General features: G+C 39.2%; 1 protein-coding gene across 3 annotated transcripts; it reads left to right on the top strand.

Moving 5' to 3' along the window:
- Window positions 1–9,735: 9,735 nt before the first annotated feature.
- Window positions 9,736–37,288, top strand: LOC149845489 (nuclear transport factor 2-like). 3 transcript variants are annotated; one of them, XM_089997647.1, is made up of 9 exons: window positions 9,736–10,261; window positions 10,338–10,472; window positions 22,869–23,175; window positions 23,727–23,968; window positions 26,587–26,779; window positions 28,630–28,775; window positions 28,877–28,946; window positions 29,667–29,742; window positions 36,869–37,288. In XM_089997647.1, exons 1-8 carry the CDS (start codon window positions 10,223–10,225, stop codon window positions 29,723–29,725), a joined length of 1,191 nt encoding a protein of 396 aa, XP_089853773.1. In that variant the 5' UTR covers window positions 9,736–10,222; the 3' UTR covers window positions 29,726–29,742; window positions 36,869–37,288. The 3 variants fall into 3 exon arrangements, with proteins under 3 accessions (XP_089853773.1, XP_089853772.1, XP_089853774.1); XM_089997646.1 differs by having other exon boundaries at window positions 28,877–28,942; XM_089997648.1 differs by lacking the exon at window positions 9,736–10,261 and having other exon boundaries at window positions 10,351–10,472; window positions 22,924–23,175; window positions 28,877–28,942.
- The last annotated feature ends 34,801 nt before the right edge of the window (window positions 37,289–72,089 follow it).

Genomic DNA, 72,089 nt, shown 5'->3' on the forward strand with positions numbered 1-72,089 from the left:
AGAGTCGAAGAAAAATTTCATTTGGAATCATGCAATGGATGACATCTTTCTTGACTCTTTAATTGAACAACAATTATAGGATCTTAAAAGAGGCAAGGTTTTCATTGATCACATTTGGAAAATTAATGGAGACAAAGATGATGGATAAGTTCGACCCAGAATTTCGAACTAACAAGTTAAGATATATGATAAAAGCTTTGAGGATTCATCACGAACTAATGCATTCAATATGTAATACATCGAGGTTTGGATGGAACGTAGAAAAAAAATTATTGAAGGTAGTGTTTAGAGAAAAATTGTAATTGTATAAATGCTAAATATAGTTAGTTTTTTTATCTTAAACCCAACACTATAAATTAAAATAATTGTTCTTCTTGTAAGCAAATCCTATAACTGGTAGATTGAATTATTTCAATTTACATGATAAGTTGCGTCAAGTGTTTGGAGGAGACTCAACTACAAACAATAATATGTTTGTCACGGGTGTTCCATTAAATAAAAAATTCATCAATCAAAGCCATGATCCATTAGATCCAATATGTAGTCATTAAACCCCAAAAAATATTGATCCAATTCATGATCCATTAGATCCAATCTATGATTTAATTATGGATAACATGAGACTTAGAATCCATGTAAACCAACCAAACAAAAGAAAATGAATCTCATACAAATGAGATTCATTTTCTCAAACCAACCAAACATGAGAAATAAAATCTCATAAGATTTCAAATCCCATTTGTTAGAGCAGCCGAACATACCCTAAGGCTCTGTTTGGGAGCCTTAAATCATACATCAGAGGTGTTAAGTGGTATCTCCTAAGAGTACTTTTACGTGCCTCAGAAAGTTAGGGGATTTTGCAGAAAGCAGGGGGTCCCATGTGTTTTCGTGGGATCCACAGCCTACCCTTGAAACAAGGGATTGCCTTTCCGTGTGAAAAGAATCCAGTCTTTCAACAGATGGACCACACTTTGTTTCCGCAGACAGAGGCTCAACACTGGGCGATGCACACAAACGGCAGTCTTTCAACAGATGGACCACACTAAGTGCTCTCATGATCCCTGCTGATTCAAACAGCAGTGTGGCCAAAACATTGCATTAATTTCAGAAATTGACAGCTACCACCTCTAGTTACGGACTTTGTGTTCTAGTCCAAATCCAAAAAAGGGGCCATTTGGCTCTCAAAGCATCAAGCTTTCACGGGATTTGATTAGATGATTTTGTTATGGGTCGCTCATAAAGGATCCGAATCCAAGTCCTAGGGGTTCAACAAACATCAGAAAGCCAAGATGCCAATCCACATAAGGCCAGGCCAGACTTAATCAAGTACATGCCACATTCATATTTGTTCTAACTCCAAACCCCAACAATACCAGACCCGGATACCTCAACTTTAACACTCATCGAGAACATTTTGTTCTTTTTTTATGACGAGGAACCAGGTCACTTAATGGTTGTACCTCCGTTCAGACTTAGATGAGCTAAACACAACCCCTCCTTAGACACAAAGGGTTTGGCTTAGCAGGATGAGGCCTAGACCGTTTGACGGGCAGTCTAGGTTTAAATCTCATGGGTGCCACGCCCTAGCATAAGACGAAGCTTGGCGACTCCCTTGGGTCGATGGATAAGCCCTCAAAGTTTTACGTTGACATGGACAGAGTGTTGGGTTGTGATTCGGCCAGCTTGTGCACAAACAAACAGCAACAACAAGTTGCTATAAAACAGTGAAAAAACAAATGCAGGGGCAGAAGTACATGATGTCACCATCGAAGAGCTGGGATCAATGGTTGGAGCAGGGGAAGCTGCAGGTGGTGGCTAGAGCAGGGGAAAGCTTCTCCTCAGTTGGATTGCTGCCATCCATGAGCGCAAACTGTTGGATGCAGTCGGTGAGCAGGATTTGTTCCTTCACTAGATGAAAAAACTTGAATGGAGAGGTAAGATATACAACCTGATTCCCTCTCTTGTTTTTTGCATTGTGTTTTTTATCATATTTGGCAGTCGCTCATGATACCCCTTTTATAGGCACAAAGTGAGAACGGTTTGTGTAACTATTCCCCTTGATTCTGTGCAAGTTTATTGGAAGGAGCAGCTTTCATGGGGGGTATCAACATCGTAGGTAACCACTACCACTAGTTGGTGGTTTATCCCAACATTCTCTCACTTGTTCCGAAGATAAACCCTTAACCCAAAAAACTTTATGAGAATGACATGATGAATAAATTGGCTTTTATGATCTATTATGTAGATCCTTAGTTAAATCTCTAATCCTTATAAGATTAACAACAAAAAATAATAACGAGAATCAATGAACTAAATGTGGTCATTTTATTTATGTGCATATGTCAACAAGAGTTTAACAAACTCATCATTAATACATGTTTGAAATATAATCTCGGTGCTAGCCCTTTAGTAAGAGGATCAACAATCATCTTTTTAGTATCAATATTAACAATATGCACTAGATGATTCTCTGCCCTTTCTTTAACAACAAAATACTTTAGCTCCATATGCTTGCATGACGTAGTACTTTTATTGTTGTTTGAAAAAGACACTGCAGCTTCGTTATCACAGTAGACCTTCAGTGACTTCTCAATGGAATCAACCACCTTTAACTGTGATATGAAGCTCTTCAACCATATGGCCTGCGATGTAGTTTCGTACAATGCTATGAATTATGCCTCTATAGTATGAGCAACAATGGTCGTCTGCTTCTCACTCCTCTAAGAGATCGCGCCCCAGCAAGTAAAAAGACGTGCCCAGTAGTAGACTTTCTACTATCAAGGCATCCTCCTAAGTCCGCATCTGAGTAGCCAATGACTTCGAGGTGATCAACTTTATGATACATAAACATATAGTCTTTTGTCCCTTACAAATACCGTAAAAACTTTCTTGGCAGCTTTCCAATGGGGTATATTTGGGTTAGACTGAAATCTGTCAAGCACCCCTACTGCAAAAGAGATATCTTAATAAGAACAAGTCTGTGTGTATTGCAAGCTGCCAACAACTGATGCATATGAATAAGCACTCATCTGTGCATTGTCAATGTCGTTCTGTGGACAATCTTTTAGGCTCAGCTTGTCATATTTTGATATGGGTGTTGAACTAAAAGAACAATTCTCCATCTCATATTGTTTTAATACCTTATTTATATAGGATATTTGGAGAGAGACTTAGAAAGCCTTTTGCTCTATCTCGGCGGATCTCTATGCCAAGTACGTAAGCAACCTCACCCATATCTTTCATATCAAAATGTAATGTAAGAAACTGTTTTATCTCTGTAAGTAACTCTATATCGTTGGTTGCCAGCAAAATGTCATCCACATACAACATCAATATAATGAACTTACTCTCACTTTCCTTAAGGTATATACATTGATCAATAATATTTTCTGAAAACTTAAGAGTCACAATGACTTCGAAAAAATTAAGATACCACTGTTGAAAGGTCTGTCTACGTTCATATATATATTTGTTGAGCTTGCAAACCCGACAGTCATTTTCAGAAAAAAACAAGAGATTGATCCATATATACATCTTCATTCAGATCCCTGTTGAGGAACAATATTTTCATATCCATCTAATATAGCTTCAAGTCATAATGAGCTACAAGGGTCAAAATTGTTCTCATTGTCTCTTTAGTTGAGACTGGAGAAAATGTTTCATTATAGTCAATGCCCTCCACCTGGGTGAATACTTTAGCAACCAATCTTGCCTTATGTCTCATTATGTTACCTTTGAAGTTCTTCTTGGTCTTAAAGATCCATTTACACCCTACGAGTTTTACTCCCTTAGGTAACTCAATAAAATCTCATATTTGATTCTTAGCCATAGAGTCTAACTCTTCTTTCATGGCTTCTATCTAATGTGTAGATTGTTTATTTTCCACAACTTTCATAAAGGTCAACGGGTCATCATCTATATCTATGAAATAATCAAGCTCCTAAAGGTACACCACATAATTAGGATGTATGGCAGATCTCCTAATTCTTGTAGATCTCCAATCAGGTCGTTCTTCAGACTCAGATTGAACCTGATCATCCTGTTTGTGCTCTTTCGCATTGTCCACAATAGATCCACTTTGGATTTGCACATCAACAACCGAGTGATTAACCACATCATCATTATGAATAATAATGTGGTATCTTTCGGTGTTTTCCTTAACAGGTGATAAAACTAGATCCTGTACTTCCTCAAAACCAAGGTTTTGAATTGCACTTAATCCTACTGAACCATCTTTTAGGAATTTTTTCTTATCTGTTTCAACAATCTGTGGTGAGTGAGATAAACAATAAAACTTGTATCATTTTGATCTTTCTATATAACTAATGAAATATCCATTGGTTGTTCTTGGATCGGAGGCTTTAATGTGGGGGTTATACATCTTAGCCTATGAAGGATATCCTTATATATGCATATAAGACAAAGATGGTTTTCTACCTATCCACAACTCGCAAGGAGTTTTAGACACAACTTTTGTAGGTACCTTATTTAAAATATGCATAACTGTCCTTAAGGCTTTACCCCACAACTTAATGGGAAGTGTTGAATAATTCAACATATCTCTGACCATTTATTTAAGAGTATGATTTCTCGTTTCAGCTACACCATTCTAATAGGCACTACTAGGCATGATATATTGAGGCACAATGCCTTCCTCTTTAAGAAATCACGCTAATGGTCCTTTCCTTTGCTCTATCTCAGTAAACCTACCATAATATTCGTCACATCTATCAGACTTGACTATTTTAATAACTTTATCGATTTGTTTCTCTACTTTTCTTAAATTCCTTGAATATCTAAAAAATATCAGATTTTTCAAAGATCAGGTAGAGATACATATACCGTGAATAGTCATTAATAAATGTGATAAAATATTTTTCGCCTATGTAACAGAGGGAAAAGGGTCCACATACATCTGTGTGGACTATCTCTCATATCTAACTACTGCGTTTGACATCATCTTTATATATATTTGTATGCTTATCCTTTATGCAATCAACACATGGGTCATTGTTGGTAAAATCTAGAGATTTCAAAATTCCTTTATTCACGAGTCTCTTAATTCTCTTTTTCAAAGATATGATACAACCTTCAATGCCAAAGCATATAGGATTTGTCATTAATCATGTTACATTTATTTTTAACCAATACGTATTAAGAAGTTAGGGACTCTTGAGTTTGAATCTTTACGTTCAATTTATACAAATCATTATAAACTGATACAGAACTAATTTCAATTGAATTTCTATAAATGAATAATTTGGATTTTTTAAACTTAAAACAATATCCAAATTTATCCAATTTTGAAATTGAAATTAAGTTTCTACTATATGATAACATACAAAAGACATCATGAAGATCCAAATCTATGTCTGTATCTAAAGTAATCATGCAAGTCTCAACACCCTTCACATGCAAACACATCTTGTTTCCCGAATAGATGTTCTTCTCATGCATTGTTGGTTCTCTTCTGCTCAGGAACAACTGTAGACAGTTGAAAATATGAACAGTAGCACCATAATCAATCAACCAGCTATTTTCAGAAATGTATAATAAATTATATTCATGAGAAATAAATGATAAATTACCTTTATTTTCCAACTCCTCCTTGTACTTTATGCAATATGCCTTCTCGTGTCCCTTCTTCTTGCAAAAGAAACACTTTATGGTAGCAGAGTCAAATTGCTTGCCTTGGGATATCATAACCCCTGTTGGCTTCTTCCTAGCATTTTTTTTAATGCATTCTTCTTCGGTCCTATCTTGGGTCCATGAGAAGCCATATGTGCACTATACACCTTCTCTCTTTTCAATCTCTTTTCTTCTTCAACACACTTAGACATAAGTTCATTAAATGTCCATTCATCATTATGTGTGTTGTAACAAATTTTGAAAGGTCCATACTCTAAGGGTAATGACGTTAGAACAAAATGCACTATGAAAGAATCAGAAATGGTCAACTTCATATCATTCAGCTCAGACGCTATGTTTCTCATCTCCAAAATGTGTTGGGAAATGTTTCTTCCTCAAGTATATTTCATAGATATGAGCTTTGACATCAGGGTACTGGCTCTTGTTTTTTTTGAACTCACAAATTGTGCTTCAATAATACTAAAAAATTCTCCCACTGTCCTACATTGCGGGATAACACTTCGAATATTCTTAGCCACCTTAGATTGCAGAAGCAACTGACTAAGCCTATTCAAATGCTCTCACTTCTCAAAAGCACTCTTTTATTCAACAATGCTTTGATCTGTCAGGGCAGTGAGTTCATCTATCCTTATGGTCAGATCTAAATCCATATACACTAATGTAAAGAGAAGAGTCTCTTTCCAACCACAAAAGTTTGATCCATCTAAAAAGGGAATACAACTAGAGCCATATAAAATCACAGGACTAGAAGTTCCACTACAAAAGACATGTATCAAAAAGCATTCGTACGAGACAAAACTTAATGAAAAAAACAAATGAATAAAGGCCCTTAATATGCTTATTTTCATGTGAGTGTAAGGGGTCATTTAAGCCTTACTTTGATAAGAGCTCCAACACGCAAAATCAATTCGCCTATCGACCATATTTGATAAAATTAAGGTTCTTGTAAAGTTAGACCATCAACATAAGGTACCTTTGGATACACATGTACGATGTATCTCAACACATTTACCTTATTTTACCCTTCTTAGATTTCAAATGTGATAAAACTTCCTTTGGGTTGTTTATCGTTTCACGATCTAAGTACAATGTTTATATTGGTTAAAACTGTATGACAGTACTAAAAACTTTTCGACAACATACGTGTATTCAGTCACTTTGGTGACATGAATACACTAAATCATTTAACTATATTTAATGTCAATATTGAATATTCATAAAATAATGAAATAACACTTTAAACATGTTGTAACTTAATGCTTATGCCCATAGACCGAAGAAAAAAACAATATCTATATCAAAAAATTGATAAACTCATGAAATGAAAGCTTGAACCGTCACCAATTTATTGAATCAGTTCTCAATCCTTATGAACTAACTATAAAACCTCTGAACCAGTGACATAATATCTTGAATCGGTCTTAAAACACAAAGAACCGATCAAAAGGACCCTCAGACCGGTCTTAAAACTGAATAAACTGGTCAAAAGACCCCCGAACTAGATCCAAAATTAGATGAACTGATCAAAGCAAGCTTTGAATCGGTTCATAATACACTGAATCAGGTTTGTGACACTCTGAATCAGTCCATGCTATAGTGAACCAGTCTCAGTTGTCTGAGAACCAGTTTCAGAGAGACCCGAATCGGCTCAGAGATAGGCCAAACCAGCTAAGCTGGTTCGGGCTATGTTACAGACCAGTCAGATTTAGTTACGTCAGGCTAACGTATCTAGAACCGTATAATCCGGTTCTAATTGGATTCTAGATCTACCACTTAAAGAACCGAATCTGGCTTACCTAGATCCGATCTAGAGATTGATTTTGGATCCATTACCCGAGAGCTGGATCTGATCCAGAATGACTTTTTATTGATCAGAATGGGTAATATGGATCAGATCCAGTTATAGATCCGATTCAGACCCAAATCACTGCGGGTCCTGGATTCTTACAAAATTGGGTCTCCCACCTGAATCCCAAATCTCGAATCTGATCCAGATAGCTTTATGAATCGGTTCAGGTGGGGCAGGTCCGGATCCAATATTGGACTAGACCCGAATCAGTTTAAAAGAACCCAAACCGCGAAATAGGGTTTTCAAAAACCTTATTTCACCTTCTTCTCGTTTTCTCCCCTGATGTAGATCGTCGCCATCGACTCCGATGGTCCGACAATCAGATGATCGCCAGTAACCTTGGCGGCAAGGAGTTGGTAGCCACCACCGTCAGTGGCCCAATGGCCACCTACTTCAACGGTGGGGCGACAACAACTGCGATCGGCCTGCTGCAGAGATCCGACGACTCAACAGTCGCTGGCGACAACCCCGACAACTCTGCAGTGCCCTGACGGAGAAAAGAAGGAAGAAGGAACAACCAACTTGCTCTTCCCGACTGACGCCCAAAATCGGAGGTAAGAAGCATTTTTTTTTTGCGTTTTTAGGAAGAAGCTGATGACACAACCGACATCGCAGGAAAAATGGCGACAGATCGCCGACCTGAACCTATCTGGAGGCATTTACCGGGTAGCCTACAATCGGCGATCCCATCGAAAAAATTTCTGGTATGACGGGCATAGGCACAACGGCTAAGGCGTGGGCTCATAACCCATTGTTGGGTTGTGATTCGTCCAGCCTGCGCACAAACAAACAACAACCACAAGTTGTTGATAAAATAGTGCAAAAAGAAATACAGGGACAAGAGTACCTGATGCCACCATTAGAGAGCTGGGATCGATGGCTGGCGGTGGTTGGAGCAGGAGAAGCTGCAGGTGGTGGCTAGAGTAGGGGAAAGCTTATCCTCAACCAAACTGCTTCCATCCACGAGCGTAGCCTGCTGGATGCAGTCAGTGAGCAGAATTTGTTCCCTCATCGGATGGAAAAACCCTGAATGGAGAGGTAAGATATACAACCCGATTCTCTCTCTCATTTTTTCGTTATTTACATTGTGTTTTTCACCATATTTGGGGGTCGCTCATGATACCCCTTTTATAAGCACAGAGTGGGAACAATTTGCGTAACCGTTCTCCTCGGCAAGTTTATCAGAAGGAGCATCTTCGGTGGGGGTTATCCACATCGTGGGTAACCACCACCACTAGCTGGTGGTTTATCCCAACACAAAGACTGTAAGTATAACAGGTGGAGCCAGCACAACTCTTTATTTTGTTTCCCGAGAAAATCTTAAACAAACAATCTCAAAATTTTCGTAAAAATTCAAGCATCAAAAAGTCTAAAACCGTCTTAAATTATAGGACACAAATATAGAAAATTATAAAAGGCACTTTTATTAACACCATATAAAAACAGTGTTATTCACAAACAAATTTTAATATATATATTTTTAAATATCTTTTAAAAATACCACGATGGCTCACATTGGCCAAAACTACACCATTCATGAGAAGCATGACAGGGCAACACACTAGTTCCGAACCCGAGCCAAGATCAATGACATTAGATCCACAACTCACCAAAGCTAGGGGAGAAAACAGGTCGGATCCCATTCAACTAGGGTTGCAACCCAAATCCACCAAAGCTAGGGGAGAAAACAAGTCAGATCCCATCCAACTAGGGTTGCAGATGGATAGGATCTGGGATCCCAAAATACATTGGGAAGTCAGACCCGAACCGATTCGGGACAGCAAAAAAATTCAAAATTGGCTTCCTGAATCCGACCCGTTTGAAACCCTACATCGAACCTGTGACCTGGATCCAATGTTTTACTGGGTACAAAGCTTAAAACAAGATCCAAATGTGTAATTAGATTCTCAAAGGAACTTGTGTGGTTGGATTTTCAGCATCATGTTCTGATTCGGATCAATAGTTTCAGCTAGATCTATATTCAATTAAATCAACTAATTTACATTGTTTACATGAAAAAAACGTTTTTCCACAAACATTCTCACCGGATCCAGTACCACCTCACAAATTCGGATCCAGGTCCAATCATACCTCAATGGATCACGTTTGAACCCGGATTCTGTTTTGCACTCGCTGCCAAATTTCGAATTTGGGTTCGGATCATCTAATATCCGATCCGGAGAGACCAGCTGGACCAGTCTCCTTTAGAAAACAAACACCAATAAACAAAACAATTTATATCATAAAAAAGCGAATCCCGACTGAGGTCCGAAACCAGCAGAGCTAGCCAGAGGGGTGAGTGAAGGAGCTCATCGGGGCCGTCCGTTTCTCAGCGCCGGCGATCGTTGTCGTTCATCTCCTGCACGCCCAAAGGTTTCCTCTCGCTTAAATTCCTTCTTCCTCCCTCCCTCCCTCGTTTCCTTCTTCGTTCCCGTCTGGACTCATCCTTCTCGTCCCCCTACCGTTTTTGGTTCTCCGTTTGGTCGCCGGAGCTCAGATCCCGATTCTATCGAAGCGTTACCGATCAATCTCGAACTCTTTCCTTATTCGGATTTTCTCCTCGTGTGGTCTCGTTGTTATCGCGTCCTTTCCCGTTGCTGGAATTTCCAGATCTAGGTCGGGCTCCGGATCTGGTTTTTGGAAGGCTTCCGGCGATCTCGCGCCGGATTTAGGGTTTAGGGTTAGGGGTAGGTGTTCGGCGCTGCATGTTGTTTCGGTGAAACGATGGCGAGTTCTTTCTCCGGCCCCGTTGCTGCTTTTCAGGTAATGTCGCACCTCTCTCTCTCTCTTTATCGAAAGTTTCGGATTGTTTTATATTTGTTTTGGCGGGTTGATTCAGGTGGGGAACTATTTCGTGAGGCAGTATTACCAGGTGCTTCAGCAACAACCGGACTACAGCCACCAGTTTTACAACGATGCGAGCACGATGCTCCGTGTCGACGGAGATAAGATCGAGTCGGCGACGTCGATGCTGGTATTTTCGTCTATCTATTGATCGGCTGGTTTGTTTTTGCGATCATTACATACCGTTATTTTCGTGCTGGTGATTGTACAGTGTTTTTGAATTGATAGTGTTTTCTTTCTGAATACGTGGGTAGCATGTGTGAAAGTTGCTTGCTTAGTCTCGCATACATGCTTAGTGGCTATGTACTGTATGCTATACATATAAGGTAGAGGGATGTGTTGCACCAAAGTGAGTTTGGTGGAAATGTTTTAGCCGTTCTGCATTGTTGAACCTTGAAAAGTAGGTGTCTTCTGTGTTATCTGCAACAACTCTTAGTATTGAATTGCAGCCCGCCTTCGGGTTATCTTTTCTTTGTGTTGTTTGTGCGATTCATTTATTGTATTGGATTTGGTGCACCGTAGAATTTGTGAAGGTCATGTACTTGCTTCCCTCTGCCGAGCATTTTGTGCTACAATCATCATTTTGTAATGTCTGCAACCCACCTGTTTTTTTTTTCCCCAACCATAAAAGGAAAGAAAGTATAAATTAAACTAAAGCCATAGCAAGTGCTTGAAAAGTAACGAGAGTCATGTGATGCACAATAAGGAGATGGAACTGGTGGCTCATTCATTTATTGCACTGTGAAGTGTCTTATGAGTTATGTCCTTCTTGTGTGTGTCCAGGAAAAAGATTGAGTGGAGAGATGACTTCACTTGTTTATAGTCCATTCTCAAGAAACGTGGCTCTTTATTATGTATTTTCCCTGCTTAGAAGGGAGTTTCGGTCATAGTGACAAATATCGCGAGATTTACAAAAATCTTGCGATAGTATCGCGAGAAATTGCCTGAAAGTTTAAAACGGCAATTCTCGCGAGATTTTTAAAATATCGTGAGATTTATGAAAAAAACATAAATACCATAATTTAAATGCGATATTTACATTTTAAAAGGCTCTTTATCATGGAAAAACCGTGTATTTTTATCTTTAAATATTTTTTATTAATATTTTCTTATAAAAATAAATTTTATATTTTTTAAGTTGTTTTTTTATTGCCGAGATTTTGCCGAAAAAATGCGAGATTTATGAAAAATTTTCAATTTTCGCTAGTTTTTGAAAAACGAGATTTTGCCGAAAAAAAAGTTTGTCACAATGGTTTTGGTCAGATAATGACTGTGAAATCTAGGAAGTAAAATTGGAATTTGTCATGACCTAGATTGTTTTCTTCCACCCTAACACAACATCCTCTCTCCCCTTCATACCTGTTCGCCGAAAGCTATGTCACATAGAGACAACCAAAAGGACATGGGACATGCCATTTATTGTACAGTTCTCATTAAGAATAGTATATAAGGGAACATGATAGGCAAAAGATGAAGTATCCTTGTTACATAAGCTGAAAGTTTGCATGTAAAATGTTATGCTTATTCAACTTTTATTATTGAAGGTTCCTTATTTGTCCTAGGAAATGAAAGAAGAAGAGGAAGTGCTTATGCAATTTAGCTAGCAATTTTTCAGTTGGAATGATTCCTAATAGACGAATGCTAGTGTATGCAAATTCTGTGAGGAGGCTACATAGAATTTGAAGCATGATGTTTAGCATCTGAAAGAGAGGTTAACTGAACTTTCCTACAATATATGAATTCTGGAACATCTTTCCAGGTGAGACAGGTTGTTTCTATATTTTTGGGCATCTTGCCCAATCCCAATGTAATACGAGTGCATTGCTTCACCTAGTGTGTAGAGTTATGCCTCTTGCACACATTTTATGCGCTGACATATCCTTTTGGTGCAATGTTCTTTTTTTTTTTTCCGGAAAGCTAATTTATTGTGATGTCAACATGCCTTTCAGGGTTTCATTCATGAGGTATACATTCTAGGCAGTATCATTTAAAATGCTGCAAATATGCATTTGATCAGCACTGATGATCCACTGGATGTGCGGAGCACTGAATTCTAGATGTTCTAATCCGACCTTTTATTTGGTATAAATTGCATTGCATGAACTAGAAGACTTGCAAAGTGCTGGGTTGCAATAATGCCCCATGGTTTTGATGTGGATTGTGGGTCCCCATGTGTTTGTAATAAATGTTATGTCATTTCCGTTATGGTTTTATGTGCACTTACAAAAAATATACCTGTGTATGTTAATAAGTAACTGGTGTCCCACAAGGCTTTCAAGTTGAAGGAGATCTAGAGTTCGATACCTGAGGTGTGCATCCTTTGCTGCAACGTCTAAGCCAAATGGGAAACTATCCTCGGTGGGCAGGGGGGAGTACTCATGAAGTTTTATGCTGTGGGCACTGGCTCAGGTCCATGGTCAAGGTGACACCTATCGTCTCCTAATGGGATGTCCGAACTCCAAACCATAGCAGTGGTTTCTCCATGCCTATGTCACATAGGTGCGGGTGTGGGTGTGGGTGTGGTGATGCGGCACTTTAAAAAAACTTGAGTGCGGTGGTGCTGGAGGGTATATATATATAATTTTTAATAGTTAACAGTAACACTAATGAAATAAAGAACCAACAGTAGGTGGTTGGGAGGCAGAATACACACACAAATTATATGGATACACATTATTTATAAATCATACAAAATGGATGAGTTCATCATCATCACCTCACGGAATAGATGCCTTTGTAGTTTTTTGTACAATGAAAAAATTTATCATCCAAATTAGATCAACATGCAATGGCCAAATTTAGTAAAATGAGGGGGTGACTGTGGTATATAACATTGTAAATTCGTAACACTTGAGAAATAACCACATGATAAAAAAAAGTGTGCGAGGGGAGAGAGATTGAGAGAGAGAGGTACACAGACAAAGGGGGGCGGGGGTTTAGCCAAGAAAAGCGAGAGAGACGAGGGGAAAGAGGTACACAAAGAGAGGGGGGCGGGGGTTTAGTCGAGAAGAGCGAGAGAGACGAGGGGAGAGAGATTGAGAGCTAGAGATTGAAGGAGAGAGAAAATGGAGACATACCTCCTCGCCGTGCCGGAATTGCCACGCTGGACCGGTCGCCTTGCTGCTGTTGGGTTGGAGACGGAGAAGAGGAGGCATCGGGGTTGGGAGGAGGGGGCAAAATATTTTTGCCCTAATCCCCCTCCCAGCCCATTTCATCAGGCAGTTTTTTTTTTAAGTTCAAAAATTGGACACTTAAGACCCTGGGTGCGTTGACCGTATCGAGGGTTGGTTTGACCACACCGAGTGCTGCACCCGCACCCGCACCCGCGTCGCGTTGTATCCACGCGGGTGCGGCACCCGACTAGCCGAATCCCTGTGACATAGCTCCACGCAAAATAAAAAAGAAGTATCTAGTTTGTATATGGCATCACTAGAAATCCTTGATTTTATTTGTAGTGGTCATTCTCCTGGTGAACAAGCTCTTGGATCATGGTGATCATGGCCTTTGTATTCTGAATTTGATTATTGGAGAGCTCCTTATGTGTATGTCTAGTGCTTGGTCTCAGTTATAGCCTGTCACACGGACACTCCATTTTGCCCTCCGTACCCGTGTCGACTAACATCAACACTTGGACACACACACACACACACACACACACACACACATATATATATATATATATATATATATATATATATATATATATATATATATATATATATATATATATATATATATATATATATATATATATATATATATATATATATATAGCCGTGTCCCTGTACCTGCATTTTTTTGAAATTGCCGTGTTGTACCCTCCGTACCAGCATCTGTACCCGTACCCATGTGACATAGGTCATAGCATATTTCAATTTCCTGAACCTCAATCAGTCAATCTTCTCTTAAGAGGCGTTTGAAGCCCTTGGAGCTCAGATCCAAGGATATGAGCTGGTGTGGGCTCTCACTGATATTGTGTGGGCCATGCCAAGCTCTGAGGAAACTCAAACTCCTGGGATCTTAGATCCCTGATATAAAGGGATCAGAAGAGGTCTTGTCCTCAGATCTCTCTTGGACCTGAAGATCCCCTTAGTCTTTTCTTGTAAAGATCTAGTTGATCTACTTTTTTTCACTATCGTGTGTGAGGTTGATTAGTGTACTTCAGTTTAGCAATGAGGAAATGTAATCCCTAAGTTTAGAACGTGACTTCACGATCAACCTACATTCAGATTTCATCCTAAAGTAAGCCACTTTGCCTACTAATGTATAATCAAGAAAGATATTATCCAAGTGAAAGCACCGCAACCTGGAAATTGATCTTCTTTGAGGGGACTGCCTTGCGTGTCCTTCATCCAAGATTCCAAATATGCCTATTAACTATTTGATTCCCACTACCTTTTTTCCTCAGTCATATGATGAACTTTATTTTATAAGTTTGGCATTGCATGGCAAGGTGTTGTTCTCGTGTAAAAAAGGAAACACAATGGAATAACTTTCAAATCTCAACCAGTTTGTTGATCTTTCCTTAGCTGTTTCCCCACCCTTCCTTTTCAATATGCATCTGCAACTTTTCTGGTTCATGTTAAAATGTACTCAATGCATTCTCTCTCTCTCTCTCTATATACATATAGGAGATACATATACATATATGTCCTAGATATATGTATACATATCTCTATGCATATATACATAGATATAAATATATTTATATCACCCTTTGTAAAACCTGATGAAGGGTATTTTTGTCATTTTACCTTTTACACATATTTCAATTGAAATATGGTTGTATTTTTGTACTTCTTTTTCTTTTCTTTTTTGTACTTTTTGTACCCACATTGGGGGGGGGGGCAAATGTGTCATTGGGCCCCTCCAATGGTCACAAATGTGACCATTGGAGGGGCTCCAACAACCACATTGGAGCCCCTCCAAGTGGTTCATTTTGTATATTATAAATAAGGGACTTCCCCTTGTATTTGTGACAAGCTTGAGAGCTCAAGCTCCTTCTCTTTTCAAATATAGAGATTCTTTACATGCCGTTGTGCATATTTGTGTTATTTTATGCCTTTTTGTATATTTGTTCAAGTGTTATTTGAGTGCCTTTGTGCACATTTCTTGTGAGGTATTAGTGCTTGTATGCGTATTGTCTCTTTGTAGACATTTTCACATGGTATCAGAGCTTGGTTTGAAGAAAGAAGATCGTGTGGCTATTCACGCTATTGGGGTACCTCGAAAAACGTGCCTTCAACTTTTGAGTGATTAGGGTGGAGTCTTCTCTTCATTCAATATTTTAGAAGCGTATTCTACCAAGTAAGTTAAAAAATCTTATTGTGGTACATACTTTTTTCTCTCTTCTCTCTTTAATAGGTGAAAAAGACTCCCATTTTTCTCTTGGCTTCAAACTTAATGGCTCCAACTATCATGTTTGTGCCGGAAACATGGAGGCCCATATCAAAGGAAAAGGGCTTTGGGGTTATGTCCAAGGTTTGGTTCTGGAACCGGAGCCTAAGATCACCTTAATAGAAAAAGGTGAAATCAAAATTCTTGAGGGTAAAGAAAGAAATAAGGCTCTTGAAGAATACTCAAAGAAGCATGAGGAATGGGATATGAGAAGTTTTAAATCCTATCATGGATTTTCTCATCCGTAGAGACAAGGATCAATGCCAACATCATTAAATTCAAAAAGGCTTCTCAAGCATGAGAATATCTTGAAAAAATGTATAATTCAAAAGATTTGTCTCACAAATATTATCTTTAAAAAAGAGGCTTGACTCTTCAACAAAATGAGATGTCTATTAGAGAATATTTTGAGGAATTGTCATCCATTTGGGATGAACTTGCCATGCTTGAACCTAAGTGGTGTGGTGAAGCCATCGAACTTAGACATAAGCAATTGAAGGAGGATCGCTTTTTTGACTTTTTAAATGGGCTTAGACCCGAATTCGAGCAAATACGATCCTCTCTTCTTTCCTCTTTTACTTCCCCTTCACTTGAGGATGTTATTACAAAACTAAGTGGGGAAAAGACTCGTATGGGTATAAGCAAAAACCATCCAAGTGTCCTTGCAACTCCCTCAAACCAAGAAGAAAGTGATGGTGTGAATGCCGTCTCAAGACCGAGGAACAATTTGAGACCCTAGAAACCTTCTCATTTCAAAAATCAAAATCAAGTAGTCAAGGAGGTAAAAGAGACTATAGTAAGGTTGTTTGCCATTTTTGTAAGAAGCCGGGCCACATCAAACCAGTTTGCCTAAAATGGAAGAAGTTGTTAGCTAAGACTACCACATCTCAACCCCAAAAGGAAGAAAGTTCATCTTTTTCAAATGGAGCTTTATCATTGCATCAAATTGTGGAAGCACATCAACCACTTCTCAAGGGGGCAATTTTCGAAGCGGCTACATCAACCTTCTCTTCTCCTGGTAAGACTTCTTGGCTTTTGGATTCGGGTGCTTCTTTTCATATGTCTCCAAATATTTTGCCTCTTTCAGAATATTTAAAAAACTCATCTCCTATTTTTGTTTCAACCGCGGATGACACTTCTCTTGAAATCAAAGGAATAAAAAATTTTGAAGAACAAGTTTTTTCTATTCTTAAAATAAGATTTATACCAAAATTGAATTTAAATTTGCTTTCGGTCTCTCAACTCTTGGACCATGGATGTGATATAAAATTCTCATCTACTAAATGTTGGATACAGGATCGCCGGTTCGGGAAGTTGATTGGGGAAGACTCTAGGAAGGGATATCTATAATATGTGGACTTTCTTCGTATTTCAAAGAATTCTTTTTGTAATGTTGTGCAACATAAAGACATTAACGTGTGGCACAAACGAGTTGGGCATCCCAATATCACCAAGATCTCTTATTTACCTTTTGCTAAACATCTATGTAAAAATGATTTCAATTGTAATGATTGTATTCTTGGAAAATTGAGAAGTCTGCCTTTTTATCAAAGATCTATGTTTACTACAAAACCATTTGAACTTCCATTAAGATGTTTGGGGACTGACACCCGTTATCTCAAAAGGAGGATTTACAAATAACATGAGTTTTTTGCAACATTCAAAACCTACCATATGATGATTAAAAACCAATTCGACAAAAAATTAAAAATTTTTAGAACTGATTCTGGGAGCGATTATCTCTCAATTGAATTTAAGAGCTATCTTGAGAAACATAGAATAATCCATCAAAAATCTTGCCCCAAAACACTTCAACAAAATGGTTTGGCCGAAAGAAAACATAGACACATCATTGAGACATTTAGAACCCTACTTATTTCACAAAATATTCTGAAAAGATTTTGGGCCGAGGAGGCTCTTGCGTCCGTCTATCTCATAAATCGTGTCCCATCCAAAAATTTAAATAAGTTTCACCTTTTGAAATTTTGTATAAAAGAGACCCTGATTATAGTAGATTAAGGGTTTTTGGGTTCAAGTGTTTTGTTCTTGCAGATAAGAATGATAAACTCTCACCTAAAGCCATTCCATGTGCTTTTCTTGAATACTCCGAAACTCAAAAAGGGTTTCGATGCTATGATATTAAGAATGACAAATTATATGTATCTAGAAATGTAAGTTTTCTAGAAAATGTTAGTGGTTTTGAAAGAAATGATTCTCATGAGAAAAGTGTAGACTATTCTTTCCTATTCGACCTATTGTCTAGAGATGATGACATTAGTGATGATGAGACCATACAAAATAATCTTAGCGAAATTGAAGCAGAGGAAGATAACAATCTTCCTCATCCTCCTATCTATCAAGAAATTGATGATAGAATAAACAAAGAACCTATCACCTACACATAGAGATAAAAACAATTTTAAAAGTGCTATAGAAAAATATGATTATAGAATAAACAAAGAACCTACATTAAGTAGTGAAAGTTCGCCGAGAACAACGAGAAATAGGAAACCCCCTCTAGATTCATATCCTATGACTCCTTCTCTCCTAAACATAGAGCCTTCCTTAGTGCCATTCACTCTTACGTAAAACCAAGAATTTTTGAAGAAGCCAAAAAGAAAGATGAATGGATAGCAGCTATGAAAAATGAAATTAAGGCTATTAGAAATGCTAAAACATGGGAATTTCAATACCTTCCCGAAGGTAAGAAAACTATAGGGTGTAGATGGATTTTTAAGGTTAAAACGAAGAGTGATGGGACTCTTAAACGATATAAAGCTCGTCTAGTCGCTAAGGGTTATGGTCAAAAATATGGGGTAGACTATGATGAAACTTTTGCTTCTGTTGCATGCATGGTTACAGTTAGGTGCCTTATTACCATTGCGTCAATTAAAAAATGAAACATATACCAAATGGATGTTAAAAATGTTTTTTAAAATGAGGATCTAAATGAAGAAGTTTACATGGATGCTCCCCCTGGAATGAATTGTCCTAATAGAAAAGTTTTTCGTTTATGAAAAGCTCTTTATGGCTTAAAACAAGCTCTTAAAGCTTGGTATGATCGTTTTAACAACTTAATGACAGAAAATGGTTTTATATCATGCTATACTGACACTGCCCTGTTTGTAAAGAAATTTGATGCAGGAATTGTAGTCTTGCTTTTGTATGTTGATGATATGTTAATTACAGGTAATGATGTCAAGGGAATAAAAAGAATTAAGCATGCCTTGACAGAAAAATTTGAGATGTCAGATTTAGGTTTTCTGAGATATTTCGTAGGCATTGAAGCTGTCTTTTCACATGGGGAATACTTCCTATCCCAAACTAAACTTGCTTGTGAGATCATTGACCGGTTAGGTATTTCTGATGACAAAATTTGCGAAACACCATATGTAGTTGGGGCAAAGTTGAAAATTGATGACGGGATTCTTCTAGATAATCCCACTCCTTACAGACAACTGGTTGGTTCATTGGTGTATCTCAGCATCACCAGACCCGATATATCTCACGCAGTTCATATTGCCTGTCAATTCCATCATACCCCTACAACCGTCCATATGGGTGCCGTTCTTCGCATCATTAGATATATAAAGGGGACGGTAAATAAGGGAGTCTTTATTTCCTCATCCTCTGAATTAAATTTGATTGCATATACCGACTCTGATTGGGGATGTGACCCTAATAACCGTCACTCCACCAATGGTTTCTGTATTTTTTAGGAGAATAACTAGTTTCTTGGAGATGCAATAAACAACAAAAGGTGTCTCTATCCTCTACTAAAGCCGAATATTGTGCCATGACATCCACAACCATGAAAATAGTTTGGATTCGACGTTTGCTAGAAGATATGAGAGTTCACATTCAAGAACCAACAAAGTTGTGTTGTGACAACAAGAGCGCAATATACATTGTCAAAAATCACACTTTTCATGAACGCACGAAACATATTGAAATGGACTGCCACTATGTTAGAGAAGAATACCTGAAGAAGGTCATTGATCTTCTATATGTGACATTCAAGTATCAATTGGCAGACTTCTTCACCAAGGTGCTTTGCTCCCAGATTTAATTTTCTCCTTGGCAAACTTGCAGTCATCACTCCCTAAGTTTGAGGGGGGTGTTAAAATGTACTCAATGTATTTTTTTTATATATATATACATATATGTCCTACATATATGTATACGTATCTCTATGGATATATACATAGATATATATATTTATATCACTCTTTGTAAAACCTGATAAAGGGTATTTTAGTTATTTTACCTTTTACACATATTTCAATTGAAATATGGTTGTATTTTTGCACTTTTTTTCTTTTTTTGTACTTTTTGTACCCACATTGGGGGGCCTAATGTAGTCGTTGGGCCCCTACAACGATCACAAATGTGACCGTTGGAGGGGCTCCAACGACCACATTGGAGCCCCTCCAAGTGGTTCCTTTTGTGTATTATAAATAGGGGACTTCCCATTGTATTTGTGACAAGCTTGAGAGCTCAAGCTCCTTCTCTTTTTGAATATAGAGATTCTTTACATGCCATTGTGCATATTTGTGTTATTTTATGCCTTTGTGCATATTTGTTAAAGTGTTATTTGAGTGCCTTTGTGCACATCTCTTGTGAGGTATTAGTGCTTGTATGCGTATTGTCTCTTCGTAGACATTTTCACAGTTCATGCATAAATTGAAATTTTAGATCTTGGGATATGCAATACCAGGCCTAGTAAATTGAATCATTGTAAAGCACTGATAGCACAATTGTGCCTTCTTGGATGCTTGTATGGTTTCACCTGATTGACTTAAATCTTTTGTGCAAATGGAGCAATCTAGGTTCTGGCTTGTAAGCTCTCATTCCTATTTTTACTTTCGTATCACAAAAGTTGGCTAATCTTATCACTGTATTTTTGCTGAATCTTAAATACGTACAAAAACTGTGCATTATTCAAATTGTCACCCTCTAATTTAACTCTGTTTTGCAAGGTATTTATTTATGTATTTGGGGGGGGGGGTGTTGATAAAAAATATTGAGGTTAGGAAAGATGAGACTTACCCGGATTACGCAAAATCCTTTTTAAGATTATGGGGATGCCGTTTTCAAGCTCTGTCCGTCCTTTGCTCAAAGAAAAGGCAAAGTCAAAACATGTTTTTCGATCTCTGTAGCTCATATTGCACCATCGCGGATTCAAGTATGCAAACAAAGATAATAAACATGTATAAGTACCTAATCAAAAGATTATATGAAATTAAAATGAACAAATTAGAGATCTGAAAAATACCTTTTTCGAACTCGGGGGTCTGTTTTATCGTTCAAGTTCCTTTTTGTCCGTTAGCACCTTTGCGTAGGTATGCGTATTCTTCAATGGCATCAGGACAACGTGCCAATAAGACTTAAGTAGGCTTGTTCTTGCATTGCCAACACTTGGGTATCTAATTTCTAGATGATCATGTTATAGGGGTGAGCCCCTATTTATAGAGTTTAGAATAAGACATGGATCATCGATTTTTTTGGGTCTAGATCCAATCCAAGAGGATCTGAGTCTTTTTCAAATGGGGTTAAGACTCATTGAGAAGAGTCCTCTCAGATGAAGGTTCGTCCAAGAGGAGTCCTCCCGCCCTGAGAAACATGCAGGGCGGTTGGAAAGAGATAGGGATAAGCTTCGAAGCTTATCCACGTGTTCAATGCAGTGGATAGTGAAATGACTGTGCCATTCCATAGCGGCAAACATTCTGGTCTGTCATCCCATAGTGGAGGATGTTTTGGTTTGCCGTCCTGTATTGGACGACGATCTGTTCTGCCATCCCGTAGTGGACGACAATTTAGTAAGGCATCCTCTAGTTGGATGACAAAATCTCTTTCGCCATCCAAGTATAAGACATCTGCAAACACTTGTGATAACATCAGGTATGAGACATCGTAAAATTTTGGTGTCTACAAGGGGTAAGTTCCTTCATCTTAAAAGATTTTGAATTTCCTTTTCTTGCTCCGGTGGGATTTTCTTGAGAAAAACAATATTTTGAAAATATTTTGTTTTATTCCCATAGTTATCAGGATGCAAAAATGATAAGGGAAGCGATGCACGAATTGGAAGCAAAGAAGTGATTGTTAAAAAGTAGTATGAAACACACAACGATATTCGTTTTGGAAGCGTCTGAGAAGCAAAAATGGAAATGTGTAGGAAATGAGGGGGAAGTGAGTGAGAAGTGAAAAATAATCAATATTAACATGAAAAACACAATCAACAAGGGGGAAGCAATAGGAATCAATGTGGAAGCAAAAAGGTAACAAGGGGGAAGCAAGAGGAAAACAATTCGTGAAATGAGTGGGAAGTGTAGGATGCACGCTTCCCATTCCCCAATGGTCCTGCTTTGGAAGCACATTTTCCATAACTATGGTTAATCCCTCATTCAGAGTATCAGGAGGACGATATTTGTTAGACTATTTTACTCAAAAGATTGAATGTATGCTGAGTTTGTGCCAAGTGGTTGGCATTTCTTTCAGCTGCAATTGCTAGGGAATATCCGAGTTCCCTGGGTCTTTTTCATTTTGGAAGTGCAGTTGAAGAGACTGTAATCTTGTTTCTATGTGCTTCTAATCTCCTTGCATATTGTGTGACCCACTTATGTAGGATGATTATCCTGCATGCCTGTACCAATGAAAAGTCATCAGCTTAGATTTCATCGATTAAGACTGCATGTTTTTATTTCGTGAGAAGAATTGTTTGTTGTTAGACCTTTCAAAATATCCTTAAAGTTAGTTGGTGTATTCTTTCCCATTCAGAAGTAATAGATTTTCTGTGTTCAATTAACTGAAAGGACAATCATTCTGCATGATAACATTTTCATCTGTGTACAAGTATTAATGAGATAAATCCACATATTTTTAGCCAATCACTATCATGCTGCTTAACTAGTGTCCATAATCTGTTATAAAATATGTTGATATGTTTTAAGGCTTTGAACCTATTAATGAGAAGATGACTGAAAAGTATTGAGTGAAGCTGATAAATTTGCCACATGGACCTGCACAAACAAGTGCCTGTCCGTGCATGCTTATACGTTTGTATAACTTTGTTGGTTTTCTTTTCTAGTTATTCAATTGCGAGCATTTTTAGGAAATGTTTCTTTTGCAGCAAATACATTCACTTGTTATGTCTCTAAACTTTACGGGAATTGAGATCGAATCAGCACACTCTATGGATTCTTGGAATGGTGGTATTCTGGTGACAGTTTCTGGTTCTGCTCAAATAAAAGATTTGAAAGTCCAGAGAAAATTTCTGCAGACATTTTTTCTTGCCCCTCAGGAGAAAGGATACTTTGTTCTAAATGACATTTTCCACTTTGTTGATGGAGAGCCTGTTCCTCAGCATCCACCAAGCATGTTGACCCATGCCGATTTTGATACACAGCATAATGCGTCCAACTCTGTCCAAGAGCCAGGTACCACTGCTACTTTGTTTAGTTAGATGGGCATAACTACTCAAATAGTAATTTACAAGTAAAAAGGTGTTGCTGACATTATAAGCTCTCTGCTATGAAACCACCTTGTTTATAAAAAATGAAGTGCATGGGTAAACCAAGTAATCCAAAGCTTTTATTATATTCGTTAATGATGATTATATGGTTCTGCTTGTTTACATGTTATGTCTTTATCTCTGAAAAATATCCTTTTTGTCACTTTTAGGGGGGCGTTTGTTTCACCCCACTTCCTGTTAAAGAAGCTCTCGTTCATAAGAAAGAAGGGCCTCTTTCTCAGCAGGGCTGAAATGAACACTCATGAAAATTAATTGGTGGGGCCCAGTTATTAAACGATGTGGGACTGTTTTCATGCAACACTGAGTTGTATCTCTCCAACTGGGGAATGACTTTCCCATTGGCTCACTCCTTTCACAGCGAAGAGTGTTCCCTCGTGGTGGTGTGTAACAAACACCCTATTAGATTTTCACTATGTCTTTACGAAGAAATGCAAAATGCTGGTCTTGCGGTTGCAGATTACATTTTTGGTGGGCAAGTGGAGACTGCAGAGTTTGTGCACAAAGCGCATCCTGAAGAAACTACCACCACCGAGGAATATGGCCTCCCAGAGCAGCAACAAGTTTCTGAAGCTAGTAACCTTGCAGAAGAAACATCCGATAACTGCAGCTCCATTCCACATCCAGGGGTTGACAATGCCGTGCTGGAAACTGCACCTGCTCCGATTGTGGAACCTGTGAAGCAAACCTATGCTTCCATTGTATGTGCTACCTGCCATCCTTATTGTTTGCATTGTTGCATTTTTCCTTACTTTGTTGTTTTTTGTTCTGTGTGCATATTGTCCCCTATGTTACCGCGACACGGCACTTAGGGTGCCGTACCTGTGTCGACACGGGTACTGGTACCTAGACACGGCATTTGCCATGTCCTATATTATATTATGTTATATATTATATTTTCAATATATAATATATATTTTAGATATATAATATATATTTTCAGTATATATTTAGCCATGTCCCCATACCCACATTTTTTGGAATTGCCATGTTGTACCCTCCGTACCGGTACCTGCACCTGCACCCGTACTCAGGTGACATTAGATTGTCTCTAGTGGACATTATGAATCAGGATTATGTGCCTCTAATGCTAATCGAAATACTACAATGTTGCCACTCGTTGATAGGCTACAGAAACGACATTTCAGTATCAGAACCTTTTGTCTTCTGAGAAAATATTAAACCCTTGTGCATTAAGTATTTTATTTCTTTTTCTTTTCATTTTCACAAAGTGATTATCTCTTTTATAAAATACTCAAATACCCTTATCTTGTCTGGGTTTGCCAAACATTCTACCTACATGTGGGAAATGTGTTTCCTGGAAAACCAGTTCTGAAACGTGAAACTCAATGTTCTGAAACATAAGGGAAACTTGCATGGGAAATGCGATTCCCATCACATGTCAAACACATTTTTCTTATATAGAAAACATGTTTCCTGTACATTTCCTTTAGACAGGAAATGTCTTTCCTTTGTACAAAAAATTAGAGAAGATGTGTTAGTATTTAATCGTTTTTGAAAAAACTTAGACCTATTTTATATTTTTAAAATTAAAAAGAATGTAATATGCTAGATGAAAGGGATAATTTTATAATTTAATACAATCACACTATTTTTACTTTGGTGCCTTTTTAACAAGATTTGGCGGACAAATAAGATGCCTAATGAGTGGAAGTAGAGTACTTTGGTGCCTCTATATAAGAATAACAGTGATATACAGGATTGTATAAACTATCGTGGTATAAAACTCATGAGTCATACTATGAAACTTTGGGAGAGGGTGATTGAGTATAGGTTGAGGAAGGATGTCATGATATCAGAGAATCAATTTGGTTTTATGCCTAGAAGATCAACTATGGAAGCTATACATCTTCTTAGACAACTTATTGAGAGATATACAGAGAGGAACAAAAATTTGCATATGGTTTTTATTGATTTGGAGAAGGCATACGATAGAGTACCTAGGGATGTTCTCTCGTGGACAATGATGAAGAAATGTGTTTTTCTCAAGTACATTAGTATAATTAAAGATATGTACGAAGGAGTAATAACCAATGTCCGCACTTGTGGAGGGGTGACAACTAATTTTCCTATAAGGGTTGGGTTACATCAAAGATCTGCATTAAGCCCTTTTCTATTTGCTATAGTGATGGATGAGCTTACGAGATCAATTCAAGAAAATGTGCCGTGGTGTATGTTGTTTGCTGATGATATTGTTTTGATCGATGAGTCTAGAGCTGGGGTTAATGCTAAGTTAGAATTATGGAGACATACATTGGAAGCAAGAAGTTTTAAGTTGAGTAAGAGTAAGACAACATATATGGAATGTCGGTTTAGTAAGCAACGAAGTAGTGATGGGAGTGTAGTAAAGCTTGGTGAGCAAAAAATACCGGTGGATGACTGTTTCAAATATTTGGGATCTATCATTCAAAAGTATGAAGAAATTGATGGAGATGTAAATCATAGGATAAAGGTTGGGTGGATGAAATGGAAAAGTGCAACTGGAGTGTTGTGCGATTGTAGAATGCCATTGCGGTTGAAAGGAAAGTTTTATAGGACGACAATTAGGCCCGCTTTACTATATGACCATATAGAATGTTGGGCTGCCAAGAGACATCATATTCAAAAAATGAGTGTAGCTGAGATGCATATGCTTAGATGGATGTGTGGAAATACAATAAAAGATAAGATTCTAAACGAGGAGATACGTAAGAAGGTAGGCGTTGCATCCATTGAAAATAAGATGAGAGAGAATCATTTATGGTGGTTTGGACATATTCGGCGAAGGCCTAATGATGCTCCAGTTAGAAGGATGGAGAAATGGGAAAATATATTAGTTAAAAGAGGTCGGGGTAGGCCTAAGAAGACTTGGATGGAGATGATAGGAAAGGATATGAATGCTTTGAACCTCACCGAGGACATGGCATTGGATAGAAATGATTGGAGGAGAAGGATTCATGTGGAAGACCCAGAATGATTTTCTTTTTTGGTTCATATCGCTGACCCCAATTGTTTTGGGATGAAGGCGTAGTTGTTGTTGACACTATTTTTACTTTATTTCTCGATTTTGTTCTCCCTTCTAAACGCTAAACTCCTGTTGTGCATTTGGATATGATATTTACTATTTTATGGAAAGTGGCCCTAGTGCACACTTGTTTGCAGCTGGTGAGGATTGTTAGGAGATTAAACTTGTTAGGACCTACCAAATCCACATTGAGAGAGAGAGAGAGAGAGAGAGAGAGAGAGAGAGAGAGAGAGAGAGAGAGACCTATGTGTTTGTCTTTGACATAATTTTTTGTTATCCCTTTTTGAATGGTAGCTGCGGTTTGCAAAAAGTCTCTCAGCTACGGCTCCTCAGGCTTCTCTAAACAAGAGCGCTTCAGTAAACACAGAATGGCAGAACTCTCCGCAGCCTACGTCTTACTCATCAAATCAATCGCACACTGAAGTATCAGCAATACCAGATACTGTTGTGCCTGAAGTAACTTTGGAAATTGCTGCAGCAGAAGAAGGTACTTTTGCTTATCAACCTTGGTTTTTCCTACTCATGCAACACCATTATGGTGCTGATAAGCAATTATTTTAGCCAGATTCCTTGTATATAAGTTGATATATTTGGTATCGAAGCATTATAGGCATATCCAGTTGCTGACAACTAATTACAGCTTTGAATATGTCAAACATAATTAACTTTATTTTTGGGTAATACAAGATTTTACAAGATAGACAGGTATGTATTTCTGTTAACAGGTCATACTAATGTGTCCAAGTTGATTAACTGTTCTAAGCTTACTGTGGTTGGTAGTGCTGGGCATGCATGACCAGCTGATACTTGGGCTCTTCATGCTTTAGCTCTCAGCTCATTCAAGCTCCAATATGGCTCCAGCTTAGCTACAACTATCTATCTATTTATCTATGTGTGTGTGTGTGCGCACACACACATGCAATAAAATTCAAAAGCAGTGTCCTTTGATTTTAACCTCTGACCTCGTACTTAAGAAGCAAGGTATGCAACCAGTGGAGTACAACCCTTGGGGTAAAAAAATTGCAAGAGATTATATATAAAGTTGTAATCATACACGAGCTCATAAACAAGCTCATCAAGCTTTTATGTGCCAACCTTGGGCTTGAGCCCTGGTCATTTATCTAAATAAGTCTAAAAATGAACTTGAGCTATGCATGTTTGTTAGCTAAACGAGTTTGAGGTGAGCTTTTCATGAGCGGAACCTGAACTTTTAGTTGAGCCCAAGTTTTTTTCCCAATCCTAGGTTGGATAGAAAAGGTTACTCAAATGCTATTGCACATTGGCCATGGTGATTGGTTTGAACTTTTGACTCACTAGATTGTGCTTCTGAATTTGGTAAGCTTCGATTATATTGGGTAGGTGATCAAATCTAGCAATATCATAGGCATGGGAAATACTAATTCCATTGCTGATAATATTTTTTGGTTTTCTGTTTTTGATAGGCGAGCTGGGGGATACCCCCCATGGCATTCAAACTTGAGACCCCTTAGTGAATCCAAATATCTCATTTAAATGTTTGGTTGATATCTAATGTGGCCATTCTTGTTGCTCGTGTTGTTTATGATAATTACGGATTAGATATTTTTTTATGAGCTTCATCAAACCATTAGAATAACATGAAGTTGTTTTAGAAAAAGTGAGTTCGACCATATGCATGATTAAATGCGGATTTAGTGCATGCTAACTAATTTGAAGACCTGTTTTCAACTTATTTACATATCTATTTTCATTTTATTAGATATTTGAAATCAACCTCAAGGATTTGTCTGCTTTGCTTACTCTTTATTCCCACATGGTTATAGGTGAACCTAGGCCTCGGTAAATGGCTTTTTAGAATAGATATCAGGCTGACACAACTCTACAGTGGTTCATGAAAACATATGATCCTATCATAACAAATTTGGGCTATGTAATTGACATAGATGGAAAGTAGGATATGAGTTCACGATATCCAAGCTAGCTTGTGATTGAACATGCACTGCTAGACTGCTAGTTATGAAACGTGATGAATGGTGCAGTTTGCCACATCAAACATTCATGATATTATGGAAATTTTAGTTTTATAGTTTACATTTTGTTTGTCATGAATGAGAAATTAATGAATTACTTGTGATGCTTCAAATTATAAGCTGATTTTTTTTTGTATATGTATTTATTTATTGTTTTTTATTTTGTTCTTCCCAATTTACTCTTTTATCTGTTTATTTGGATTTCAAATGCTGCTAAAATAAACATCTTGGTAGCCTAGGTAGGCCTTACTTTGTCCTTTGTGCTCGCTAAGATGAGAAACTTTTACCATGGTTAACCAACCTCATTGTTTATTTGCTGAATGTGTAGATAGTTCTCATATGATGACTGGAGATATTAGTAAATCGGTTTATGTAAGGAATCTGCCTACTACTGTATTAGCTTCAGAAATTGAGCAGGAGTTCAAGGCATTTGGTAAAATCAAGCAAGAGGGTGTTGTTGTTAGGAGTCGGAAGGTTATTGCTGTCCTTGATTTTTAACTAAATAATCTTATAAGTATTTCTATCTTACCTAATTATGTTGTTCTGCTGCTGTTTTCTTCTCTGTGGTTATGCAGGATATTGGTATATGTTATGCCTTTGTTGAATTTGAAGATGCATCATCTATTCAGAATGCACTCATGGTTGGTTCGTGTTTACATATGTTTGTATCAATTTTTTCATGGTTTCACCTCAATGGGTTTCTCATGGTCTCTGTTCATGGATTTTATAAACACATGGTCAATGAATGACAAAGTTAATCTGTGTGTGTGTATGTGGCCGTGTATACATGCATCTATGTTATTTTTCTTGTTTGCATCAAAATATTTGGATGTGGCTTTGCCTTGAAGTTTGGGCTTGATAGCTCCTTATCGTATAACTATACTTTACTGTTAGTTAGGAATTACTGATTTTTTTTGTGCTATGGCATTATTCTCCAGTGCAAATTGGCATAAGGCAAGTGCGTATTGAGGAGCGGAGACAAAATAATATGCAGTTGCCTTCCACCAATTTGCACTTGAGATGCCTGCAATTGTACCCGAAAATCAGTAATTCCTAACAGTGAAATATAGTTCTATGCTAAGGAGCCATCTGGCCCAAACTTCGAGGCAAAGCCACATCCTAACATTTTGATACAAACAAGAGAAAGAACATAGAACATATGGTCAATTGATGATGATGATGAAGTTAACAACTCTCTCTCTCTCTCTCTCTCTTTGTGACCATGTATACATGCATCTATGTTCTTTCACTTGTTTGTATCAAAATATTTGGATGTGGCTTTGCCTTGAAGTTTGGGTCAAATAGCTCCTTAGCATATGATTATACTGTTACTTAGGAATTACTATTTTTCTGCTGCTGTTGCAGGCATCTCCAGTGCAAATTGGTGGAAGGCAAGTACATATCGAGGAGCGGAGACAAAATAGCAGTTCATCTCGTGGAAGTATGTTTCTTTATCATTGTGTACTTTTACTGACTTTTCTAGTGAACTCTTTGGAAGTCCAATACTTCTGTTTTAGCAACTACTATATATTTGGAGTTGCCTCACAAACAATTGCATTTATTATACTGAAGCCTATCTTCTTGCTCAACTTCTGAAATGAAGTAAACACCCACAAGGAGGGATCCAAGAGCATCAACACCACGAATCTGATAAGCATAACAGTCCACCAAAACAGCCACAATGAGCACAAACACAAGGGCCACTAAGGCCGCACTCACAAGGGCCACTAAGGGCACAATTGGCACACACAAGAGAGCACTCTCAAGATAAAAATAATATTTCATTGATAATTGAAATGCACAAAGAATGCATAAAGGTACAAGGAGGAAGAACCTCTATATATACAAAAGATGGAGGCCATATAGCCAGCTAAAAAATCTAGCCGTTATACTAGCTCTAACTGCTAGTCAACCCAATGTTGACTACAACAAAAATAAAAATAAAGAATACAAAAAAATAAAGATTGCAAAAGCAAAAATAATATATATATATATATATATATATATATATTATATACATGTATGTATACACATGTATATATAGCATATACAAAAACTATATACAATTTAACACACCCCCTTAAACTTATGGTATGATAACCGAAAGTTTGCCAAGAAGTGAAACCTAGGAGCCGAGAGAGGTTTGGTGAAGAAGTCTGCCAATTGGTATTCTGATGTGATATAGGGTAGATCAATGTTCTCTTGAAGATACTCATCTCGTATGTAGTGACAAACTGACAATTCATTTTGATGTGCTTAGTCGTTTAATGGAACATATGGTTGTTGGCTGTGTAAATAACACTTTTGTTGTCACAACACATTTTTTAAGCTCCTCTCATATGAACTCCTATGTCAACCAACAATCTTCTTAGCCAGATAACCTCCATCGTGGTGATAACCATGGTTTGGTATTCTGCTTCAGTTGATGAGAGTGAAACATTTTGTTGCTTCTTACACCTTCACAAAATCAACAATTCACTTAGAAAGACTCAAAAACCTGTAGTTGAGTGTCTATTGTTGTGATCACCTCCTCGGTCAACATTAGTATAAGTAATTAAATCTAACATATAAGAAGAAGACAAGCATACATCTCTAGATGTAGAGCATTTAATATATCTAATAATTTGTAAAATGGCTCCTATATGCATTGATGTAAGAGCATGTTGAAATTGGATGGTCGTATGAACAACATGAACTATGGATAAATAATAGAGAGCTCCAATTAACTGTCGATAAGGTGTAAGATCCTCAAGAAGCTCCTCATCATCAATCCTCATTTTGACATTAGTAACTTCAAGAGTATTCGCTCTCTTATCATTATAAATCCCCTGACTTGAAAACAATATTAGAAGCCAACTTCTATTGGGATAACAAGGAACTTCTAGGTGAATAATCAACTTCTATTCTCAAAAAATATTTTAGAAAACCCAAATCAGTTATTTCAAAAATTATTCTTAAGAAGCATTTTAATATGATTAACTCCTTATTTGTCCTCGCCGGTAATGATCATATCATCCACATATAAAAGTAAGATAACAATGCTGACATCAGATTCCTTAACAAGCAGAGTTGTGTTAGTTAAACATGATCTAAATCCAATATCAAGCATAACATAGCTAAACTTGTCATACCAGACTTTTGGTGCCTGCTTTGGAACATAAAGAGCCTTACACAGGTGAAGAGTTTTCTTCTCAGGGGTACTCATATAAGGAGGAGCCTCCATGTACATTTCTTTCATTAATTTTTCATTAAGAAAATCATTCTTTACATCCATATGATATATAGGTAAATTCCTAATCGAAGCAACAATAATAAGAGTCCTAACTGTGGTCATTCTAGAAACATGTGCAAAGGGTTCTTTATAGTTTATCCAATACTCTTGCGAGCATCCCTTGGCCACTAACTTAGCTTTATGTCGCTTGAGAGTTCTATCACTCTTGATCTTGACTTTATACATCCATCTACAACATATAGGTTTCTTTTCTTGAAGCAGTTTTTGAATTTTCCAAGTTTTAAGTTTCTTTAAGGCTTCTAATTTTACTACCCATTCCGGATGATCTTTGGTTTGCATATAAGATATGGGTACTAAATGTGAGTGAACAAGAGCAAAACAAACCTTGTATTTAGGTTAGAAGGGCTCAAATGATACAAAATTTTCTGGTGGCTTAGATACCCTAGATGATTGTCTAGTGTATTTGCTACCTATTGTATCTTTGTTTAAATATCTTTCAAGTGCACATGGAGGTTTCTCATCCTTGCGTCTAGAATATTGTATATAAGTTTTGTCACTGCGAGGTTGGACCTCACCATATAGGTCATCAAACTCATTGGAATGCTCAACATTATCAACATCATCATCATTGTAATTATGCATCTCACAATCACATTTATCAATATCATTTTTGAAAGAAAATCAAGAAAGAAAGCATTTTCAGTCACATAGGCTTATCCAAACCAAAAAAGTTCTCATTTTCATGACAAGACACATTTCATAAAATATATAATGTCATTTTGAGGATAAAAAATTTATATCCCTTTTGATTATCACCGTACCCCAAAAAAACACAAGGTATAACACAAGGAGATAGTTTACCTTTTTTGGATAAAATGAACCACTTACATCCAAAGGTTATAAGTCTTGAGTAATCGTGTGTCATTTAGAAAAGTTTTTCAACCGGGGTAACATTTCGTAAAGAGGAAGGAAGGCATACAATTTATCAAATATACGGCTATTAATGTAGCTTCTGCCCAATAAATTTTGGAAAATGACTCGAAATTAGTAAGGTCCTAGTGGTTTCTATGATGTCTATGTTTCCTTTTCGCTAAACCATTTTGTTGAGGATGTGAGGACACGATCTTTGATGAGAAATCCCATGTAAATTAAGTTTTTCTTTGAATTCATTTGATAGAAATTCTTCCCTTGAATCAATACAAAAAATAGAAATATTGTTATTAAACCTATTTTTGGCCCTTTTATGAAAATGTTGAAAATGCATAAAAATTTTGGATTTATGCTTAAGAAAGTAAATCCATAGAAGGCATCAACAAATACCATATAGTAAGCATACCCTCCCTTTGATATGACCGGTGCATGACCCCAAACATCCGAATGAACCAATTCAAAGAGTCTACTAGAAAAAAGGTTCTTTCATTAAAAGGCAAAATTTTCATCTTGCTAAGGATAAAATCACTATAATCAAAGCTTTTAATGTTATAAAATTTTATCAACATTGGAAAATGGGATAACTTTGAAATACTAGGATGTCCTTATCTTTTGTGCCATAAATGTCCATCAAATTTTTAAACATTACAACAAAATGTATTTTTAAGAATTTTCAAAAAGTCTATGTAGTATACGCCTCATTCTCTATGGCCTTCCTCAATCCGCTTTCCTGACTAGCGATCTTGCACTCAACAAATATTTGATGAGAATGAGACATTACACTCTTGGTTGAAAATTTGAAAAACGGATAAAAGATTTAAATTCAATTTTGAAATATGTCTAACTTTAGGAATCCATTTTGTTTTGTTTTATTTTTATTTTTCAAATTTTTTCTCAAAATTGCCTATTCCTTTAATTTCAAGAGAAGTATCATCAATAGTAAAAACATTATACATTTGAGTTTGGTTGGCGTTTAGATAGGATATCAGAATTTGAGGTCATATGAAAAGATGCACTAGATTCTAAGACCAAGGAGGCATACCAGGATCTAGGAAATATGTGATGCCAACTCCGGTTGATGATGATACTCCTTTGAGAAGGGGTTGGAGAGCTTCCAGTATGAGATAATGACATGTTTTCAATGAAAGTTTCTCCATTGCTTTCTAAGTTCTTAGCCTCCAACAAATGCTACTTTCTTGTCTTCCTTCATCTTCAACTTTGGGACACAAGAGTTTAATGTGTCCCAACTCATTACAATGGTGACATTATTATTCTTATATTCCTATAGTTACCTTTTTGTCTTGTGAAGTGAGGTGGTCTATATGCGCATGTGTTAGTTCCTGACCTAGATATGGCCAAAACCGACTCTCCCTCACTTTTTGCTCCTTGCCTCTTAAGTCTATTCTCCTCCGTAGTTAGCTCTTTAATGGTGTCAACAATGGAGTTAGTTGCTTCATACTCAGGTCTCAACCCGTTGACAAATTGGAAAAAATGCTCCGCCTCAATTTGTTTTTGGTGAAACTCTATATCCAAAGATCATTGCCACATTGGTCCCAAAACGGCATGCTCAACCCACAACTCGGGTAGAGTATTGTAGTACTCTCTAATGCTCTAATACTCATCTCCCCTTGCGCCTTGGTTCTTATTTTATCTTGAAGATTGCACACATGTGAAACGTCTTTAAGAAAGTTTCAAGCATCATGGGCATTCTCAAACTTAGCCAAACTAGAACATTTTTTAATGTCAACGCTATTAATAAGCCATGACATTATTTTTGAATGCCCGATCCTCCATCCTTTTCATTTTCTTTCATACTCGGCTATTCCCTTGGTTTTCTCCTCTTCTAGAAGTTCAACACTCTTTCCATTGTCCGTCTTGGTAAGTATAAGCTTTGACTCCACATTGGTACCATCTACCAAGCCCAATAGTCCTTTTCCTTGTATATGATACATTGTTTGTGTCATTGAGCTTGACCAGTACAATGGTGACAATCTCTTTGTCATCCATAATGGAGATAGAGAGAGAGGAGAAAAAAGAGATATATATAGAGAGAGAAGCAATATAGAAAGAGAGAAACACGAACACTTGCCACAAACACTTGGAGCACACGAACCACAACTTCTTTACTTTAGCTACTTTAGATCTTGAACTTCAAGAATCGAGAGCCAATGACTCTGATACCATGAAATGATGTAAACACCCACAAGGAAGATCCAAGATCATCAACCCCACGAATCCGATGAGCATAACAGTCCACCAAAACAATCACAATGAGCACAAACACAAGGGCCACTAAGGGCACAATAGGCACACACAAGAGCACACTATCAAGATAAAAATAATATTTTTATTGATAATTGAAATGCATAAAGATACAAAGGAGAAGAACCCCTATATATACAAAATATGGAGGCCATATATCTGTTAGACTAGTCCTTAGTTGTGAAAAGCAGTACTTAGGTATCGCCTAGGTGGGCTGATGGCAAGGCTTACCGCCTAGGCTTATGGGTCTAGGCGATAAGGCCATGTTTTTCCACCTAGGCTGCCTAAGCGAGACTACCACTTCTATTTTTTTTATCTTCTCATTTTCTTCTTCCTCCTTTTGCCCCTCCACCTTCTCTTTTTTCACCACCTCCTCTTCTTCTTCTTTGTCTTTTTCATCTTTCCCCTTTTTCTTTTTCCCTTCTTTTTTTCTTTATCCTCCTCCCGTCCTTCCACACTCTTTTTTTCTTTTCCTTTTCTTCTTTTTTTCCTTTTGTTTAATTTTTGTTCTTGGGTGTATCTTATATATATATGTTTATGTAGATAAGTTGTACAATATTAGATGTGCTTTATGTTCAACGCTATGCAATTCTATGTATTTTTCAATATTTTACATTGAATTACATTATATGCAATTTGCATATGTATGCTTAATTCATAATTACAATCACATCTTTGTTACTAAATTTAACTATTTGTGGTAATGTTTATGCTTTTCTTGAAATTTTGTTTTTTTGGTCCCGTCGAGCCCAACTAGTCCCTGCCTAGTGCTTTTTGGGGTCGTCCTCCTAGGTGCCGACTAGCGCTTTTGACAACTAAGGAATAGTCTAACAAGTAGATATTCTAGTCGTTAGAGTATCTAGCCCTTAGACTAGCTCTAAGGGCTAGTCAACCCAATGTTGACTACCACAAAAATAAAAATAAAGATTACAAAATAAAAAGTAATATATATATATATATATATATATATATATATATATATATATACACACACACACACACACACAAACTATATACAGTTTAACAGCTTCATCCCAATTCTTGCTTATCTTGATATCATCGCGTTTTTTAACTGCATGGCTTATTATGATCCTTGGTTGCTAGGCTGATTACTTTGCTTGAACTTTTGCTTGAAGACTGCCTGGGTTATGGGGTTTACTCTTGGACATAGTGTGGAAAGTGGTACAAACCTACCGGTATACAACCTGCCAATCTTACTGGCTTTGCCTTGTATTCTTGAAAACTAGAACGACACTTGTTCCACAACAACTAAATATTCTTGATTCTCCTTTTAGTCTTGTCCGACTCTGCTAACTGAAATGGTTTGGATAGGTTGCCCAAGTCAGGGTTGTTGCCTTGCTCCGTTCATTTTTTATGTCTGTCCATATAGAAGTCCCATATGAATGTTGGAGTCGGTCTATTATTTGAAATGCTTATTGCACCTTCTCTTGTTCATGTGAATTTGATCTGCATGATTTTAATGGACAACTGGTCAGAACCACTACACCTTAAATATGTTTTGGTATTTTTAATAGAATTGCTTACCTAAGAATCGGTTGGACATTGTGATGCAAGAAGCAGCCAGCCTTGATCAGCCTTGCAAAGTGTATGGAAGTTAGAGGAATGATTAACGTGTTTGATTGTTGTGCACAGTAATGCTTTTTTTTCTCCTGAAGGGTTCAACTGAACTGGGGTTTATCCGACTTTACTAGTGGTGGTTTGGAGTTGGGTGTGACAAAGCCTATGCAGACCTGATGCTCAGATATGGAATCCAATCTGGCTTGGATGATTTGCCACGAGATCTTTATAATTTAACTTTGTTCCCGCCTCTACATATCAATGTCTATTTTGCAAATCAAGCATCTTTATAAACAATAAACCATTTTATGAATGTACATGTTTTCAAAGTTGCTGGTTCATTGTTTGGTTCTCCAACATCTAATCAATTGCAAGGGAAGTTAAAAACTTCTTAGGCATGTATTCTGTTTGAAATAGCAGAGACCTTGGTATGATATTCCTGATTTTGTTCTCTATGACAGTGACAACAATTGGCTTCTAATTGTTGGACTCCAATCTTACAGTCCATGCTGCTTCGGTTTTCTCTTCAGACAGCCATTTATGATGCTCGTGCTGTTTCGTGCAGGAAGGGGAAGAGGAAGAGGCTATCAGTCAGAAGTACCCAGGGGGCGGGGCCAATTCGGTGCACGGTCTTATGGGCGTGGTAGTGGGCAAGAGGCAGAACGCGACTACAGCAGCAGGCCAAGGGGTAATGATTACCATTCACGTGGGTCGCGGCAAGAGAGAGGGGTTCTCAGGAACCAGGCGACAAGGAACGGACAGAGCCAATCAGATGCCTTCTAATCCTAGTAATTTTGAAAATTTTCAGTGGCAATATAAACTTGAGTTGTAGTTACTCCTTTCCTCCATTCAGAACGGTATTATTTTTATTTTATGAAATATATTACATATACCTGTGTTGGAGTCCCGGTTAATCTGCTGATTTTTCAAGAAGTGATTGTACCACTGTTTTTGGTGTGGTAATTTTTTTCCATCTTTTTCTCAACTATTTCTTCCCTTGTAGGGACGGCTTAAGAATGTTATTGTTTTGCTTGAGTTTGGCAAAATTCTTATATTTAAAGGAAATCAGATGGGTTAGTGAGTGAACTTTTTGCAGTTTTCTCTTGGGATGAAAAATGTTGCAGCCTTTTTGTCTATATCTTATATTGTGGGGGCAGTGAAGCCGCTAGGAAATCTTGTCTTGTGAAAGAGCGTAGGCTGACTAGTGTTTAATGTACTTTTGTAAAAAAACCTGAACCCGAAATTGCTCTCACGTTGCAACTAGCTCTGTTAGGGTTTTGCCACCACCGATCTTTGCGTCCACACAACAGAGATAGAATCCATGGAGCGGCGGGTCTCGGCCAACTGGTAACGTCCCCTCTGCCTCCATCTCCAGTGTGAACCCACAGCCTCCCCGACCCTGTTAACCCCAACCCCACCGGCGAGAAGCAGGGGCTGAGGTTGAAAATCAACATTCAGTCCCGCCTGGGATGAGATTCGTGATGCCTCTTTTAGCACAGGAGGTGCTGCTTACGAAGCCCCTAAGAAGACCCATCTGGGTAGTCGCTCATGGGCAGATGTGGCTGAGGAACAATCTATCTACAGCCAGAGTTATGAACCTCTAATCGTTGATCAGACTAAGCCATGCCCTCAAGTGATAATACGAGCAGGTCGTTATGAAGAGTTGTTATCTCCAATGAAATTGGATGCTGCTGGCTGGATTTCCTGGGGAGCTCAATGCCAAGAACATGGAGTATAGGTTTATGTTTGCAGTTCATTTCACTAAAATCGTAATGGTATACAGAATTCACCCTTCAATCAATGGATGCCAATATGGGGGGTGATCCTTCCAGGTTTTGGTCACGCCCCCTCTAGCAAGTATTGCTAGATGTTTAAGCAAAACGTGGGATTTACAATAGCTCACTTCCAAGTATCCGGTGATAGTGCCTTAGATCAGATGCAGGTTGAGAATGCTACTGCAGGGGAAAGGAACTGTCACGAGGATTACCACAATAGCAGAGGTTTGTCCATGGCAATGAATTTGCATCAGGAAGAGGCGTGTGAATTCACCACCGAGTCATTCGGAGGTATGTCTTGGCATGTGTGTGATAATGTTAGTTCAGTAAAGACCACATCCATGTGCATGGACCAGACCCAACCTACAGAGTTGCAATTCATAGGAGGACTCAGCAGGTCATTAACTTAGTTCAGTCTTTTCAGGCCCAGAAATCTCCCTTTCACAAGTTCCTTTCTGATCACGTGGGGAATGGGACTAGTGAGTGGACCGATATGCCCCCAGGTTTTGGGTTTAAGCCTGTACCGCCCCTGAAGATCCTGCTCCATCTAAAGCAGGGCCTTTACTCACTGAGGGCGAGTCATCATCTGGTTAACCTTGTTTTGCAATCATGCTAAGGACAATGGGCTGACTAGAAATGGGGTTTTGCAAGAAGAGGAATAGACAAGCAGCAAGGAAGACATCCGATGAGTCTCTGTTAGAACGGACAGGACTATTGAACAAAAAGAGGAAAGAGACTCATAAAGATTAACAAGTGAGCCGAACTAAGAGCTGAACCTCAGGTCCAAGTCCACAAGGCGATTCCCATCCCCGTCGCCTCTCTGCGCAAACAAGCCAAAGCATAGCATAGGTCTCGGGGTCAGGGATCCTAGCCTCGGAGTTTTAGGCTGCGTGACCAGGCCTTTGGGCCGGGTGCGGTTTCTTCGAGTTATAAAAAAAAAAGTCCACAAGGCGAGCACTGACGTGAATGGCAAAACATTAGGGGGTTGGGACGGATAATTGCCAAAACATTTCGTTGGAGAGACACGACACGCCTCTTCCTGACGCCGATTCATCGCCATGGACAAACCTCTGGTATTGTGGTAATCCTCGTGACAGTTCCTTTCCCCTGCAGTAGCATTCTCAACCTGCATCTGATCTAAGGCACTATCACCGGATACTTGGAAGTGAGCTATTGTAAATCCTCCCAATAAAAGAGGTCATATGATTCTCAGTAAATATGAGGGTTCAGTTGCCTGGACATGGAGGAGCCTAAACTCATGGTCTCCTCCAATGCCAAGATGGTTGAAAGTTGATATTTCTGGCATATACAGTCGGCAATGGCATATAGGATTTACAATAAGAAATCATAAAGGCTATTTCATAGAAGCAGGATGTTTTTCAATGCAGGGTAGTATCTAGGATTTGGAATGGGTAGGATGGTTGAATGTGATCCAAAGAATCCAAGCAATAACGAAGGTGGTCATCCCCGAGGGGGAGGAGAAGCATGACGCTTCTCACAGCCTAGGCTTTCATCTCCAACCTCAGGCCCAACGTTCATGGGCAAGCATAGTGGAAGGCATTCTGTCTCAAGGATCCTCTCTGAAAGCTTCAATGGTTCAGTTTGGTGATTCGTATCGTCTAGAAATATCTCCCGAAAGCCATGACTCCATTTAAATGGACTCTCTTGGCAGTTTTTTCGGGTGGAAACTCTCGAAAACACCTTGAATATCAGTTTGCTTTTCAAGCTCTTCGATCCCTTTGGATATTAGCGTCTCCGGTCAAATTTTTCTCCCTTCATCAAGGCCTCTTCATCATCACAATGCAGAGGACATGTCACGCCTCTTATATGGAGGCCCGTGAAAAATCGCAAGGCGTACCTTGGTTGCTCATCAATGGGAGCCGAGGATAGAAATGAAGTTACAAGCGACCAACCGTGTTCCCCTCTGGATCCAGTTGCCTGGTTTATCCATGGAGTGTTGGATGCAAGATGTGTTTGAAGGTATTGCTCAAATTCTGCAGGGGAAACTTCTTGAGATTGATTGCTACACCCGAGCAATGGAGAGAGGTGCCTTTGCTCGGATCTACGTAGTCATTACGTAAACTTCATTCTGAAATCAAAGATTGAGATAGCGATCCTGCATCGCCGAAGCTTTCAGCAAGAGATTATCTACCAGCAGAAAATTAGATTATGCTCGCACTGCGGTTTGATGAATCATTCGCTCATAACTTGTCTGGTGCGGAAAAATGAAAAGCATGTCACTACAGAATCAATTCCTCAAGATGAATGAAAACAAGTTAAACTTCATCGCCGTCCTAAAACTCCTCCTCCCAATTGGAAGTTGCAGGACTCTCGTTCAAACCACTTTGCGGTATTATCAGAATCAGAAAAAAGGGGAGGTACCCTCCCCGACTTCTCAAGGTCCTCTCCTAGCGAAAGGGTCTGCATCTCAAGACTCGGAGAGTTACATGGAGGTCGAAACCCCTCAGACAAAGTTACTATCACCTCAAAATCAGACGGAGGGGAATGGTAAGCAAAATACGGAATCCTCATGCGAGTTTTCTCTGACCAACCAATTTCCAGAGTCATCGACTCCAATGGAGATTGGAAAGAAGGAAGGTGTCTCCACTTCCTACTGCGCCATGGCACGGCCAGAAGCCCCACAGACTCCGGCGGTCGGAAGCCCAGACTCGCCGGAGCAGTTGCAAAGTTGCCCACGTTCCCACTCTTCTCCGTTATGGTCCAAGGTGGCAAGTCAGGTGCCTCTCCCTGCCACATCGGACAAGATCCCTTTACACATGGATCTGACTGCCAGGAGCGCACGAGTTCAGTGGCCTTGTCCAGCAGGTTGCTGAGTCTCCTGGATTCCGATTCACTACCGGTGACCTTAACAGGAAAGAGAACATCCCTCCCATGGCGAGAACTTCTCCAAAACTGGCATATCGGTCTCCCACCATTCTCGCTGCCGTTACAAAGTCGGAGCCTTCGAACCTTCAAAGAGCGTACTCTGCGAGCAGGGGGCAATAGGGAAAAACGTTCGTTCAGAACGCCTTAAAAACATCATATTTTGGGCACAGTTACCCCATTCAGTCCCGAGAATCAGATCGCCAATGAAACAACCATATGCGAGATTGGAAGAAGAATATTGCGGGCGACTTATGGGCGAGGAAGGATCAGATTGGTGCTGTAATTGATGAGTTACAACCCCGTATCGTTCAAGGATGCCCGGTAGCAATTTATAGTCCAAGATGAACTTTCAGATATTTTAAAACTAGACAGATCTCCAGATGTAGATGGATCAAAGAAGGGGACCAGAATACTCACTACTTCTATTTATTGCTCACAAGACATATGCAGAGGAAACAAATCCATGGACTTCAGAGGGAGGATGGCTCAAATGTAGTCGGGCAGGAGGAAAATTTCAAGGAAGCTTCAAATTTCTTCTCCAAGCTATTTACAAGCACTACAGTAGATCTTTGTCATTTTGATGGAATCTTGTAGCCCCTTGTCTCTTAGACAGAACGTAAGTCTTCTTCTGCCAATCTCAAACGAGGAGATATCTTCTGCGGTATTCAGTTTCGACGGGGATAACTCTTAAAAACCAGACGGATTTCTAGGTAGCTTTTTTACTTCATTCTGGTCGATCCTAGCTAAAAGGATATCTGTGAGGCAATTAAGGATTTATTTTCTGAAGGTAAAATCCTCACATGTATCAACTCCACCCATATTCTCCTTGTACCGAAGATGATGCTCAGTCTCTTTTCAAATTCTCTCAAATTTTTTTGTACAAAATCATTTTAAAGATAATGGTGATGCGAATGACTCCCATCCTTCAACGGATAATATTTAAGAATCAAAGCACCTTTCTTAAGGGTCAAAATATCCGAAGCAGGTTATATGTTCCCCCCCCAACAGGGCAGTTAGCTACATCTCATGATTGGGGTCCCAAAGAGCACCACGTATGTAAGCATGTGCGTCTCGTATCCCCATGTTTGTCAGCATTAATTAGCGTTGGAGTTTGATGCGATTGCAAAGACTTAAGTACCCTCTCCTCCATTGGTGCAAAAAAAATGACGGTTCTTGAAAAGGAGTGGTTGTAAAGACTTAAGTGCCCCGAAGATGATTATTTAAGACCCAGTCTCTGCACTGCAGGATTATCCGAGAAAGAAATCTCCCCTGGAGGAGGCCATGAACATCAACCCTTTCACACTCTCTCTCCCTTCTATTTCTGCTTCTATGCACATCCAACAGAAGATCTTACATTGCTCCATCAAGCACCGATTGACCTGCACATTTACTGTTGTGGAGCTTGATTCAGAGTTTTTACCCTTACAGGAGGAGGGTCTGGGGGCTCCTCTCAGTGTGGGTAGCATCATTCAACTTGAAGAGTTATGGAGTCTGATTCAGAGCTTTTACCCTTACAGAAGGGGGGTCTGAGGGCTCCTCCCAGCGTGTTCATGGCCTTTTGCCCTTACAGGAGGGGGGTCCGGGGGCTCATCAACCCTCTCTCGCTCTCTCTCCCTTCTATTTATGCTTCTGTGCACATCCATCACAAGATCCTATATTGCTCCATCAAACACCGACTGACCTGCACATTGACTGTTGTGGGTCCTTACTGATGAGCTGCCTCTAAATTTATTCGACTCTGGGTCCTTACTGCACTTGAAGTTGAGTCGTTGTATTTTTTGTTATTCGGTGGGTGGTGAGGCCCTCCTCTACTCTCTCAAGACTCTTAGCTTGGGCAATCTTTCTTTTGATGATTGTGGTTGTAATGTATCGTTGAAGTTAAAATGGGGAATGAAATGACAATAGAAATCGCTGAAAATTTACAGAAATAAATGCCCTCCTTCTAGAAAACTGAATCGTCGGTTCCTCTTCCTCGGACGGACATAAATGCCCTCCTTCTAGAAAACTGAATCGTCGGTTCGTGAAAATGATAAAACTGCCCTCCATCGATATCGCGGGAAAACGTTCCGCAGAGTTTGCGTATGTAACAAGCGTTATGTTGTATGATACAAATAGTTCAAAAAAATCCTTTCTTGCTCTAAGCACTCTACCGGAGATTCTTTGCTTTCATCTCGAGTTGCCGGAGCATCCTTTCCTTTTTACCAGAGCATCTGTTTCCGTCTTACGCGCAGTCGCAACATCGTTGCTACATTCTGTTGCGTATTAGTTGTTACTGTTGCTTACTCTACAGTTGGAATATCCAAATTCCCATCGTTTCGGTGAGTTTCGTGTAAGTTTTCTTTCTTCAATCTGAAGATTGGTTCTTATACAAGGATTTGTATTATGAACCCAAATATTTCGACGATTTCTAATGATGATGATCGTGTATTGTGTTGTGCAAGTTAGCAATGTCTGCGCCTCATCAGATTAGAGATACCCCGTCGTTCTATGGGTTGTCTATTAGAGAAGTGATCAGCCAATCCCATCTATCTAAAGTTTTTGAAAGATACCAAAATATACTTAAGATTGAGAACAATGAAGACAGGGAAAAAGCCTTGGAATCATATTTTGCGAAGGATTATCCATCAGATATCGAGGCTGCGGACCAAAGGAAGAACTCTGAAGAACGAAAGATGCAGAACAAGGATGACGAATAGAAGGCAAAGGCCAGAAATATTGATGAGAATATAAATAGAAGGCGGAGGATTAACGCACAGCAGATGGAAAAGAGGAAGAAGAAGGCGGAGGAGTGGGAAAGGGATGTTAGCAATATGCTGGCGGAGGCTCATAGGAGAAACTTGGAGAGTAGAGCAATGCGACACAAGGCAAGGCTACTGAAGGAGGCGGAGGAGAGGCGAAGGCAAATGAATAAGGAGGAGGAAGAGAAGGAACAGAATATTCCTCAGTTTGAGGAAGAAAAGGAAAGGCGAAGGAGGGAGTTGGAGTTCGAGGAAGCTAAGGAAATACAAAGGCAACAGAAGGAGAATGAGGAAAAGAAGGAAAGACAACGGAAGGAGAAGGAGGAGGAGGTAGAGAAGGAAAGAGAAAGGAAGAAGCAGGAGGAAGAATTGCAGGAAAGAAGGAAACAACAACTGCAAGAGAAAGAAAGGCGGCGGAAGGAGAAGGAGGAAGAAAAGGAAAGGGAAAGGAAGAAGCAGGTGGAAGAACTGCGGCAAAGAAGGAAACAAGAAATCGAAGAGAAAGAAAGACGACTGAAGGAGAAGGAGGAGGAAGAAAAAGAAAGGGAAAGGAAGAAGCAGGAGGAAGAGGCGAAAAGGGAGAGACAAAGGAAGCAAAAGGAGGAGGAGATAAAGGAGAGAGAAATGAAGGAGAAGGAGGAGGATGCGAAAAAGGAGAGAGAAAGGATGCAGGAGGAGAAAAGGGAGAGAGAAAGGAAGGAGAAGGAGGAGGAGAAAAGGCAGAGAGAAAGGAAGCAGAAGGAGGAGGAGGAGAAAAGAGAGAGAGAAAGGAAGGAGAAGGAGGAGGAGAAAAGGCAGATAGAAAGGAAGCAGAAGGAGGAGGAGGAGAAAAGAGAGAGAGAAAGGAAGGAGAAAGAGGAGGAGAAAAGGCAGAGAGAAAGGAAGCAGAAGGAGGAGGAGGAGAAAAGGGAGAGAGAAAGGAAGGAGAAGGAGGAGGATGAGAAAAGGAAGAGAGAAAGGAAGGAGAAGGAGGAGGAGAAACGCGAGAGAGAAAGGAATCAGAAGGAGCAGGCGGAAAAGGAGAGAGAAAGGAAGCAGAAGGAGGAGGAGGAGAATAGGGACAAAGAAAAAAAGCAGAAGGAGGATGAGAAAAGGAAGGCGAGAGAAAGGAAGGCGAGAGAAAGGCATGCGACGGTGGAGCCGGTAGAGATGGAGATTGAAAGGCAGTTGGAGGCAGTGGACCCACCAGAAAGTCCCAGGTTGGAGGGAGAACAACAGAAAATAGCGACCAAGGTAAATATATCCGTCCTGTCTGCGAAGATTTAATAATATGTTTAGCGATTACTGTGTTAGGTATTGATATTTATAGCGATTACTGCGGTAGTATGTCTGCAACCGATATTATTTATAGCGGTTAGTAGAATAGTATTTATAAGTACAAATGAAAGTAATTTATAATTTGTAGGAATAATATGTTATTTTGTGTTACAGGGAGGTCACAGGAGTAGTAGAGCACCAGGTGAAAAGCTCGGAGGTCGCTGTCAATGGCCTGTAGTTCTGTCTTGGTATGGTCAACTGAGTGCATATCAGAAGGACCGACTACGAAATATGCACTTCGGTGGCCTTTTGGACCAGCAATATTTTGAAACTTGCTGGAATACCATGACTCACCTGGTAAATAAGTGGAATGATAAGATTAACACATTCCAGTTTGATTCTTTTGAGATCACCATGACTCTAGAAGATGTGGCGAGGATCACTGGCCTTAAGTGCGATGGCAGTGCTGTCCTATTACGGCATTCAAACTATAACGCAAGGGAAAACTGCACTGCCCTTCTAGGAATGTCGATGGACGAATGGAGTCAATGTATTTCTGGTGGAAGCAATTCCACATCAATGAAGGTCTCAGTTTTTCGTAATAAATGAGAAGGCCACTCCGCTACTTGTGCATCTGAAACAGCTGACCAAGAGTTGCGCGGCTTCCTTCTATATTTTTTTGCTCTTACATTATTTTCCGATTGTTCTGGTTTGAGAATAAGTTCCATGTGGCTGCAATACCTGGCAGACTTAGACGAAGTCGACAACTATGCCTCGGGTGCCGCTATGCTCGCACACCTGTACAGTCAACTCCACCGTGCGAGTAATGGTACGAAAACAGTTGGCGGATTTTGGCCATTTGTTCAGGTATTTGTTGATTACATACTTAGTATTTGTAGACAAATCTCATTGCAGTCTGTGGCGTTGCTAATAATAATTTTTTTGTTAGGCCTGGGCGTTGGAACATATTATCCCATTGCGTCCACGGTGTGACCCTCCGATTTGTGGTTTTCCAAAGATCGGTCGCTGGGCCAAAATAAACGTCGCAGTTTATAATGCTAAGTCCATTTTAGATGGGCTGCAATTAAACAAGGTAAACATTCTAAAATTGTTTACAATCGCGTCAGCATTTACCATTGAGTATTATAAATCGTTGTAATGTTCAACATTCTTAAGTATACATCGCTGCAGGATTGTCTTCCGTAGTGCATATCGTTGTTGCCATATCATGCGTAAATAAATTTTAATATATTTGTCATTCGTTATTAAAAAGAATTACCAATGTACAGGTTTTGTGGAGACCTTATGGAGATGGGGGCGATGATGGAGACGTTGTTGCGGAGGCTGCCAGATCTGACCGCGATTTGTGGCTATTCTGCAATTTTGAAGCCGAGTTGCAGCAAGGTAGTCGAGTTCTCCTACAATCTGGCTTGGGGCAGTCTATCCCAAATAAGCCTTTGGAGGTGAGAAGGAAGATGAATATTGGTGGGGACAGGCACGTGAATTTGAGCGATCGCTACAGGGACGAATTATTAAATTGGAACTCAGGTGGTTTCCCTGTCGTACCGTATGATCATGAAGGACGACAATTTGATCCCTTCTATTTCGAAAGCTATTGGGAACCAATGCGGCGAAATCGGAAGATTGAAAAAATTGTCAACCCATGCCTCCCAACTGTCCCTTCTCATGTTGTAGCCCAGCCTCTACAACCAAAACGTCGTCTCGCTCTGGTTAATACGACTAGTCCATCAGTAACAAATCACGAGGAAGACCGAACACTTGCTCCAAAAGAGAAGACTGTCTCTGCCGCAAGGTTTGAACTTATTGAGAGGGAGAATAAGAAATTAAGGACAGAAGTAAGCACTATGGGCATTCAATTGATTGCAGTGGTGGACATGATGACCAGTCTTCTTAGGCAAGGTTTCGCAACGAAGAGGCCACCCAGGATAGACAGTCCACCAATAAAAAGTGAGAGACAAGTCTATGAAATTTCATCAGATTCGTCCAGTGACTCGGAATAAATCCTAGTTTTTCATTTTTATCACGCTATACATTTGTTGTAATTGTATAATGAGTTGCGGTAACGTGAAATTCTTTTACTGTTTAATTCTTTATTATTACATCTTTCCGACTTTGGGTCTCGGTAATAAATAAACTTTAAACGAAAATAGATGTTTCTTCAGAAATCGTGGCATTGCCTAACCTCTTTGGCATCGCTAAGATATAACATTTCTGTTTAGCAATCGCTGTATTTGTCTTCGCCTCGAAAGAATAACGCAAAAAGTATTGGCGATTTAAGCCATGAACAATAATTTAATGAGTTCTGACGGCACAAAGGTTTGTATCCATATACGATAATCGTGAAAATGTATTTGTGTTAAATAATCAATAGATAAGGAAAGGATTTGTTGCCATCGCTGGATACTTCGTGCTTTGAGTCGGAGAGCGATCTGTGACATCGCAGCATAGTGATTTGTGGGTATTGTTCGAATGTCAAATCACACGTGGAAAACGTATTTTTGAATATTTAAAACTTAATGAGCGGCATGGAAAGACGTATTTTTGAATACTTTGAACGCAAGCATTTAATTTGGCGGCGGTTATAAAAAAAAGGCGGCATGCGAAAAGCCGTATTTATATTTTTTTTAAACGCAATCAATTAATTAGCTTCGTGCTTTGAGTCGGAGAGCGATCTGTAGCATCGCAGCATAGTGATTTGTGGGTATTGTTCGAATGTCTAATCACACGTGGAAAACGTATTTTTGAATATTTAAAACTTAATGAGCGGCATGGAAAGACGTATTTTTGAATACTTCGAACGCAAGCATTTAATTTGGCGGCGGTTATCAAAAAAAGGCGGCATGCGAAAAGCCGTATTTATATTTTTTTTAAACGCAATAAATTAATTAGCTTCGTGCTTTGAGTCAGAGAGCGATCTGTGGCATCGCAACATAGTGATTTGTGGGTATTGTTCGAATGTCTAATCATACGTGGAAAACGTATTTTTGAATATTTAAAACTTAATGAGCAGCATGAAAAGACGTATTTTTGAATACTTCGAACGCAAGCATTTAATTTGGCGGCGGTTATAAAAAAAAGGCGGCATGCGAAAAACCGTATTTATATTTTTTTTAAACGCAATCAATTAATTAGCGGGCTGTTTTCAAAAAATGGCTGCACGTTAAAGGACTTTACCTTTGTAGGTGAGGACGGCGTTTCAGTATCTCCGTTGCAAATGTGCCATCGATATCTCCATCCAGGCATGACACCGAAGAAGGGGACAATCGGAGCAGTACGACCAGCCATGGCGGACAAGAAGAGGACGAGTGGAGCAATATGACCCGGCACGACGCCAAAGACGATGGGAGCACTACGACCGGGCACAACGGCAACGGAGAGGACGATGGTAGCAAAATGACTAGGCACGGCGCCAGAGGAGTGGACGAGGGGAGAAAAACGACCAGGCACAGAGCAAACGGATAGGAGGATGGGAGTTAAACGACCAGGCACGTTGCCAATGGAGTGGACGATGGCAGCAAAACGGCCACGCACGGCTCTGAACAAGAATACAACCACATCCACAGTACCAGGACTAGCGCTTAAGAGGTATATTCTTTGAAACGCCTGAGCGGTTTAGTGAACATTTAGCTTTTCATGTCGTATTTGGACTAGTGTTGTTTACTGTAGACAATAATTTCAATGTCCAATCCTGAATACCACGCTCATGGTGCACTCAGTGCAACATCCACAGTCTCGGGTGGGCGGCAACGCCCTGACGAGTTCGTAGATGACATCGAGCAGATGCAAGATGAATTTGCAGATGGGAACACTATCAGTAATTTTGTAAGTATTTGTCCACTATCAATTTCTAGGTCATCGGTTTGCATGTTCTGAAGTTCGTAACTTTGTGCAACCAGACAATGTATGATTTTGTCAATTACATTCAGAGCAACCCAACGAGCAATACAGTACGCATCATCAGCCCGTATTTCATGGTATGTCTGGGCCGCTGTTGTTCTGTTTGCTTTTATGACGTACTCACGTTTCTTGGTGGTTAAACCTTGCTATTTCGTGCAACAGATGTACGTCCGGCGAAAGCCATACGGCATAGGATTCGAAGATGCACTACCTTGTTGGAACAACGATGATGAGTGCATAGACATTTCGAAATTTGGAAAGGTAAGTGAACAAACCTCTTATCCAAGGTTTATTCGTAACATCCCCATCACGATAAGTCTCTGGAACGAAAAATGATTTTATCGATTCGCAGATTTTACTTCCTACACTCTGGCAACATCCAGACCATTGGGTCCTATACGAGATGAATTTTCAGCTAAAACAACTATGGTGCTACAACTCATTGGACTGCCACAGTGGCGTAGAACGCGATGCTATGCATTTGGTAAGCTTGTACCCAAAGGTGAAGTAGCTATTCGAGGTGGACCGGACTGTAATATATTATCCCTTTTTCACAGGCGGGATTCCTTAACGGGCAAATGGGTGTTGACATTGGTGAGTGGATGTTGCTCTGTGCTGACGATGCTCCGTTACAAAGTAATGGGGTCGATTGTGGCATATTCGTAATGAAGCATATTGAAGCAATATACAATGGAGAAGAACCTTGTTTCCACGCCGTATGAGCTTCGTATCCGATGTTATTGGGTATTCTTGTTATATATTGGTTTCACATTACCTGTTTTGTTGCAGGAACATATGCCGGTAATACGCGACGAAATATGCGGAAAATTGATTGAGTTTAAAACGAACGACAGACAGAATAATATAAAGTGAAACCTATCGATTGCTCTGTCTGTACAACCTAACGAGCCCCTCCATCACCGTTCTCGCCATCCTCCTCGACAGCAACCCAGTTGATGCAGTCGCGCTGAGGGTGGCCAGCAGGAGCTCCGCCAAGTCCTCTTCCTCTCCCTAGCGAGGTCTAAGCGGATTTGTCGTTCCGTTGACGGGTGTTCATCTCGTTCCATTGACGGGTGTTCTATGAAAAGTAAATTGTATTCAGAAATAGTTTTGTGTTGTATACGCATAACCAATGCTGGTAAAGTTGTTCTTAAGCAATGAAGAATACTGTACGGCGAAAGATATTTCTAAATATCGCATTACGTGAACTTATCAATAAGAAAGGTTTGTTCTTAGAAATCGCTGTATTGATGAACCGACGGTAATGTACACCTAAGGCGATTTTTTGAGACGTACTTATGGATTTATTTGAGACCCAAAGATTCGGTCCAATCGCATTGACTACGATTCATAATAGCCCTCTGGCATGACATTGTTTTCATTAATGCGGAGTGCTTTTTTATTTAAGATTTGCTTTTGGTTTAATGAAACTGACATATATACTCGAAAACTGACGGAGGGTGATAGGACATTTCATTAATATTTGAATGACACAACACACAGTTCCACTTTGCTTCGCGAATAAGGAACCGACATAATCGACAATTCCTGCATAAACGACTTATTCTTGAATCGAGTGCATAGGCGGCTTCGACGCAGTTGTCGTATCCGTCTATACCTTTTTCATAGGTCTGTAAGATCATAATTGAAGAAACCGTCGTTTAAAATTTAAGCAATTTTTAAATGCTGACACAAGTTTTCATGGTCGTAGCAGTATAGTTTGACGTTAGATCACCAAGCGTATCGCTTTGTACTATTCGTAAAATACGAACGCGACATTAAAGCGATGTTTAAGCATACAACATTTTATAGCGATGTTGAATATTATCATTTCGAACATTAGAAGTCTTTGTTCATTGCACACATCGCAGTCTCACCCTGCGACTGTCAATCACGCGTGTTGAGCGCACATCTTTTATCAATTACAAGCCTTTTAGATCCTCGCCTCCGTCAGTTTCTCCTCCGAAATTAGAAAGGACGTCAACTTTTTGCAGAGTTCTTCGCGGAATCCGGGTATATCAACCTGCAAAAACAGATTGTAAACTAGAAGCAATAGACATGCCCTTAATTCCCAATAACAGAGGCCAAGGAATGGCATACAGCGTCGAAACAAGGTTCTGCACCATTGTTTTTTATTACAGGTTGGTTGTTTCTTAGTCCTTTTCTTGCCAACCAATTCTAGTGCACCCTTTGCCCTCCGACGACTGCGATCAGAGGCAGGTTTTCTTTTGATACCCTGCGCTTCATGAATATGTCCATCATAATCAACAACGTTCACTACTGACTTGTTAAAGATAATGTTTACGCTTCGGCGCAACTTCTCGGGAGTGTCAAGCGAAACATGATTTTGACCTACGTTGTTCGATCCCATTATCTTCGGCTGGTATTCATTCGCTGCAACAGACTTAATGTGAATTAACTCCACGTTTTCAAGTAACTCCGTTGCAGCTTTTCTCACACATGCATAGCCTTCTTCGCTTCTCGATGCCAAATCAGCAACATGCATGAATGACCTACACAGTTGTTGGTAACGGGAGGCTATGTGGCACTTCTCATCAACACCAGATTTACTCGCATTGTCCATAACGAGCATTTCAATCTTCGCGCGTCTCGTCCATCTTCGCATTACGTAAGACTTAGGTATTTCTTGTATCTTCTCTTGATTGAGTGCCTTTAATGCATGACAGCATAGGATACCTTTGAATTCATACATTTTGCACGAACATTCTACCCTTCCGTTGTCGACATTGTACGTGACATGCGCTTCTTGCCTTTCCTGATGCTTTTCGCCCTGACAAAAAATATGGTATTTGTGCATATTCTCGGTTTGCACCAGTTCTTCTATTTTGCAATTCATGACATGCAACACCTCTTTCTTGATCCATTCAAATACAGTTAGTGTATACAGAGCTGCAGGTCGCATCAATATTTTCATGCCAAAAGTTAGAGGTCGTGTATTGAAGCATTTCACGTCTTGTTCAAGCTCATTCTGTCTTAGACCGTCTACAAATAATTCATATTGTTCCATGAAACGAAACATTGTTAAACATGAATACAGGGTTTTCTTCAGCGTGGCATGCATAGATTCGGCTCTTTGTGTGCTGATCATACCTGCACAAAGCCAATGCCCACTTCTCTTTTTCTGCATATAAATTTTGTAACCACAGACAGTCAGCAAGGTCGTATGTCTTAATCATTTTGTCCCAATCTGACTTAAAGGTGACCTCGTCTACCCTATGAAGTACACACCTTGTAAAATGTTTGTCAAACCCTGTATTCTGATTAAATATGTGTCCTATGTTCTTTGCTGCATTTTGAAAGATATGCCACAAACACAGGCGATGATGTGCATCTGGCCACACATGAAGCACTACAGCCGCAATTGCGTGATCACCATCTGTAAGTACAGTTTCAGGATGCTTCCCGTTCATTGCCTGTGTAAATACTCTGAACAACCACTCAAAGGTTTCCTTGGTCTGGTCATACACAAAAGCACCGCCTAATATACAACTCTGTGCATGATGGTTCACTCTCACAAACTGCGCAAATGGCTACTGTTCAGTGTTAATCTTTACTGTAGTATCAAACACAAGCACATCATTGAAACATTCATAATCTAATCTAGACCTTGAATCTGACCAAAACATATTCATGGCATATCCATCTGCGTCCACTTGCATTGCACTAAAGAAACCATGTTCATTGCTTGATTTATTCTGTAAGTAACGAACCAAACAACATATTTCTCCGTTCTTCATGTTATCTGTCCTCTTCCTGCTCAAGTGGTTTTTAAGATCCAAAGGTGTGAATGGCACATTTTCGCGACCATCATCAATGCGGGTAAACAAATTGTATGTCTTCCTTGGTGCAATGCCGGCGCTATCGGCTATTTCAGCCATTGCAGCATGAGCTACAGTTACTTTACGATGTGACCTTAGCATAGGAGTCATAAATGATGCAGATAAATCATGATTATGATCACTGATTAAAGTACGCACGACAAATTTCCCATTCGGATGTCTTCTCAAAACCAATCTCGCCTGACATCCACATCTTGATTCTGGCGTGCTCCTAGTTGGATTTCTCATTGATTTCTTCCAACCTTGCTTGGAACAAACATATGTCTTTCTAACCAAGACACCCTGTGCATTTTTTGACCAAGAAAACCTTCTCACACTGAAGCCAACTTTTAAGGCATAATCATTGTAAAATTTATATGCATCTTCTTCGTTATTAAAATGCATTCCTTCTACAGGAACATAGTCAAGTGCAATTCCATGTACATTCCCAGTTCCTACGGTTTTATTAAGTGTACTGACATCAAAATCAGGATCATTATTGAATTGCATTTCTTCTCCTAGAACATTGAAGTCAGGTGTACTTCCGTGTACATTCCCGGTGCATACACTTTTATTATGTGCGCTGTCATGGTAGTCTACCTCATCATTGAATTGCATTTTTTTCACTGGAACATTCAAGTCAATAGTGGGTCTAATGCCTGCACCCTTCTTTTCATGTGCATCGTTAGTGCAGATGTTCAATTCTTCAGTTGGGTCATAAGTATAGATATTCAATTTTCCAGATCTTTCTATTGATTGAGCTACATCGTCTTTATTACAACCTGATAATAAGCTCAATAATGTTTTAAGCAATATATCAATTTGTGTTTGCAGCAACATGGCAAACAAGTCGATATTATCTCACAAAAACGAGAGTCTGTTACTAATACAGCGGTTTGAGATACAATGCATATGATGAGTGAATGTAGGATACCTGATGGGGTAGAGGCCCTTCCTAGCATCTACAAACAAGCATTCCTGTCAACAGCTCCCAACGTCTTACAAATATCGATAAGTTTCCAACCTTCGTAAGAACAAGATCTACCTGCAATAACCAAACAAAGCCTTAATGACACACAAGACGACATGCCTTCTTCATCGATAGCATGATGCTGGGAAGCTACTCACGCCGCCTTGATGGAACTGGTTGGAATGTTTGTGCATCATTGCTTTCTTCCTTAATGCCTAACAACAACGACAAATAAAAGAAGACAGTGGAATGTTTTTGTAAGCAATATATCAATTTCCGTTAGCAAGCGGCATAGGTTTACTACGATTTAATCAGGATGCATATAAGAACGGATACCACTAGGGTTACGCAAGTCAAAGCAACGATTTAATGAATGAAAGTATCAAAGCAAGTGCGGTTTGATGTTTGCTTATGCTGAGCATCGACGTGTCACTTACCATGCCAATAAAATAAACATGTCGTACATGTGTGTTGACGATAACGCTCTCATAATATCCACGAGGCTCTAAAGCGAGTTCAATAGAAGTCACTGAGAGAGCAACGATATGCATGCGAAAATCGCCCCGCCATGCGTGTCAAGATGTGTTTCTGCACCCAAACGTTTTCAAAGTCTGTGTACAAATATCTTACAAATACATATTACAAAACATATAATATCTTACAAAACGATATGTATAGCGATTTGTCAGATATTGAAAATCGATACGGCAGTTCAGTATTTATAACTTATAACTCGACGATACAAAAACATACTATCTAAAAGGTCGATAAATATATCGCACAATAAATTACAAATCGATAAGGAAGAACTTGAACATAATAGCAAACAAATCGATATTAACTAACAAAAATGTATCTCACAAAAACGAGAGTCTGTTACTAATACAGCGGTTTGAGATACAATGCATATGATGAGTGACTGTAGGATACCTGATGGGGTAGAGGCCCTTCCTAGCATCTGCAAACAAGCGTTCTTGTCAACAGGTCCCAGCGTCTTACAAATATCGATAAGTTTCTAACCTTCGTAATAACAAGATCTACCTGCAATAACCAAACAATGCCTTAATGGCACACAAGACGACATGCCTTCTTCATCGATAGCATGATGAGATGAAAAGCTACTCACGGTGCCTTAATGACACTGGTTGGAATGTTTGTGAATCATTGCTTTCTTCCATGATGCCTAACGACAACAGAAATGAAGAGAAGACACTGAAATGTTTTGTAACACAAGGCAGGCATGAGAAGGCGACAGTGTGTTGTACAACAGGATAAAAAACAAGGCGGAAAGCTCGACTGGAGACGAAGGCAAAGTTTGCATTGATAATGGGAGCAACTGTTATAGCAGATGGCGCAGGCGAACGTCTCCACTTTAAATGGTTAACATCAAACTTTCTGGATGGAGGACTTTTTTGTCCTTTTCCCTACCCGTCGTTTCACAACTTTTGAATGGAGGATATTTTTGTCATTTCCTCGAACCGTCATTTCAGGGCAAGAAAAGCAAGGGTGATTAAGTCTTTGCAACAGCACCAGAGTCCGATGCAAAGTTATGTCAACATACACGGGAATACGAGCCCCATGTGCATGAATACGTGGCGCTCATTCGATCCCCCGAACACGGACGTGGGATTCAGTGAATCATCGGGGGCGAACATACACAACCCTCTCCAAAATATCCATGAAAAGGTCCTCATTGCACATGAACTTGTGACTTCTATGTCTAATAGCAAGGCCCCATCTGTGGTGTTCAAAATGAACCTTGTTAAAGTCTATGACCATGTGGACTGGTACTTTTTAGAGGAAACTGAGAACCCACTATCCCCTTCCTCTTTCTTCTTGTCATGGAGAAGCTTAGTTGCCTATCGATCCCATGCTTCCCTAGCATCAAAGGCAGGGGCGTAGCTAGGATTCATGTGGGGGGGGGGGGGGGCAAACAGGGGTGTAGCAAAACAAATTGTATTTGTGCGATAGTTGGGGGTTCGGGGGCAGCGCCCCCGTTTTTTTTTTTGAGATAAAATAAAAAATGGCTACAATTATTAATAAAAATCTATTTCATATGGACAAATCAAACTATTTGCTGCAGTCAGGGCTGGGCTAAGACTGGACTGGACTACAAAAATGGATAAAAATCTATTTCATATGGAATCAGGGCTGGGCTAGGACTGGGCTTTTAAAAAAAAAAAAAAATTAACTGTTTCGGGAGGCAGGACTGCTAAGGTATCGGACAATGAGAACCCATTATCCCCTTCCTCTTTCTTCTTGTCATGGAGAAGCTTAGTTGCCGATTGATCCCATGCCGAGGCTGCAGGCCTTTTCCTTCCAGTGGTTGTTCAGGGATTTTGCTGGGGTCGTTCCTTTTTTGCAGCAGATACTTATTTTTCATTTGGGACAAAAAATACTTCTTAATTTTTTGGACTTAATCCATGAAATCGAAACGAAGCCAAGGCTCTCAAATTAGTCCAGGGAAATCAGTGTACCTTCCTTTCAACATTTCTCTAAGTAGCACTACATCGAATTCCTTTGTGGGTGGCAAAGAGCTGAGCTCCCTGACAAATACTTGGGTCTACCTCTATTCAAAGGTCGCCTTTGTCCAACTCTTTTACAAACCTTTACTAAAAATGTTTCTTAGTCGACTGTAGAACACTCTCGATGGCAGGAAGATTGATTCTCATCAAGTCTGTCCTTGCATCCTTTCCAATTTATTGGAGTTCATACTTATTCCAAGTTCGGTAATTTCAAAAATGGAAAGAATGATGAATCGGTTCTTTTGGTACAAATCATCTTCCAACCAGCACATTCATTTGATTGCATGGGACAAGGTTTGCAGGCCAAAAGAAGAGGGGGTTTGGGGATCAAACAGCAACGGGACCACAACTTATCTTGTTTGGCCAAACAAGGATGAGCAGTCTTGGAAGAGGCTTCGTCTCCTTGGGGCAGGCTGAGCCAACGCAATCAGGTCTTCGTGCCGGGTGCCGTTTCTTTGAGTTATCAAAAAAAAAAAAAAAAGGATGTTTTTGTGAAAGAGGACACGGTGAATCACCTTCTAATTCAATGATGTCTCTCCCAAAGCATATGTCAGCAAACATGTCAACAATCAGTTAAATTTGTTCCCAGAGACTTGAACGGGTTAGCCCGGTTCTTTGAGACAATGATAGTCAATGGTCTGATATGAGTCCAGACTGGACTCCCCCTCTGTAAATGTTTATGGTTTTCAGTCTGACCAACCCCAGCTTTCTTTGAAGAAAGCAAAAGAAAATAAATTAATTTAATCACTTTGAATATACGTGACACTTTATAAGCAAATCAGATGAGGAATTAAAAAAGAACATGTAATCCAGGAATCGAAAAACAAAACAAAAAAAAATAAGAAAGCGATAGCAGAGCACGAGCTGGGGATGATGATGATCAGATCAGATTCAGACCGGCTTCTCTTTCCGTCGCCTTAAACTGCCGGAATTCTCCCCGGACGGCCATCGGATTATTGGAGATAGTTATCGACCAAACCGAGAGGACTTGTTCTTCCTCCCCCTCTCTGCATCTGCCGCTCTGAGAGAAGCCCACCTACCGAAACGTGGCGGTGGATGGGCTCATGCTCATGCGGGTCTTGGACGGATCGGTCGCGGGGCTCTTCTTCCTGGGCTTCATCCCGCAAGAGACCGTGAACTCGCAGCCCGCACCGCTCTCCTCCTCCCGAACGGACGCCGCCGCCATCTCCCTGAACGACGCCTCGAAGCCTCCACCGGCGCGGTCGAATTCCGATCCTCGCCAGGGCTCGAGCTTCATCCTGAGCTCCTCCTTCCCTCGGCTGCTTGCTACGCTCCAATCCTCCAGTACCGAGCTCCCCACCTCCGCCGCGAAGAAGTCGTCCCCGAATTCGTCCGCCGACGACGCATTGTCCACCGTATCTGCCACCGACTCGGCCTTCCCCTTCACCACCGATCCGACCTCCGATACGCTCTTCGTCCGCCGCAGCGGCCGGAATTTCGCCCCCACGAGGTCCCGCACCTCCAGCGCCGGCTTCAGTTGGGTGTAGAGCGGCACGCTCCGGAGCGACGCGTCGAGGACGGTGATGCCGAGGTTGAGGATCCCCTGGGGCCGGCCGGACGGCCGCCGGACCTGGACGGCGGTGAACCGCATCCCGGCGAAGATGCCGTTGCCCTTCATGGGGAGGAGGCTCCCGACGAGGACCCGGACCGAGCCCACTAGGGTGTCCCTGAGCCAGCCGACGCAGTAGACCTCCACCGTGACGGAGGACGTCTCGTTTCGGAGGAACGAGTCGTCGACCCGGAATATGAACTTATCGTTCCATTGCGGGTCGGTGTGGTTGCACGAGTCGACCTGGGTGCAGAGCTTCCGATCGGGCTGGATCCAGGCCACCGCATAAGTCGACATGGATCGGGTCTCAGGGTGGAGGTCCTGCCCTGAGAGGATGCTGATCTCGAGGAGGTGGAACGGCTCCGCAGCCATCGCGAGGGGGAGGGGAGGCTTCATCATCCCTAGCGCGATTAAATCTGAGGCTTGCCAAGCGGTAGCTGCGGTACACCTATCAAACCAATCAGAAAGAAAAAGCTTATAGGAAGACTCGATTGCCTATTGATGCAATTATTACATAAAACTTACCTATTCTTCACAAGACAAGAGGTAAAAAACTAGTTAATATATATATATATATATATACCAATCTTACTTTCGCACCTGAATGAAATGTCTGCACCGAGAAGAGACAAGTCTGAAGTTGAGCGCCAGCGAAATGGGAACTTGTGAAGGGGAGTTGGGATTTAATGAAAGGTGAGAAGCCCTTGTTCAAACCGTAGTTTGTTGGTGAGGGAGAGGGCTAGACAGAGAGGTAGCTTGCTTTATTTACCATGGCCTTAACTGGATGGTTGACTGTTGCCAGCACAAACTAAAACGGTCTTTTTAATAAAATTTCCCTTTTTTTCTTTAGCCCTGATTTTCCGTCTCAATTTGGATGTTTTGGAGTCGATATATAGGTTTATAACAATGTTTGGGTGGTCGGTTTTATCCTTGGTTATTCCAAGAATGTACCAAGATATCCTTTAGGAATTATTTGGCACCTCCAGGTTGGTACTGTTACTACCAAGAAACGGTTGATTTGATTTGAAAGGTTTTCTCAAGTTTTAAGCTTTGGAAGAAAATTTAGGAGACCAAAAAAGTCACACTTGAATCAGATCAAATTGAAAGAATTGGGTTGGTTTTCTTTGTCTTTTTCCTTTTGCATGAAAAAAAATTGCAGAAAAAATACATAAAAACATCTAAGTGAATTTTATTACTGGTCTGGTATCCATGCAGATCTGGGTCCAGTCCCAGCTCAACAAGCAACTGAGTTGAGCTTTAAAAGTTTTTTATTACCTCAAGACAGCTCAACATGATCCAAGAGAAGCCTAGATCCATCTAAAATGCCCAAGCCTATAAGACAACCCTAATAATCAAGCGAGCCAAATCCAAACCCGAATTCAGCTTCTGTTCATTTGTTGGGAGGAAATTGGTATGGTTTATAACGTAGCTACCAAAGTAAGATGCGACATGTGATACAAAAGGTTCACAATCACCCCCCATCACCAACTGCACATTGGCTGGCATCCGGTTGGTAAAACCCTTGAGGTCCCCTCTGCCCATCGTCGAGTAAACCCAGCCTTGACCTTGTGGGCAAGGGACACCACCCGTAGGTTTCAAACTTGTGACATTCTGTCAACTTGGTATTCACAAGCCACCCCTACCAGATGAACAGAGCCCTTGTGGGCAAAAGATTCATGATTTGGCCTATCATCTAATTTGCTTGTGCGAAGAATTAAACGATAAGTTTTTTAAAATATTTTTTTCAATGTATTAAGCTTGAAGCATTTGTAAAAAACAAGAATATGAAACATGTCTTCTTAAAAATGCCCATCACATGTAGGTTGCAAAATGAAAATAATCTTTAAAAGTAACAGGAAATTGTATAAAATAAAAAATTGCACTTTTAACATAAAAAAAGTTTCATTTAATGTTGCAAGAAAAGCGATTTCCATAAAGTTTCAAGTATAATGAAGAGCATGGCTTAGCAGTTTGCACTCAAAGCAAGCTTTTGATTACTGTGATCCCTAGCAGAAAACCCTCTCCTGTAAATTTTACTAAAACAGTCATTATCTATATTAGCATACCTTCTTATTTCAGTCATATGTTATTATGTTATGTGTATAACAGGTTAAAAAAGTTTAGACATTGGTACACAAGGGGTTGGAGTGACCACTAAAAGGGATCCAGCAAGATCAGATTCCTTAATGCACTTTTAAGAGCTTGAAGCACGGGTAGAGATAGGGCCAGCCTTCCCCTTCCTCCCCCAAAGTGATAATCAATTTATCAATTTGTTGGAGTTAGGCCAGGTGCTTGGATGCAAAAAATTATCCTGGAAAGCAGGATAATACCTGAACTTGCTTTCTGTTCTGCTGAGCAAGTTCCCAAAGTATCTTAAAAATGGAAAAAATTTAAGCTTCCTGATTCTTATTTTCTCTAGACTTATTTGATTTACAAGTATCCCTAATAAAGACAAAAGCTTTGGCAGTGTATATCACTGCGTAGAAAAATAATTCTGTTTTAAATTTTTCTTCATGACATACAAACACCGGGAGAAAGGAGAAGTAATCAAGTAATTGCCATATAATACCAATAATCACAGGAATTATGATGACGAAGATAATAATAAAAATAATTCTGTTTTCATTTTTTCTTCATGACATACAAACATTGGGAGAAAGGAGAAGTAATCAAGTAATTTCCATATAATTACAATAATCACAGGAATTATGATGACGAAGATGATAATAATGATAGACCTGTTTGTAAAGCTTCAAAAACTTTTAGAGGATAGAAAATCCTCCACCATTTTTTTCCCACGCAGCTTTAAACAATACATGCGCTATTTTAGCCACATCAGAACTTGTGAAAAGACTGAAGAGAGTTTTAAAATTACAATTCTTCTCTATTCCACAAAGTTTGAAATATGTGGCAGGCTGGACAACTGGGTGATGTCAGATTTAAAGCTCACCAAGGGGCTATCCTACAGCTTGGCTAACAAAAGAAAAGGAAAAAAAAAACTACTGGATTGTTTACATACAATACTCTTTAGTACTGTTTTCTGCAAATGGTTTCAATAGAGTCCAATTAATTATTCAAACTTTGCAGTCTAATGAATTTGACATACATCAACGATTATCAAAGAGAAACAACATTATCTATGAACCAAAAAACATGGAAAGCAAATAAAAGAAGATATCCTTTCTCTAGAGTTCTTTGGTTTGTTTCCAAAGAACAGTTCTTGATTGCATCTTCTGAAGTATGGTGGTTTAGGAATTCAGTGGATACAATTGCCACTACACAAGTGGAGGCTGTAACACCCATGCAAAACATCTTGCGCATATGTACATGAATCAAGTGAACACAAAAAGCCAAGATCCTTTCTCAAAGTTGACCATCATTTGCCTTGGCAAAGAAATCATGTACATTCTGGTGATCTGAAAAGTCTCTAAAGCCATTGACAAGTGTATGCAGTATGCTATGTACAACCCTATAGATAATAACAGTTAAAATCTCAAGTAATTTCATGTCAATAACTCAACTATTCATTTTGTATGTATCAAAGCGGAAGTGAACATGCCTTCTCAGGGGTCTCAAACAAAAGCATCCACCATATGAGATACATACAAAATCCGGAAACTGACATTGCAAAACCAAAGGAGACTTAGAATCAGTGGTAGAAGTAAAGGAAAGGAAGAAAAAGAACACTACCTGATTGCAGCAACTTACCAAGCCAATCACGGATTTCATAAGAACCTCTGGGTGGGCAATTACATCACCATTGGCCTCCTATGTCCAGCCCAACGATAACTGGGTCTATTAGTGTCTCTGACAGGAAAATGTCCAGTTCTGGGATCACGGAATCATTGTTAGCTGGCTGCGATTGGAAAAGCCAAGTTTCTAGTGGAGGCTCCCAATTACAGTTTGTGGTGGCCCTTGAACCACAAGGATCAGACACCACATCAACTGGTCCCACTGGATCTACAATTGGAATCTTAGGATCCACAGAGAGAGGTGCAAGTGATGTTGGATCATCAACACAATTGCAACTGGATCCTGGTGAATCTAGCACAGCAGCAGGTGCAACCTGGCTGTTGGAGACATCCACGTCTGACTGACATTGAGAAGCAACAAAACCAAATCCTAATGTGGTGGAAGCTGACAATGGGCATTCATATGTTGGATTAAGTGTTAATAATGGACTACCTGCACGTTCAGCATCACCGGTCAAGTAGAGGTTTTGTGAGGTATGGAAGCCACCATCATTGAAGCAGAGATTCTGTGAGGTATCCAAGTCTGAGTCATTGCCTAAAAGAAATTCCTCCACACTACTAAGGTGATAGTCCTCAGATGGCATCAGTGATGGTATGTATGTGGCCGTTTGTCGATAATTATGTGAAAAATTCACTGCAGTAACATGTGCAAATTGGGAAGGATAGTAATCTTCTATCATTCTTGGTGCAATCCGTGGGACATTCTGAGGTAACCAATTTCTGTTCTGGCTGAACCGAGGAAAGACATTCCTTCTGTGGTTGAAAGGTGACTGCATACTGTGTTTGTGTCTTATGCTGCTTGGTGCAGATCCCACAAAATTACCAAATGGGCAAGAGATGTGTCTATTTGATCTGGAGATAGAGGATTGTAATGGAATTGTATTCATGATGGCACACTGAGATAGAGGAAGTGGGGCTCCATAGTCGCACATAGTTGAAACCATGGAGAGAGAAGTTTCAACAGACTTAAGCGAAGCTGCAGGCAGGAGATGTCCTAATTTGAGGTATTTCCTTTGGATTCTCCATTTCTCTTCACAATCAGATGAGTGGCAATGGTCACCAGGAGAACTACCAGTCCCCCAGTAAGCACATGGAGCACTTATGTCACAGACATAACAGTGGCACTGTTTAGGATCATCACAAGTAAAATAAAAAACTAATAATCCAACCAACTTCAATGCAGAAAAACCAAATAAAATGACATGAAAAGAGGTTCCTAATAAAAGATCATACCAAGTCACAGAATTTCTCATGTGGTGTGGCTGTGAACGGAAACTTGACACACAAATGGCGTGAATGAGGGAAGTCCCTGCAGGCCACCTGTTGATGGCCAAGAATAACTTATAATTGGAACTTATGAATACAAAAAAGCAATTACTACGGTAAAAGAGAACACCAATTCCAGAATGATGAAATAATGCTATGTATGTTTGCATGCATGTGAGCATGTGCTTCCTCTCCTCACGGGGGACGAACCTTCATAACTTGACTCCACAGGAATTATAAGAATCTGTCACACAGTAGAGGGATGTGTCTTGTCTTCACCAGCTACTGGGGAAATAGAACAACCCAAATGGACTAATTGTGCAGGCTTAGTCGTTATTCAGGTAATCAGAAACTGTCATCCCGATTTCACACGGAATGAGGACGAGAACTAATCGCAATAGCAAAAAAGGATGTTGAAGAACCAACATTTATTGATCCTCTCACCATAACTGAATGTGGGCCTGCTACACCAATCTTATGACCACTTTCTCCAATTGCAGCTTGATTGATTGGTTGGTTGTCTACCACAGGCACAAGCAGGTCAGAAATGACTAGGGAATAATTCATAACAAGAAGGAATAGGGAATTGAATTGTTGGTAATGAGAGAGCTATTTAAAACTATTGAAATACTTAAGGGGTACTCTCACGAATCTGTAGTTACCCAATTTGTTGAGGATGCCCTAATCTTTCATTGTGGGTCGAGTCTGTGATATCTACTGTGCCCATCCATCAGCTTCTCCTCTTCAAGGCTCACTGGAGACACCCATCTTCTCAAAAATCTCCAATTCCATGTGCCTACTTAAATTTGGTTAAAAGAAAAAGATAGTTGGTTTGCTCATCCAACCCTATCTTCCATCAAGTTACTTGGTGATCAACCTCAACTAAGCCCCAGTTGTTCATGATCTCACTAGGATTTTTTGGTTTATCCAGGAACATATATGCCTATAAGCATGGTTAGAACTTAGGATATCCGTTTAGGGATCTTTGCCCTGGTTTTGCATAGAACTCTGGGTTTGGTTCAAGTTACCTGTCCATGCTATTCATCAGCCAAATGTTTCTAGGCTATAATTGGGTAGATAAATCAAAACGATCCAGGGTTTCAAAACCCAAAAAGAAAAAGAAAAAGTCAGCTGCTTACCTACCGTACAAGCCAATATTTCATTTTCATGTTTCTAGGAATTCCATGTGTGTTGACCATTTTCAGCATTGAATGCTTGAGACTTAAATTCAGTAAAACTAACATTTCCTAAGATGAATCCAGCTGATAAATACAGTAAGACCTATAAGGTTGCTTTTGTGCTGCTTTTAAGCAACAGTGAAGTTGCTGAATTTGTTAACGTGCCATTTCAATCACTACAAGGATTGTGATGATATGAATTCACCTTAGGGCAAAGAATTTGAGCATTTAAGACACTAAAGACATCAACCCAAAAAGTTGATTAGAAAAATATGTGCATAACTGCCAAAGACATGCTTGACAACTTGTGCTGAAAAGACCTATGGTTTTTTATAACTTGTTATCCAACACATAAAACTACTGAGACACATGGCTGCTCAATGGATCCTGCCATCTCTTCATATCAATGGATATTTGCTAACATGCCATGCCAAGTTGCCAACAAGCTAACATAGTTTTATACACATGAGGGCAAAGGAATTGCAATGTTGATACATAAATATAGCACATTTATTCCCACTCTATGTACTGCAGATATGCCCAACACACTACAGGTGATACATATCTGATAATTTTGGTTGATGAAACCACAAAAGCATCCACCAATTTTTTTTGAAAGGACCATTCCTTTCACCCCTGAAAAGATGGATACTTACTGATTGCTTGGAAACCGACACTTAATTATTCCATAGATGAAACCAAGATTTAATTGTACATAGTCGATTATTTAAAGAATTGTCTTTCCTTTACACTCCTACAAGTACATGAACATTTGCTAATTCATCGTCCAACTACTTGAATTTATACACATCAAATATAAAACAAAATATGCCATTCACATCCAGGGCACATAACCATTCCTGATGTACACATTACAAGAAATTTTGCAGCACACAATTGGGAACCATATCGACTAATTTCATACACCTAACAAATATAAGTTTCTACTCTGTTGGATTGCATTTGAGAGAGCTCCATCTTCGCTTGGAAATTCAAGCAATTAGAGAATATTTAGGACCTTAATAGAAAGATGATCTATATCAGGCTTGGATCATGTTCCAGATGGATCTTACTCGTGCATATCAATTATTAAGTCTTCTTATGTTAGCAAATCACACTCATGCACACCCACAAGGGCTCTGCTCATCTGGTAGAAAATCTATGCTGAAGGGAAAAGCTGAAGCAATTTGTGCTGAGAAACAAATAGAGTGTTGGTAGACTGCAAAACAGAGATCAGAAACCATAAAAATTATATTTATGGACAGAGAAGCCATTAGGGTGGACAACCAAGGTTGAGGGACAGGTGGATCACACGCGCTACTCTGACACGGAACTACTGCTTTTGAAATCTGCAACCATAATCTGGATTCTGAGCTATTTGTTGGTGGCTCATTTTTTCCTCTCAGATGCTTACATTGTCCTCCTTGAACTTCCAAACTGTCTGATTTTCCAGTGATTGGTTACTCTACCCAGTAAGTGAACTGTGTGCAATCCAAATTTGGCAATCGGCATTTTCCTGAAGACGAAAAAGTTCATTCCACTCAAGCAAGCAGAATAGTACATCCTTGAGAGCTTGACTGTCTTATGCTCTGGGCAGTTATGTTTTCTATAATACAAGGTTTTACAGATGAGCACATTGGCATTCAGCAATGACACCCTTTCAAGCAAGCCAACATTACAGCTACCAGAAAGACAGCCGCTAGAATGTTCACAATTCTCAACTTGCATGCCCATCTCCAAAATCAACCATATGTGCTCCAATAGCATTATACATAAGATCTCATGGAAGACTCCCTTTAGAACAAGAAGAATCAAAAGCCCATTCAACTATTGATATGATCCACTTGTTAAAATACATACATACATATATATATATATATATATATATATACCCGATAAGGGAATTTTTGTCATTTTACATGGTTGTTTCTAGAAACAACTATTTCATTAAATAGGATCTTTTTATTTTTTTCCTTTTTTATTTTTCATTTCACTTTTTTACACATGCATTGGGGGTCCCACATAGAGTCATTGGGGGCTCCCACTTGGGGGCTCCCAACGACACTATGGGGAGCTCCCAATGGCTCCTCTTTTTCCTCATTTCTTTTTGTATAAATAGGGGTCTCTCCCCCTTGTATTTGTTAAGCCTTAGAGCTCCTCTCTAATAAATTCATTTGTTGTTATTGCCTGTCTTTTGAGAGCTTGTTGTATTGTCCCATAGTGGACTTCTCTCTTATCTCTCTCTCTTGTATTTGTCTATTGTAGGACATTGTGAATGCATTAAGCATTCTTTATATTTCCGCATACTTCATTACATGGTATCAGAGCCATACTATTATTGAAAAGTTGAAATCGTGACATCCCTCTCCATCCTTTGCAATGAAATCCAAGATCGACCTATCCTTCAAATTCAATGGCAAAAACTATATGACGTGGGCATCTGCAATGAAAAATAATCACAAAGTAAAGAAACTTTGGGGTTATGTAATGGGTTTGATTTCGGAATCTCAACTAAAACTTACCAAGAACGAAGAGAGTCAAGAAAAGGCTCTTGATGGAGATGCTTGTCTCAAAGCCATTGAAGAACATCAAAGAAAGGTGGAGGATTGGGAAAGAAATCATGCAAAAATTCTTGCATGATTTATAAATAATATTGAACTCAAGGTATGTGCTAATATAGCTAAATTTCGTAGAGCCAATGAGGCTTGATTCTTTATTAAGAGTATGTATGCCCAAAAAGACCTTGCAAGAGTCTATTTTTTGCAAGAAAAGGTAAGAACCACTAAGCAAAGGGATTTGAGTATTCAAGACTATTATAGTACTTTAAATCCTCTATGGGATGAGTTAGCTCTTTTGGAGCCTAAGTGGGTGGCTTTGAAGGATGTAGAACTTAGGCAAAAGCAAATGAAACAAGAAAGATTGTTCCAATTTCTATTTAGGCTTCGTCCCTAATTTGAACAAGTAACATCCTCACTTCTACATAGATTCACTTTTTCCCCTTTAGAAGATACCATTACCGAAATTACTCAAAAAGAAACTCAGCTTGGCATGAGTAAGAATGTAGATAAAGTTCTAACCCTGTCTAAACCCGACAACAATGTTAAAACATACAAACCACCACACTTTGAAAAGCAAGGTTACAATAATGGAGGTAGAAAGATGATTGTTTGCCATCATTGTTATAAGCCGGGTCATATTAAACCCGCTTGCCCCAAATTGAGTGGAACTTTCAAACCTAAGGTTGTTTTCGTAGAAGAAACAACCACCAAAAAGGAAGATGAAGGCAAGAGCGAAGATCTCAAGGAAAATCTTGGACAAATATCCACGGCTCTTCAACAAATACTCAGAGCTACCTCCTCTACATCAGGTGCCGTCATTGCTTCCACATCACCACCCAGTACGTATTCTTAGATTTTAGATTCCGGGGCATCTTTCCATATGACTGCTCATGAAAATGCTTTAACTAATGTATGCATCAATTAAAAAATATCTTGTTTTTCTACTATCAATGAATTTTTTCTAAAAATAAAAGGTATAAGAACACTAGATCTTAAAAATTCTCAAAAACTTTTTTGTTCCAAAAGTAAGAGTGGTTCCAAAGTTAAACCTAAATCTTTTTTCGGTTTCCCAAATTGCCGACCATGGATGTGAAATATCATTCTCATCTAATGGGTGCTTTGTGCAGGATCTCCAGTCCGGGAAGCAAATTGGGCAAGGTCATAGGAAGGGAGACCTCTACTATATGGATCATTTGACTCTTCCTATAAACTCTTTTTGTACTTATGTAAAAGACAAAAGTATTGAAACTTGGCATAAAAGACTTGGACATCCAAGTTACTAAAAAATGTATCTTTTTTATTTTGAAAACAAATTTTGTAAAGAAAAAGATATAAATTGCAAAGATTGCATTTTTGAAAAAATGAAGTCTATTCCATTTTCAACTAGAACATTTATTTCAACAAGACCTTTTGAATTGGTGCACTCGGATGTTTGGGTCTATCTCCGGTTATATCTAAAGGTGGTTATTCATATTACGTAACATTCATCTTTGACTTTACTAGATAAGTATGAATTTATTTTGTTAATCTTAAATCAGAAGTGTTTTCCTTCTTTAAAGAATTTTGCATGAAAATTCAAAATCAAATTCAAAGTAACATATCCATTCTTAGATCCGATTTGGGTGGAGAATACCTATCCAATGATTTTCAAAACTATTTGAAGCAAAATAGAATTTGTCATCAAAGATCATGTTCTAGAACTCCACAACAAAACGGCTAGCGAAAATAAAACATAAGCATATTATAGAAACCGCTAGAACATTGCTTATTTCTAAAACTATTCATACAAATTTTTGGGCTAAAACTGTTTTAACTTCCACCTATTTAATAAATCGTATGCCATCATCAAATTTAAAAAATATCTCTCCTTATGAAAAACTTTTTAACATCACACCCGATTTCAATCACCTCCGTATTTTTAGTTGTAAATGCTTTGTTCTTTTACATAAAAGAGATAAGTTGTCTCCAATAGCGATTGAATGTGTTTTTCTTGGATATGGTGAAAATAAAAAAGGATATAAATGTTTTGATTACACAAACAATAAACTTTATGTTTCAAAAGATATGACCTTCTTAGAAGATAAAAATGGTTTTAAAAATCTTGATAATAAAGATGAAATTGACTATGTGTTTTTATATGATCTTTCCCCAACATAAGATATGATATATATGATGATTCTTTGAATCATTTTGAGATAATGGATGATACACATCATGAAGAATCTAATATTGAAACATCACCAAGTAGTGATGACATCACTGGTAAAAATCTCCAAATTTATACCCGGCGTGAACAAAATAAACCTATTAGTGCTTTAAAAAAAAATTCTCAAGATACTGAATCTATAGAAGAAACCTTTCTTAGGCGATCTACTAGAGAATCCATTTCACCAAATAGGTTTGTGTCATATGAATCACTTATACCTAATTATAGGGCTTGTCTAATAACTTTACACTCATATTATGAGCCCACACATTATAATCAAGCAAAAAATATACCACATTGGATTGAAGCCATGAAAATTGAACTAGATGCTCTCAAGAAAGCTAACACTTTATAAATAGTTAAATTTCCTTCAAACAAAAAATCTATTGGATGCCGGTGAATTTTAAAAGTTAAGACTAAAAGCGATGGTTTTCTAGAATGATATAAAGCAAGATTAGCAGTTAAAGGATATTATCAAGAATACGGTATTGACTATGAGGAAACCTAAGTCACAGGGACTCGGCAAAGCAGTTGCCGCACCCGCGTCGATGCGACGCGGGTGCGGCACCGGATGCGGTCAACACGACTCTGGGTGCGGTCAACGCACCCAGGGTCATTTTTGTTCACGTTTCAGACGTTAAAAAAAACGATGAAAAGGAAGATTAGGGCAATTTTTTTTTTGCCCTAATCTCTCCTCTCCCGCGCAGCACATCTCGAGCTCTCTCCTCCAGATGCCCCGACGCCACCTCCTAGGCTCCATCTCTCCCTCGTCGCAGATACGTACCCTCTGGCTCCCTCTCACTCTCTTCTTGTGTCGATAATGGAGGGGTCGAGCCCCCTGCTCTCTCTCTTGTTGGGTCGACAGGGGAGGGGCCGAGCCCCCCTTGCTCCCTCTGTTTTCAGCAGGGGAGGGCCGAGCCCCCCCTCTCGCTCTCATGTTGGGTCGGCAGGGGAGGGGGTCGAGCCCCCGTCCCTGCTCCCTCTTATTTCAGGGGAGGGGCATATCCCCCCTTCTTGCTCCTGATTTTATTATATATATATAATATATATATATATTATATATATTTTTATATCAAGATAATATCTGTATAATTGATTTGAAAATTTGAATGTATTTTTTTGTATTTTCAGGATAAAAATGATGGATAAAGGGAAAAGACTTGCGTCATCCTCAACTCAACATGTGAGTTCTGCTGCTAGTTGTAGTGGGATTGATGATGTGGGGCCACTATAGGTACATGTAGATAGACTTGCAAAAACTGGAGAAGGAGGTGGTGGAAACAAGAGATTTTGCTGGGTCTTACACAAGAGTAAATGCTCATTTGTTGAAGATACCAGGACATGGCATTTCAGGATGCAGAAAAGTTGATGAGGCAATGAGAAGACAATATAAGAAAATACAAGAAGAATATGAGAAGAGAAAGATAATGACCGATTCTTGTACAGTTAGTGTGCCATTTACAAGCCATCAAGAAGATACTGAAAAAAAAGTCAATGTAGGAGGTAGATGAACTATACAAGCAACATTCAATACATATGAAAGAGAAGAATTGGATAGAAAAGTTGGGAGGTATTTTTATTCTAGTTCACTCCCATTTAATGCGGCTAGAAATCCTTATTGAAAGGATTTAGTAACATCCTTGGTAAATTGTAATTTGAGTGGCTATGTGCCTCCAAGTTCAGAAAAAATACGAACCACACTTCTTGCAGAAGAGAGGGAAAATGTGAAGAGGTTGCTGGAGATTAAAAAATATTCATGGGAGCAAAATTGAGTTTCTATTGTGTCTGATGGATGAACAGATATTCAAAGGTGTCCACTGATCAATTTCATTGCTTTTTCGCTTAGTGGCCCAATATTCTTGAAAGTAGTTGATGCATCTGAGAAATATAAAAATGCAGAGTATTTGAAGGGGTTGTTTATAAAAGTCATAAAAGAAGTGGGTGATCAGAAAGTTGTACAAATCATTACAGACAACGTTCTAGTTTGTAAAAGTGCAGCGTTGAGTTTTGAGAGTGAGTACCCTCATATTTTTTGGACTCCCTGTGTAGTACACAGCGTAAATCTGGCCCTAAAGAGCATCTGCAACCCCAAAGAAGAAAATTCACAAGCAGATGCTTTATGTTCATGGATTGAAGATTTAGAAAGAAATGTCAAAAGCATTAGGAATTTCGTTGTTGACCACCATCGTGCTAATGCTATATTTAATAGGCATTCTGACCTGAAATTGTTGAAGGTCGCTGAAACACGTTTTGCGTCCATCATTGTGATACTGAAGAGAATTAAAACAGTGAAGAATGCTTTGGTTAACATGGTGACTGATGAAAATTTGACATTCTATCGTGCTGATGATGATATCAAGGCTCAAAAAATTAAAAAATTCATTCTTGATGATGAGTTTGGAGACAGAGTGGTATACTTCCTTCAATTTACGCAACCTATTTAGGAAATGTTAAGAGAAGTTGATAAGGATAAGCCCATGCTTCACAGAGTTTATGAAATGTGGGATAATATGATTGAAAAAATACAAGCTATAGTTTTTAAGCAAGAAGAAAAAAATTCTGCATTGGATGATTCAAAATTTTTTAATCATATTCATTCAATTTTAGTCAAAAGATGGGATAAAAGCAACACTCATTTGTATTGCATGGCACATTATCTTAATCCAAAATATTATGCAAATAAGTGGCAGGCTGGTGATATTGGTTGTATCCCTCCAAATTTAGACCCAGAACTATCAAAACATACAAATATGTGTAAGACAAGACCTTTTCTAGAAGCATATCTTCTACATCAAGTCACACAAGAGTCTAAAAAATTTTCATCTTCGAGATTATATGGACCGACATTATTTGCGAGAGAAGAGGATAATATAGATCCTATCACATGATGGTCAACATTTGGATCAGAAACACCTCTTCTCCAACGTCTTGCATTAAGATTGTTATCGCAACCTGCTAGTTCATCTTGTTGTGAAAAAAATTAGAGCACATATTCTCAAATCCACAACATGAAGAGAAACAAACTCACCAGCAAGCGTGCAAAGGATTTAGTATATGTTTATTCAAATCTTCGATTACTTTCGCGAACCAATGATGAATACACGCACTAATTTGCTCTCTCAGTTATTTGATTATTTCTTAGTTTTTCATTTAAATATACTTTTATTGTATTTAACATTTTCAAATTGGGTTTGTAACGCAGACAAGGAACATCCAAATTTTGAGATGTAAACCCAAAAGAGTGTGACTTCGATGGAGATCATGATTTCAACATAACAAACATGGATTTAGCTGAGCCCAGTATTCCTTCTAATGATGCATTTGATGATGAAGAAGAAAATTATTAAG

This window comes from Nuphar pumila, chromosome 2 (assembly GCF_984573655.1).
Source record: "Nuphar pumila chromosome 2, dmNupPumi1.hap1.1, whole genome shotgun sequence".
NCBI lineage: Eukaryota > Viridiplantae > Streptophyta > Magnoliopsida > Nymphaeales > Nymphaeaceae > Nuphar > Nuphar pumila.

What these genes read in the sequence shown, in the direction of transcription:
- LOC149845489 (XM_089997646.1), top strand. Translation starts at nt 10,223, where the DNA reads ATGGCGAGTTCTTTCTCCGGCCCCGTTGCTGCTTTTCAG. An exon ending in CAACTCTGTCCAAGAGCCAG is followed by an intron (nt 23,176 to 23,726) that starts GTACCACTGCTA and finishes TTGCGGTTGCAG; the next exon opens with ATTACATTTTTGGTGGGCAA. An exon ending in TAGCAGTTCATCTCGTGGAA is followed by an intron (nt 29,743 to 36,868) that starts GTATGTTTCTTT and finishes TGTTTCGTGCAG; the next exon opens with GAAGGGGAAGAGGAAGAGGC.